At 39.0% G+C, this 72,089-nt stretch overlaps 2 protein-coding genes across 5 annotated transcripts in view; both read right to left on the bottom strand.

The window, feature by feature from the left end:
- The window catches only part of LOC131198866 (keratin, type I cytoskeletal 15-like), a 7,427-nt gene extending 7,221 nt beyond the window's left edge, over nucleotides 1–206 (bottom strand). The window contains exon 1 of the mRNA XM_058184013.1: nucleotides 1–206. This exon is cut by the window's left edge and continues 400 nt beyond it. Coding sequence (XP_058039996.1) covers nucleotides 1–134 — 134 coding nt within the window. The 5' untranslated portion in view covers nucleotides 135–206.
- A 17,277-nt stretch (nucleotides 207–17,483) lies between these two features.
- On the bottom strand, nucleotides 17,484–63,260 carry LOC131196830 (keratin, type I cytoskeletal 19-like). 4 transcript variants are annotated; one of them, XM_058180221.1, is made up of 8 exons: nucleotides 63,189–63,260; nucleotides 24,226–24,308; nucleotides 23,424–23,580; nucleotides 22,042–22,203; nucleotides 21,772–21,897; nucleotides 19,832–20,052; nucleotides 18,989–19,017; nucleotides 17,484–17,738 (listed from the first exon to the last, which is right to left on the bottom strand). In XM_058180221.1, the coding sequence occupies exons 1-8, from the start codon at nucleotides 63,240–63,242 to the stop codon at nucleotides 17,716–17,718; spliced, it is 855 nt and encodes a 284-aa protein (XP_058036204.1). In that variant the 5' UTR covers nucleotides 63,243–63,260; the 3' UTR covers nucleotides 17,484–17,715. The 4 variants fall into 4 exon arrangements, with proteins under 4 accessions (XP_058036204.1, XP_058036203.1, XP_058036201.1 ...); XM_058180220.1 differs by lacking the exon at nucleotides 63,189–63,260 and adding an exon at nucleotides 61,420–61,628; XM_058180218.1 differs by lacking the exon at nucleotides 63,189–63,260 and adding an exon at nucleotides 28,152–28,706.
- Nucleotides 63,261–72,089: the final 8,829 nt, after the last annotated feature.

Below are 72,089 nucleotides of genomic sequence, written 5' to 3'. Positions count from 1 at the left end.
GAAGAGGCAGATACACGCCCACCAGCTCCCCCATGGATACTGGATGGTCCATGGCGCACAGAGGCAACACGGCCAGAACCACCGCCACCGCCACCACCGTAAGAAGAAGAGGAGCTTTGATAATAGTATGACATCGTGAAAGAAAGTTCAGATGCAAGACTGTTACTCGGCTTGGTCTAGCGTGAAGAAGCTAGCATCTGCACTGTTGCCTGGCTCCATTTATAGTCCTCAGAGGGTGTGTTCTGTTGCATTACCCAATGCATAGTCTGCCAAGACACACCCTGATGGGAGAGGCTTAGTGGAATAATCTGCTTACTTTGAAATGTAACCGTTCCAACTCAGGTGGGCTGTACGTACATGTAGTTCTACAGCCAGGAAAATAAAAGATTTCATCCAGGAGAGCCTGGCTTAGTTTAATCTTGAAGCTGGGGCACTTTCATGGTGGTTACATTTCTTTAAACATTTGAACAGAGTGGGAGAATAGAGGCTTCTCAACTCTTTTCTTCATTAGCTAAAAAGCTAAAAAGCCACGAGTAAATGATTGGAATGCAGTATTCAAAATAAAAAAACAATCCTTCGTCAGAGGATCCTATTTCACCCAGTTCTCTCTTTTCCAAGCAAAATATTTAGAAATTCATTAATTGAACGTGTCCATCCTTGCCATTCCTTCCCAAAGGGTTCACTTATTGCTCTTTTTACTCAGCTGCCAGGCACAGCTCTCTAGGGACGGCTTGAGCAAAGAATCTCCACTTCAACAATTGAAAATGGTCAGGCCGACAGTCCATTGCTTACCATCCCACCGTATTGTTCCTTTCAGTTCCTCTCTATCTTTTCTCTCCAAGACATATGAGAATGATACATTGGAGTTGACATTAATAGCATAGTGAATGTGTGTGCAAAGCAGTCATATTTTAAAAACTAAAGGAGATGTAGAGAGTAAAATACAAGAACGTGGGATCCATTTAGGTTTCTCATGCCTTTTGATTTTCTCTTCTACATTCTCCTTGCTAATAATACATTAAATATTTCCTCCATGGATAAGTGAAGGAAGATCCTTGCCCAGATCCTAGACCCATGGTGGCGAACCTATGGCACGTGTGCCAGAAGTGGCACGCAGAGCCATTTTTCCAGGCACGTTAGCTGTTGCCCAACTCAACTGCAGCTGTGCATGCACCTGTGCCCCAGCTGGTGTTTCAGCCTCTAGTGCACCTGGGCGCAATTCAGGAGACCCAGCTGGTATTCAGAGCTCTCCTGCACACACGTGCACATTTGCACATGCGTGTGAGAGTACTGGTGTGCAGCATACGCATGTGCAGATGGCATTCTTGCGTGTGCATTGTGTGTAGATGATGTGGTTGTGCACCCAATGCATGGGGAGAAACTGCATGTTGGCGCGGATGGCATATGCGCATGCAAAGTTCGCGAAGCACATACCTGTTCAGCACTCAGTGAATAGCAAGCCCAAGGTTCACCACCACTCTCCTAGACTGAAATGAAAGAACTCATGGAATCAAGAAAAAAAAGATGATTTTTGCCAACATGGACTGTTGGCACAGCTGAACCATTGCTAACAGCCCCTCTCTACCAGGACTCTCTACACGTGCTATACCTCTGTGTCATGTTCTTCACATAGGTTGTAAAGATTTCTCCCTGCTATTTTTCTCCGATCCCTGCTCTTTTCTTATCTGCCTTTCATTTCATTTATAAGTCCCTCATTTAAGAACAAGGTGTCAAGGAGGCTGCCTAGATTTGCTACATGGCAGATGACCCTGCCGTGTCACTAGGAGGATCTGTCATTCCTAAACCCTAAGCCTAATCCACTGTATACCCCCACAAACAAGGACCCCAAAACCCTCATACACATACAAACACAGAGAGTAACACACACCACAAGGGTTTCGCTATATCTTCCAAGAGATTTTATCATTAGATGAACTATGTAAAATGTGGAGCTGCTGTAAAAAAACATTGTGAAGTTTCTCTATAGATTTTATATCTTTGATGCAAAACAAGGAGGAAGATTTGATATGTATGTAGGAATGCACAGAACATGCACTGCGGTATGTTAATGGGGATGCTCCTATTTGTATTGTATTTTGAAGTTTGGATGACCTTTCTTGAAGGTCCTATGCCGTTGAACATTCTTGCATTTTCCCACAAGGATAAAGTAGCATTACTCCTTAATCCAGGATTCATACTTTATAGTTTTTCACATATCCAGATTGAGAAGCTCATGTAGATTCTGCTGATAGAAAGAATAAAGGGCACGTGCAAAGCTGATCCTGAGAAAGCTTTGGGAGATCAATTCTTGCACTGATTGGAATAAAATGTTCTTTGGATGTGTAAAAAAGTGCACGACTTCAACCCTAGGCTGGCTGACCTAAAAATAATAGTGAATTAAATATGCAGATTACTCGGCTGAATATTTGCCCTTGAGAAATTTTCTTTAAGCTTGACTTTGGGTATGTGCTGAATAATTTTCCTTCCTCTTTAAAAGAGTCATCAGGAACTTTGTAACATTGTGATTGTGAATTATCTAAGTCTCCTTTACCCATTGCCCCATTTTAATTATTTATAAATTAAACTCTGATATTAATGTTAGTATTGGGCAGGGATTTTTTTAAATGTTTTCTCTTGGGATAATAAATTATCTTGCTTATGGATGCACTTGCAATTGCACTTTGCATAGACAGAGAGTGACAAAATTTAGGGAGTTTTCCTCTTAATTAAGAGCTGTATATGCGGGCCAAGCAATGTTTCTTAATAACAGGAGTAAAGATTGAATTGCACATATGTGTTCCTGGCAGCCAAAAGAAAAGATAGAAGAAAAGCTGGAAACTTAAGCTCAGACTTTCTTTTTCTTTCTTTCTTTCTTTCTTAGGAACTGGTTTGGATCCAATAGCTTCTCTGTGTGATGGGAAAAGTAGTCCCTGGCTGCAGACTCAGAAAGAAGTTACAGTATTGCATTGTCAGGTTGGAAAAAACATGCTTCAAATGGAGATTGGCTTTCAGCCATGGAATATCAGCAGATGTGCCAAGGGAATGATTGATATTTGCAAGCATCTTGCCAGATCTATATATCAGATTTGTAACTGGAAGAAGCAAGTTTAGACAAGTCGTGGATAATTATGAAAAAAGTTCCAAGACATTTATTGGATGTGATTAATGGTTAATCCTAAACTTATTGCTAGCCAGTTCTTCATTAATGGTAATTCTGTTGTTTGGCTTATTTTGAATCTAGCTAGGGATATTATGACTGGATTCACACAGTCATTTATTTACTGAAAAAAAAATACAGTTGCTTGAATATGTCAATACACTGAGCCATAAACCATCATTTACTTTGTGTTTTCAAAATACACTTTGTGTTTTCAAAATACACTAAGCAAAAATTGGCTCTTGGTGGATTGTTACCCACCAAAAAGATTTTGCCAACGAAAGAGTATCACATTATGATTATTTATTTTATTTTTTAAATTTTTTGTCTTTTGTTTCTCTCCTACCCCACCAAATGGATTAGGATAATCAATTGATGGTTAAGAATTACCTCTGTAAATTTATATATCCACACCATAACCATAAGGATACTGCCCCAATTGATAATATTGGGGCAGCAATACCAAGCAACAAAATATTTCCCCAAGAGGTTTTAACATTAGTTGTTGCAAAAAAGAACAAGAGTCACAAAATCAAACAACTTATTAAAAAAAATACTTGACAGGTGAACCAGTATGTGTTAGTCTGATTACATAGAAAAAAAGTATGAATTAAGGATAAATATGGTATTATATGACTAGATTGTGGGTCAATGAGATGGAAAAATTGCCTTTCATAAGATGGTTATGGAAAATGCATAGATCAGTTCTAGGAGATAAGTAAAGAATCTTGAATCCCAGGAAGCAAATTCTGCCCTTTCCATGTTTGTTTTTAATGTCACAATAAAATACAAATTTTGAAATTATTATGCTTAAAAACTGAGGCTGAGTCCAAATTCATAACTCAGTTCTGCGGATATGCGGGACTACAATTCTTATTCTTCAAAGCCATCATATCTAGCCAAAATGATATTTTCTCCAAGTATTTCCAGTTAGCAGGCATGACTAAAGACAGTAGTTTATGATGTTTCTATCTAACAAAAAGTAAAAAGTGAATTCTCCATGATAGTTCTTCCTCCCTTTGAAGAAGGGGCATTCCTTCAGGAGGCAGAATTTCCTTTGATGCAATAATTCCAGAAATTGTGTGTGTGTGTGTCTGTCTGTCTGTCTGTCTGTCTGTGGGTATTTATTTTATTTATTAAATTTATATGCCGTCCATCTCACCATGAAGTGACTCTGGACAGCTTACAAACACATTCATGCGTGCAAAATTAAAATATTACCCTGGATAGTTTACTGTTTTGCAATAAAATATTTTTTTTCAATCGTGTCAATATTTAACTTTATTCCAAACTGATCATTAGTCTACATCCAGAAGGCAGTCTTGAATAGCTTTACCTGATGCAAAGTTCAAGCTCCTTTAGAAGATGGGAAAACCAGAAATACTGAAATTCCCATCAGATGTCAGAATTTGGGCAGCAGACCAAAGTATTTTGTATATAAAGTATGGCATTGCTTCCTGGGAATGCTTTAAAACATATCCATTAACAAATGTACATTTCAATCTAAAACCGGATTCTCTTTTGTCTTCTTCTTTTACTTCTTTAAAAAAACAACAACCAGGAGCTATAATGAATGTTCTTAGCCCTGAAGGAACCAGAAAACACGCTATTGTTTTTGCTGCAAAAGATTAAACAGGCAACTCCATCAATGCCTTTTTGACATATATAGTATCTGTCCACTTTGCATCGCATTGATGAAAATGGATAATTTACAATGCAACTTAACTTCCTTCAAGAGGTGACCTGTTGATGAATCTCCACCTTTTTGAGAGCTGCATGGGGCATAAATAAAGTAACATGTTTTCTCAGTGGCAGTCTCTATTCTTTGGAACATTTTTCCATTGGAGGAACAGATAGCAGTTTAATCTTATTTCAGCACTACATGAAGTTAGTTTGTGGGATTCAAGACAGGAAATAAGATATAGTGGAATCTGTCTTCCAACAGAAAGGAATGCTTGAAGGGACCATAAAGGAATGGATTGCTCCTGGTTCTACTTAATAGTAGAACTGAGTTAAGCTTTAGTTGTTGAAGAATAATCGAAGAATAAATATTCATTAGAAAATGATAAAAATTACCATTGAACAAAAATTATTCTTGGTCTTTAATGTAATATAAAATATAGGTTGGGCAGGAGATCAGACTTTAATATCTCTTTGCCTCTGTGTATTGTCAGAATGACACAACTCTTAACTTCAAGTTAGCCCCAATACATTGTTTTTAGATTTCACTGATTAATTTTATGTTCAGCTTCTCTATGTCTGACAGCTAATAGATTGTGACACCAGAAATTTAATCTACACTTAAATATCTTTTGCTTTGAATTTAATCAGTTCAGAATTACTCAGTCTCTTAATTATGACATCAGTGTCTCATACTGTGTTGTGTAACTTTTGTTGGGTGGCGACCATAATAAAATTTGATTTGTTGATTGACTGACTGGTTTGAAAAGCGACTATTGTAAAATAATCCCCACTTCTATTTGAATGAATACTACTAATATTAATTATAAGAAACTTCTCTCAACACTCTATCAATCTTTCTAAGACCTTTGATCCTTGGAGCATCAGAATAATTCAAACCGTCTGCAGATTAAAATTGGAAACAATATTTATTGTTCCACTCAAAATGTCCAATACCTTTAGTTCACAAAATGTCCAATACCAACACCCAGTCTGATGTTTCAAGATATGTTTAATGATACATTCTATTATTCCTGGAACTGTGATTTTTCTTAATAAAAGTACTCCAAAAGTGAAAACTAGGTTATAAAATTATAATCATTCAAAATGATGACATTTGTAATCATAACTGAAAGTTACTACATCAGAAAAGGCAGATGAATTTTTTCCAGGCTTGAAAATAATGGCCACTAAACTTTAACTCATGGATATTTACTTCCAATATCTTGTTTTCCCCCTTTATCTATTCACTGGCTGGACTGAAGTCACTAAGAATAATTTTGCTCCTAGGATGCTGGTTCAGGATAGGAGAGGCAGTCCATAGCCTAATAGAGCAACAGCTTTCAACTGAGTAGGAAGTTAAGCACACTACCATGTTGGATCTATGTCTATGTCTTGCAGAGGACAGGCAGGACTTCAAAATTAGTCACTAATAAGTCTATACAAATCATCCTGAATTTGGTCCAGGTTAGCAAGTACTTAGACAATGCTGTCTGTGAGTTACTTGAAACAAGTAAAAAAATCCATCATTTGTATAAGTCATCTTCCCTCACATGAGCTGTGGTGGCGCAGTGGTTAGAGTGCAATACTGCAGGCTACTTCTCTGACAGCCGGCTGCCTGCAATTTGGCAGTTCAGATCTCACCAGGCTCAAGGTTGACTCAGCCTTCCACCCTTCTGAGGTGGGTAAATTGAAGACCCAGATTGTTGGGAGCAATATGCTGACTCTGTAAACTGCTTAGAGAGGGCTATAAAGCACTGTAAAACAGTATATAACTCTAAGTGCTATTGCTATTGCTATGTTCATTATTGATTCTTTTAGGAAATCCTTTTAGGAAGTTCCTAACAAACAGGAAGCAGCAAGAGAAGCTAAGCAGAATCACATCAGATACCTGTACAATTAGCACAGGGGCCCCACAAGGCTGTGTGCTCTCCCCACTTCTCTCTGTATATCAATGACTGCATCTCCAATGATCCATCTGTCAAACTACTGAAGTTCGCAGATGACACAAAAATGATTGGTCTCATTCGAGACAATGATGAATCCGCATACAGATGGAAGGTTGAACGACTATCCTCATGGTGCAACCAGAACAATCTGGAACTGAACACACTCAAAACCATAGAAAAAGTGGTGGACTTTAGGAGAAACCCTTCCATATGTCCACCTCTCACAATATTAGACAACACAGTATCAACAGTAGAAACCTTCAAATTTCTAAGTTCTACCATATCGCAAGATCTAAAATGGACAGCTAACATCAAAAATGTCATCAAAAAAGGACAACAAAGAATGTTCTTTCTGCGCCAACTCAGAAAGCTCAAACTGCCCAAAGAGCTGCTGATCCAGTTCTACAGAGGAATTTTGGAGTCTGTCATCTGCACCTCTATAATTGTCTGGTTTGGTTCTGCAACCCAACAAGACAGACACAGACTTCAGAGGATAATTAGAACTGCAGAAAAAACAATTGCTACCAATCTGCCTTCCATTGAGGACCTGTATACTGCACAAATCAAGAAGAGGGCAGTGAAAATATTTACAGATCCCTCACATCCTGGACATAAACTGTTTCAACTCCTACCCTCAAAACAATGCTATAGAGCACTGCACACCAGAACAACTAAACACAAGAACAGTTTTTTTCCGAACGCCATCACTCTACTTAAGAAATAATTCCTTCAACACTGTCAAACTTTTTACTAAATCTGCACTACTATTAATCTTTTCATCGTTCCCATCATCCATCTCCTTCCACTTATGATTTTAACTTTGTTGCTTGTATTCTTACAATTTATACTGATATTGTTTCCTGATTGCTTATTTGTACCCTATGACTATCATTAAGTGTTGTATCATTAAGTGTTAAATATGTCCCCCATGACTATCATTAAGTGTTGTGTTGTATCTTGATGAAGGTATCTTTTCTTTTATGTACACTGAGAGCATATGTACCAAGACAGATTCCTTGTGTGTCCAATCACACTTGGCCAATAAAAATTCTATTCTATTCTATTCTATTCTATTCTATTCTATTCTATTCTATTCTATTCTATTCTACTTTGTTATTTTTTCTAGTATATATTCTCTTCAATTTCTGCATCATCTGTACCAAACTTTTTTCTTTTTCACAATAGTGATATTAGGAGTGTTGTCTGTCTGTTTGGATCCAAAAGTCCTACAGGATCTTGACTTGTTCATTTTCAAGAACTTTGACAATTTTTGTTACATTTGAACCCAAACTTCTGGCAAAGCTTCCAATGTATGATTTTGGCAACTCAATCATGACATTGTAAATAATCAGTTTGTGATATTTTGCTTCAGCCACTGATAAGGTGATCCACTGTTTCATCTTTCTCATTGCATAAGTGGCATTTGCTGTTGTTACTGACATGCTGAATTTTTGCTTTCATGGAATTTGTCTGCAGGGCTTGTTCTTAGGCAGCCAAAATGAAGCCTTCAGTTTTTTTCTTCAGTACCCCTGATCTCAACCATCTCCATGTTAGCTTTGTATCTATCTTTCCTTCAATGTCCTTCAGGTATTAACTATGCATAAGCTTCTTTTTCCAGCTAGAAACTCAATGCTCAATTGTTTCCTTTCAGTATTCTGCTTTCAATCTTGCTATTTTTAAAAGGTTTCCTTGTTCACCTCCTTCAGCAGAGGCTCTTTTTCTCTTTGTATGTAGTCATTTAAGCAGTCTTTTTCCTCTTCCACAGTTTGTTTCACCTGTAAGAGTCCTCTGCCACCCTGAGATCTTGGCAAGTACAATTGATCAATATCACTTTTTGGATGCAAATCATGCTGCGTTGTCATTAGTTTTCTTGTCTGTTGATCCGAGTTATCAAATTCTAGCTGAGTCCATTCAATTATTCCAGCTGAGTATCATATTACAGTAAGGAGGGTGGTGGGTTTTGTTTTTTTTGTTTTGTTTTTGCAAAGGCAGAATATTCAGGTCTAATAAGTTCAGGATTTCCATGTATCTAGGCAGCCCTTTGGGTTTTGCTCCAAGAGCTCCTATTACTATTGGTACAACCATCGTCGCTCAATTTCAATTTGCAAATCATGACATTTTGTTATTTTTTTTAGCTGTTTCTCTTCAATTTGTACATCACCTGGTATTGCAATATCAATGAACCAGACTTTTTTCCTTTCCACAATAGTGATATTGGGTATGTTGTGGGCCAGATGCCTGTCTGTTTGGATCCAAAAATCCCACAGGATCTTGACTTGCTCATTGTCAAGAACTTTGGCAATTTGCTGTTCCCAGTATTTTTTTCTGCATTCAAACCCAGACTTGTTGATTGAGTTTAGATAATCAGTCTGTGAGATTTTGTGCAACCACTGATAAGGTGATCCATTGTTTCATCTTTCTCATTGCATAAGCAACATGTGCTGTTGTTGCTGACATGTTGAATTTTTGCTTTCTTCTTCTTCTAGTAGTAGTAGTAATAATAATAGTAGTAGTAGTAGTAGTAGTAGTAGTAGTAGTAATAGCAATATACATGTAATCAAATGAAACTTTTATATGGTTTTCTCCAATATATATATTTTAATATGAACATTCCTCAAACATATGTATTTTTGTGAGAGAAAAATCTGGAGCTGAGTAGATACCACTATTTCCTCTGCGATAGATTTATTTTTAGGAATACTGTATGTGTTATTTCATTTGAAAACAAATCTGTGACAGATTTTTTTTTACATTGCTTGGTACTGAAAAGAAAAGGAGCTTGAGTGAAAGGATTGGAGATAAGAAAATCTAGAGCTAATTAAATGACACTGTAAGAAGTACTAATAAGCACTAATAAAGTTGCCACACTCTTCTTGACTTCTGTACTGGATATTTAGTTTTCTTTCCAGGGTTTCCGTTGTTTGTTCGCTGTCTTGCTACATTTACACTAGATGCAATCCCTGTCTCCATTCTCCCCGTATCTTTTTCTAACACCGTCTAGATTTTATTTCACATTGCATTGTGACATATTTCTGGTAAGTGGATGTGCTACAGCATGATTTCACTGTTGCTAGGTGACTGTCCAGGTTTTGCTAACATTGTTTTAAAATAATTTCATTTCATTTCCTAACTTTGATGAGCCATGTAAAAAACATTCTTAGTTTTATTCTTAATTTTGACATAGATCAACTTCTGATCTTGCCAAACTGGGCCTAAATTCTTCTTTTCATTGATGGAGTTTTACAAGGCTTGGAGAGGAGAGGAAAAGCAGGATTTGGCATGCCCGGGCACTCAGCCCTCAGATCGTTTCTTAGTGCCAAGGGACAGCCCTGGGACCTATGAAATGATTAATCAAGGAAAAGCTCTCACGGTAGGGATGGGCAATTCTGTCAATTTTGCCTGATTTCTCATCTATCAGTGTCAGGTCTTGTTGGTTATTCTGTTTAAGAGTTCAACAGGACAAAGTATAATATTACTCTTGTCCACATAGTCCTGCTCTTTTCTAAAGGTGCATTGGCAAAGAATATATGAGGACTTTTCTTAATATGCACCCTTCTTGAAAGCAATGTTTACACAAGAAAATGCATTTTGAACTATTCTAGATTCTAATATATGTGTCTTCTTTTTGATATGTTGCCTGGGTATATACATTTGCAATATACAGTACATGACATAGTGTTTTGGAAGTATGGATGGAGATCAGGGATGGGTTCCAAATCCCGTCGCTACCGGTTCACTTGCGCGCATGTGCAGAAGCGTCCAGGCAGGTGGATGGAGTCTCCCGTTGCCGCCGTTACCGGTTCGCCCGATATGGTGCGAACCAGTAGCAACCACTGATGGAGATGTGCTCAGGATCCAGATTTCTTCTGAAAATATTAAAGAAGTCTGAAATTATTATAGTCACATAACAATTCTGATAAATCCAATTTCATATTCAGATTCAGATTTTCAGCTTGGTTTACTTAATATTCAGATCAGAGCTTCATAGCTTTAATAGAGACTTTTTAGGGAAAGTCCATAGAGTGAGACTCTACTCTCTTCTGAAGGATTTTGTCTTAGTTTATAATATTGATCTATGCAAATTAATGAGAATATTTTCTTGGGTGTGTGCATTGTTGCATTGTTTTATGGCAGGGATAACAATACTTTTATGTAGGCAGCCATATAAATTGAATGAATGAATGAACTTTAAGGATGAAAATAATTAAATATGGCTATCTGAAGTTTGATCACATTCACACATACACACGCCCTCCCCAAAATAACACAGTTAACACTGCAAAAGATCCTTTGGCTTTGGTTGAGACAATTATGAGAAGCAGTTCATACTAGACACCTTTCTGGAACAAAATTTAATGGAAAACATATTTCTGGGGACCTTTATAAAAGTCCATTTTGTCAAAATGTTCAAACAAGTGTTTACTCTAGCTCAAGTTCATGCCAGTCCAGAAACCTTGCAATTTAATTATTGAGAAGCAGGTTTTATATCAATTAGTCAAAATCCCTTGTTGAGTTTGATCTCTCTCTCCCTCCCCACTCTCTCTCCCTCCCTCCCTCCCTCCCTCCCTCTGCATGTATGTGTGTGTGTCCCTAATTCTATTACCAACCCCTCCCCCTCCCAAAAACCTCAAAATTGTTCAAGAGAAAGCCTTTTCTCTGATTTTGCATTTTTTTTAAAATTTGCATTTATATCCCGCCTTTCTCGGAAGACTCCGGGCGGCTTACACTATGTTAAGCAATAGTCTTCATCCATTTGTATATTATACAAAGTCAACTTATGCATTTCTCATCTGCTACAGTTTCACTGCTCCCAACCCCCAATATCCATCAGCCATCTCTGGGAAGCTCATCCAATTATACCTTCTATTCTTAAAGTATACTTCCCAATTGTTTTCATGCTTTTATCCATCCTTTTGTTTAATCATACTCACTGCATTGTTTGCAGTAATAAATAGGATAATGGGCTAGACCTAATGACCTTCCTCTGCAGGATGAGAACATTGTTCTCATTTCTGCAGTCAAAGAAATTGTTGCAATAATAGCTCAACCTATGATACAACCATGATTCACCATATCTTAAAAAAATATTTAAACAGTGGCTTGGATTATTCTGTTGAAGGATGAAATTGGGATAAACACTCGTGATCGATCATACAAGATCATTCTTGCATGTGGATTTTAACATATGTTAGTTTAGAGTACATGCAGACATGTTGAACCAATTTTGAAAATGATTTGATATAAATCTGGATTTGTTTGCCCTTCCAAAGAAATGGTTATATCTTCCAAAGAAATGGTTTCAGCAGAGAACTAAGAAGAATTTTTGTTTGTTGAATTGGTTCAACATTGCTGAGATGTTGAACCAGGATATTGATATTCTCGTTTTACTGAGCATAAGCTTATTCTATGACCCACTTGATTGAAAGGATAAAAGCTGAATCTTTTTAGAATTCTTTGACTGCAGATTCTCCAGCAAGAGTAATAATGTAACTTAAAATACTCTTTTCAAAGATGAGGTTTAAGTCTTACATGGGCTTCCTGGTCTTTTCAATCTGGCATCTCTGTTTGCCTTCATAGTTGGCATACTAATTTATATCCCTAACATTAGCACAAACTTATAAGTGCCTCTTCCAAAAGCTGTTTATTTCCATTCTGTTCACTCTTTGGTCAGCCTCATTTCATGTAGCTATTGCAGCACATTTCTGATCTGATTTAGTGTAATATATCATATTAATCTGCTTGACTCATAGGGTAGTCAAAAGCTTCCTTTGATGATTCATTGTTTGCTACCAGGTGAAATCATTGCTTAGTAACTAGATTTCATGAATTCAACATGCAGCAATGTTAAATTGATGTGTACAGCAACTCTGGTTGCTTTCGCTAACTTTTTAATGGTCTGCCTACTACTAAATATTCCTTTTACATTTTTAACAATATCATACAGTTTGTACCTGTCCATGAAAGCATATTAAGCCTTCAAAGATTAAGATTTGGACATCTGAAAATTGTTTTCAATGAAAACAATCCATCATATCATCATCATGGCTGCTATAATATTCTTGATGCGTGACTACCCATGGAAAGTATTCAGAAGTTGCAATTTATGCAAAATGTGGCAGCCAGGCTGCCTACCATGCATGCATAGAAATTATATGATGTTTATACTAAAACATATGCACTGGCTACTGATTGTCTGTTGGACACAGTTTAATAATTATTGGTGCTGACTTTTAAAGTCCCAAATTGTGTTGGGCCTGGTTAGCAGTCTCACTCACTATGAAAGTGTCCTGTTATTCAGATCAGTAGGAAGGACCCATTTGAAGATCTCTACTACTGCTTCTGCAAAGTGGGGAAGAGCATGCAAGGAAGATTTATTGTGGAGAAATACCGAGATAGCCTTGAAGAAGATATTCAACAACTGTTACATTAAGGGACGCGGTGGCTCAGGGGCTAGGACGTTGAGCTTGTTGATCGAAAGGTCGGCAGCTCGGTGGTTTGAATCCCTAGTGCTGCCGTGTAATGGGGTGAGCTCCCATTACTTGTCCCAGCTTCTGCCAACCTAGCAGTTTCGAAACCACGTAAAAATGCAAGTAGAAAAAATAGGGACCACCTTTGGTGGGAAGGTAACAGCGTTCTGTGTGCCTTTGGTGTTGAGTCATGCCGTCCACATGACCACGGAGATGTCTTCGGACAGTGCTGGCTCTTCGGCTTGGAAACGGAGATGAGCACCGCCCCCTAGAGTCGGGAATGACTAGCACGTATGTGCAAGGGGAACCTTTACCTTTACCTTTAGCCCTGAAAGAGAGGAAAGAATACTCAAGAAACTCACGACTAGTCTTCTTGATTCCATTTGTATCAAAGACTAGCAGAGAGAATCTCTGCTGCTTTCAAGATTCTGTTATTTAAAATAATGTTCCAATAGTTCTTGTGATGCTTGTTTCTGACCTTAAATGGCTGATACCTATATGGCTTTCTGACTCTGGAATGCACTCCCTAAGCCATGATGGCGAACCTATGGCACGCAGAGCCCTTTCTGCTGGCACATGCACCATTGCCCCAGGTCAGATCTCCGTGGCGTTTCTTTCGTGAGCTTCTATTTCCCTGCAAATGACGAAACAGAAGCTCACGAAAGAAAAAGATCTTACCTCTTGCCACGCAGCCGGTGTTGGGATGCCCCGCCTCATGCCAGCCAGCTGGTCTTCGGGTCTCTGCTGCTCATGCTCGCATGTCTGGCATTTGCATGTCTGCGCACACATGTCCATGCATGCGCATGTTCGTACAAGGACATACATGCACATGTATGCACGTACATTTTTCGGTTTGGGCATGTGTGTGTGCACGCAGTTTGGGCAATCAGTGTCTAAAAGGTTCACCATCATTGCCATAAGGTTTGACTTCTGCTCCCCCAATGTTATGGAAGATGGTTAAAAAAAACATGCAAAGATAATAATGTGTCATTTAAATGTATTTTTGTAATATCCTAAGTTATATTATTGGAGTAAATATTCACAAATATTGACTCTGAGATAAAATTTATTTTTTAAGGATGTCTGTATTCATTACATGCCTTTTGTTGTGGTTTATAGCTGATTTGTTAATGATGTAAGTTTCCTTGGATATTGGAATAAATACTTTAAAAAAGATGGGTATAGAATGAATCAAGCAAGCCATCAAACAGGAAAGTGCATAAGATTGAAGATGCTAAGTGCTTAAATTGTGCTAAATGCTGAAATCAGAAGCAAGTTGATTATTTCACCCTCATGCAAATCCTATTGGTATGGTTGGATCTTGTTTGAATTATTTTGATTGGATTTTATTTGAGAGAAATAATGCCTACATAGCTAAAACAGATATTATCATACCTTAATAAGGCAGATTGGAACTATGATCCTGTTAAGTCCTGTGGATTTCAGTAGAACTAGGCCTTTCAATTAAATTCAATTCAGTTAAGTTCAAGTAGCCTAAGTATAAGTGAAGCTAGAGCTGATTTCCTCTCATAAATTATGATTTATGCTTTTCAGATGATTTCTTTCATCCCAACATCAGCTCTCTTATGTTTTCATCCTGACTTCCCATATACCCCAAATTAGCCCTTGAAATACATTCCTGAACATTCCCTAATGAAAGCATGGAAACAATTTCAAAATATTCACATTTTCAGGACTTAATATAGACTAGAACTGGGGTCTCCAAACTTGGCCCCTTTTAAGACTTGTGGACTTCAACTCCCAGAGTCAACTCTGGGAGTTGAAGTCCACAAGTCTTAAAGGGACCAAGGTTGGAGACCCAAACTTCTCGCCAACCCACGCAATAGTTATAAATTATGTGAAAACCATTACACTTGAGGAAGAAGTACCCCTACACTGCCATTATGTATCCTGCTAATACTGACAGTATTTCCCTAAGATTAAAATAAACATGACAACATTTTAAAATTAGTGGGAGATTAAATTAAGGTAAAACAGTGATTTTAGAATGTTCAAAAGGTTGTTTCATGATGTAACAGCTTGTGGGGCATTTTAGGATGAGTTTCCACTCAGACATTGAAAAATGAAAGATTGGAAAAACATCTGACAGAATTTAGGTCATTTTGTCTAAACTAGAGTTTCTCCATGCCAACTTAGATTGGGGGTAGATGTACCTTAAATTTTTCACTGATGCTAGCAAATGCATTTTTTTCTTAATATTTTTTTTGCTGGTTAGAACAAATAATACATCAGTGTCCATATCGCTCCATGTCCAGAAGCTGTCTGAGCTGGCAGTTTACTTCATTGATACCAAGGATAGGACACAATCTTGCACAATCCTGCTGCAGCGAACCGTTCATTTTTTTTAAACATAAGAATAATCTCTAGCACTTGACGGTAAACATGCGGGTAATACTGTGCCTATATAGAGGTGGAAAGTATCCAGATCAAGCACGATCTCAGTAGATTGCAGAGGTTACTCCAGGCCCCATAGTCTTCAACATCATGACTTGATCCTGCCATCAAATATCCTTGGGCCGTGCTTGGCAGGTGTGGCAAGATGGTATATTATACTCCCCTCTTCTGTGTTTGTAATGGGTGTATATGGGAATGACATTGGGAGAGCTGCAGACTAAACAACGAGCATATAAAAGATGTCCCAGCTTCTGGGAAACAAGGTGGAGGGGTGTTTTTAAAAAGGGACCTGTTGTGGCCTGTTGGCCTCCGGCCCCTCCAGCAGCTGAATCAGCGGAGGAAAAGGCGCGGGAGTCAGGGTCAGCATCAAGGCAACCCAAAAACTCCAAGGGAGAAAAGGGAATGGAGCTGGGATAGAGAGAGAGAGAGAGAGATGAAGCCTGTGCGGCCTGTCAGCCCTCAGATAGAGAGTCGATTGCCCCCAGGTCTAGAGGTGGCTGATGAGGAAGAGGAGGAAAGCTGGGTTCAGTATCTGACACATGGATGTGCAGATGGCAGAGGAGAGTAGTGGAAATCCATGGGTCGATCCTTGGAAAGGAAGAGCCACCACTGCTAAGCCCGTCCTAGCTCTGGGGATAAAAGGCAGGGGATGGAGATGAATAGATGTGGCAGACAACTATTCATCTCCCCTGCTGCACAAACTTGTTAGCCTGAGGGGAAAGAGAAACTTTTTGCCAGGACTGCTGGTGCTCCTAATAAAGGAATCATTGCTTCAGCTACAGGGGGTTTGTCATGTTTGGGGAGCTGAGTCAGAACAGGCCTTTCATAATTTTCCTGAGAATAAAAAGAAGGGAGAAATACTTTGTCTCGCAAGATTCTGTTAATATATTACAATAAAAGTAGTACTAGTATTCCTGTTTCTGTCTCTTATTTGGACTACCTTGCAGGACTAATAGTGCCTACCCTCAAAACGATGCTATAGAGTACTGCACACCAAGACAACTAGATACAAGAACAGTTTTTTCCTGAACGCCATCTCTCTGCTAAGCAAATAATTCCCTCAATAAACTATTCACATAAGGCTGCATTGCTATTGCTATTGGTCTTCTCATCGTTCCTATCACCCATCTCCTCCCACTTGTGACTGTATGACTATAACTTTGCTGTTTGTATCCTTGCGATTTATAATGATATTGTTTCCTAGTATGATTTGATTGCTTATTGTACCCTATGACTGTCACTGGGTGTTGTGCCCTGTGATTCTTGCCGAGTGTATCTTGTTTTTTTATGTACACTGAAAGCAAATGCACCAAAGACAAATTCCTTGTGTGTCCAATCACACTTGGCCAATAAAGAATTCTATTCTATTCTGCCATTGAATTGAGCTGATTCAGTAGATGAACATCAAACATTGACACACACCCTCCCAGAAGTTATATGCACAGAAATGAACAGTCTGGTGTGCATTTATGTATACAGGATTGCATGGGAATATAGAGTGCTTTCTACTCAAAATACTCATTTCTAATAACATGGATCATGTTGGTCTAGACTGATGAGGATCATAGTACAAAAACTGGATGAGGTTGGGTTAGGAAAGCTGAGATTTTCATGGTGCATGAAGAATCCATCCAGCTACACTCTCCCTCCCCAACCCACTCCCCAGGCTGCATACAATTGAAGAGTTTTAAAGATGTACTAAATTTGTGATACATCCATATGTTTCTAGTAGTGAAAATTTCAGCTGCTTTTTAAAGTGCCAATCAGTACTCACTATATTTAAAAGCCAAGTTCATTGCTAGAAATAAGTCTCCATTTATAATTTGCAACACCCGAAAGAACTTTATTAGCCAGAAACCCCCCAAACACAAAAAAAAAGCAGATACAGGAACAACTAAGTCAAATTGTTACATGATCTCCAGCCACCGAGTATAAGTGCTTAAGGAACTACAGCTGTGTGAAACATCAACTTTCCATCTCTTGATGATGGTAGCTACCCATCGAAATCTGTGTAGTGAGTATTTGTGCAGAACGTAGAGGGGGTTCTTCAAGGCTTCTTACCACCTATGTCTATAGAAAAACAAGGAAGAAATAAAGATTTATTAGGCTGAAATTATATGTTAATAAATCCATTGTACTTGAAGGAAAGAACATCGTTTACTGAGGCATCTCTCAGAAGCTGCTTCTGTTCTGAGGCATGTCCTGGAATGATCAGTGAACATGCAACATCTTGTGATACTTCCTAGCCTTTCTGTAAATAAGTCTGCCATTATGCCACTGTAATGAGGGGACTGGAAGATATCTGTCACTTATCTCTGGTTCTGGCCAACTTGCATGGACTCTTAATGGAACTTCTGTTTTTACTACATTTTATTATTTTATTGCATTTATAATTATTGCTTTTCAATACAAAAGACAGAAATGGCATTGGAACTGGCCCCAGATGGGAATATGATTTAATTTATCTTGTAAATGCCTAGTTTCTAGAATCGTGTTTTTTCAAACTTGGCAACTTTCAGATGTATGTCCACTGTCAAAATTTCCCAGACACTGGATTGAAAATTCTGGGAATTAAAGTCTTTTTTTTTAAGTTGGCAAGTTTGAAAAATATCTTTCTAGAATCTAGATCAACTCTTTTGGCAGTCATTCCCTTAAAAGTTAAAATGATATATATATATATAGTATAGGAAATGATAAATATCTTAATAGACCACAACTCCCATTATCCCTCGACTTAGGCTCTATCAGGCTTAAACTGATAGAAAGTGAAATCCAAAACATTTGGAGGGCAACAGATTGCCCATTTATACTGTGAGGCCATAACCATAGCCTCTATTTGAAGGATGTATATGATATTTTAGGCATTATCAAATATATCAGGCAGATATAGTTGACAATGAAAAAGAAGTGGATGATGGCAAGTAAGGAGTAAATGTGGAGTAGGAGTAAGTCAAGGGAGATAGAGATATTGACAAATAACACTACTAGGTAATTAGTCCAAGAAAAGTCCCCCATAAATCTGTCACATTCTAGTGAAAATTCAGTCTCAAAGAATTTACAGTATCAGGATTTTAAAGAGCAAGACAGGACAAGTAGTATATTTTGTAACATAATCCATCACTCCTGATTTTCTTCTATCATGGAACTCAACATTGTCTGAAGGAGAATTCACAAGTAGCAGTCTTCTTCCTAGGCATATCTGAATTTGGTTACCTTTAGCAAAATGGTTGTCCATCATGTACCATCCAGCTCACATCTGGCAAACTATATTAAAAATTGCTTTCCATAACTTTCCCTCCCTCAAAATAACAAAACCTTACCATACATTCCTGAGGCATTACCTGAAAAGCTGTAGAGACAAAAGAAAAAGAAAAAGAAAGAATACTTACATTCAAAATCATAAGAGACAAATGAACAAACGATAACCCAGCTGACTGGGGCTGTTTTTCAAAAGCAAATTGAAGAGAATTTGTAATCTTTATCAATTTAAGTACTAAAGGCTTAAAGCATTGTGCTTTTTAAAAATGAACAAATAAGCCCCATTCAGAATTAGCCCGAGTGACAGGAAGCAAACACCAAGAAAGGGCTGTTAGGAGAATCAGAAGTAGTCTTCCCATACAATTAATTGTGTCCCACTCTCATTCCCATTGACTGCAACATGTAGGGCGAGCAACTTGACTACAGTTAAACCACCATTCCATGCATCCTTCCAAAGCAAAGATTCTTATGACTCGCTGAAGAATTCTGAGAGTTGAAGTCCACATAGCTTAAAGTTGCCCAGACTGAGAAAAATGTTATAAACTCACCCTATCCTGCTTCACCCTCTATTAAGGAGAGTGCTTGGTCATTGTTTTCCTATGCTTGGTGATGTTTGATGGGAAGAGAAACAAAGCCAAGTTGTTGTTAGTTGCGAAGTGGTGTCTAACAGGTCACTTTCCTTAATTTGTTTGCAAATAATGACAGCACTATTTTCCAGCCTCATTATTTTGGCATAATAGGGATCAGCAATTCATTTTGTTCAAGGCACAAGGCAGCTAACTATACAGATGCAAAGCAGCATACAGATGCAAAGCAGCATATATGGTATAAAGACAGATAGACAGATAAAATGAAGATGCTTAAAGTTAGCAGTATTAATATGTTTGTATTTAGAAGCAACTTACCTGAAGTCCTGGCCTTCCAAGAGCTGGCGATAAGTCCCAATCTCTTGCTCCAGATGGGTTTTGATGTCCATCAACATCTTATACTCGTTGTTCTGCCTCTCCATGTCACTGCGGACTTCAACCAGCTGGGCTTCTATGTTGCTGATCAGGCCTTGGATTTGGCAGAGCTGGGCGCCATAGCGAGCTTCTGTGTCTGCTAGGGTGCCTTCCAGGGCAGATTTCTGGGAGGAAGAAGAAGGCATTGTTGAGAAGAAAAATTCAGTACTTTCTGAAAAAAATCTGTGGCATCAGAAAGAAATGTCAAACATTGTTTTCAAAACTGGTGCAAGATAAGCTTAAGGGAGAGACATTAGGTGTAAAGGGGTAACGGTTTTATTTGGTTAACTTGCACTAAGCAGCAGAAGTCCAATAGAGGACTGTTGAAACTGGAAACGGCATTTTTCAGAAGCATTGGTGAGATTGATTTGAACATTTATAACGACTAGCCTTGTAGTGCAACCAAAACAATCTGGAACTGAACACACTCAAAACCTTAGAAATGGTGGTAGACTTTAGGAGAAACCCTTCCATACTTCCACCTCTCACAATACTTAACACAGTATCAACAGTAGAAACCTTCAAATTTCTAGGTTTTATCATATCGCAAGATCTAAAATGGACAGCTAACATCAAAAACATCATTAAAAAAGGACAACAAAGAATGTTCTTTCTGTGCCAACTCAGTAAGCTCAAACTGCCCAAGGAGCTGCTGATTCAGTTCTACAGAGGAATTATTGAGTCTGCCATTTGCACCTCTATAACTGTCTGGTTCGGTTCTGCAACCCAACAAGAAAAACACAGACTTCAGAGGATAATTAGAACTGCAGAAAAAATAATTGCTACCAACCTGCCTTCCATTGAGGACCTGTATACTGCACGAATCAAGAAGAGGGCCGTGAAAATATTTACAGATCCTTCGCATCCTGGACATAAACTGTTTCAACTCCTACCCTCAAAACGACGCTATAGAGCACTGCACACCAGAACAACTAGACACAAGAACAGTTTTTTCTTGAAGGCCATCACTCTGCTAAACAAATAATTCCATCAACACTGTCAGACTATTTACTGAATCTGCATTACTATTAATCGTCTCATAGTTCCCATCACCAATCTCTTTCCACTTACGACTGTAGACTATAACTTGTTGCTGGCAATCCTTATGATTTATATTGATATATTGACCATCAATTGTGTTGTAAATGTTGTACCTTGATGAACGTATCTTTTCTTTTATGTACACTGAGAGCATATGCACCAAGACAAATTCCCTGTGTGTCCAATCACACTTGGCCAATAAAATTCTATTCTATTCTATTCTATTCTATTCTATTCTATTCTATTCTATTCTATTCTATTCTATTCTATTCTATTCTATTCTAATTATTTACTAGCTATTTTATATCTCACAATTACTTGCTGTTTTTTCACTTCTTTGCTATGTCATTGATATTATCTCCTGGACCCTGGCATAGCTAGGCTGTCTAACATTGATGAGAAAGAAAAACAAAAACAACAGAAAAAGCTACTCTATAAAGTGCACTTTTTCTTGTTCAATACTGCCAACACTTTCTGGATTCATGCATATTTTCAGCCTTAATGCAGTTTTTTTAATTTATTGTATAGCATATTGATATTAGCTCCTGTCATTTGAATATTATATTTACAGTTTAGTGTGTTACAGATTGAACTGTTTTATTCAGTATGCTGTGCTTAAATAATAGCTTAATAGTGATGAATTAAGTATTTGACCAATAACGCCTCTTCAGATCTATTGGAGATGACAGAAATTAAACCTCTGAATGTTTAGCTGATATCTCTTCGCACTCAAAGGATCAAATTAAATTACTTATTTCAGGATTGAGACATTGGACTTCATTCACTCCAACTGAGCCACGTACCATGCTAAGCTGGGATTGCAGCTCTATCTCCAAACCTTGGAGGGTCCTTCTCAAGTCAGTAATTTCGGTCTTACTGGTCTGCAGCTGTTCAGAATTGATGGCCACCTCTTTGGTCAATTCTTCAGTCTATATATTTTTAAAAGGAAGGTGAAATTTATAAGTCAGATCATGATTTGGAGAACCATACCAGCCCAGCTGCCTCTTACCCGAATTTTTTCTTGAAGGATTCTCCCTGTCCCATTTCATTCTCTCCCAATTTTCCTAGCTCACCTTGCTTGTAAACCATGCCTCTGCATCCCTTCGGTTCTTCTCAGCCAGAAGCTCATATTGATCTCTCATGTCTCCCAGGATCTTGGTGAGGTCAATGCCTGGGGCAGAATCAACTTCCACGCTCACTTGGCCACCAAGTTGGCCAGACAGAGCACTCATTTCCTTTAAAATGAGAGGGGAAAAAAGTCCAATCATTAATTGAGAATCTATTTGCATAGCAGGGCTAACTTTTCCCTCCCCCCCCCACATTTATAGATATAGATGAGCTATCCGCAGGTCAGCTAGGATTAATTGAGACATGATTTGAGATTTTTTTAAAAAATTAAAAACATTCAAAGAATTCAGGGCCTCTGAAAAATTATTATTATTCTTTCTCAATGGACCTTTCCTGTCTTCAAAAGCTGCTTTATTCTCATCTCTTTAAAAAAAAAATTATGACCAAAAAGGAGGAAAAGACTGGAAAGCTTAACATCTCCTCTCACCATTTATAACACGATAACCATTTATTAGCAGCAATCCTAACAGTTAAATTAAGAAAGTACTCTAGTATTAAACTTGAATTCCCATCATCTCTGATGATCTCTTATCAGCTTTGAAAGCTGAGCCTGACTGGAACTGGAGTGCTACAACATTTATAGGGCTGCAGATTCCTCACATCACATTTCCAAAATGGTTGGAAGCATGAATCTGATTGCTCTTTCAGAACTAATTTTGAAGAAATATATGAACATTTAGTTGCATATGCAGTGCAGCCAAATTCATCCTGCAGAAGTGATCTATCTCTTTTATAGCTGAGAAATTGAAGTTATCATTTCCTATAAGCCTTCTGTATATATATATATAAACATGCCGAATGATTTTATATGAACAGTTGATTGAATCCTGTAGTGACCACTCAGTCATTATAAAAATACAAGATGCTAGAAAGGTACAGCCGTGGTGGCACAACGGTTAGAATGCAGAATTGCAGGCTAACTGCCATCATTTCAGCAGCCCGAGTCTCACCGAATCAGCCTTCCATCCTTCCGAGGTTGGTAAAATGAGGGACAACAAGCTCTGTAAACTGCTTAGAAAGGGCTGTAAAACACTGTGAAGCGGTATAAGTGTAAGTGCTGTTGCTATTACTATTGACAGAGAAAGCTGAGACTTTCTGCTGACCTTAGATTTAGTGTAGCACATTGTCTTATTGACAGTGCTGAAGATTTAGCCCCTGTTGCAGTTAACTTTTGGGTCTAGAATGGAGACTGTGTAATGCCTTTTAGTGACATCTTAAGAAGACTGAATTATATTCATAGAATGTAAATTCAATCCCGCTCTTTGGTTTTATTTTAATCATAACAAAATGAGTTTCCAGCCCAGGGAACACTTGGCTCTCTCTTTACCTCCTCATGGTTCTTCTTGAGGTAAGCCAGTTCTTCTTTCAAGCTTTCAGTTTGCATCTCCAGGTCAGTTCTAGACAAGGTCAGCTCATCCAGCACTCGGCGTAAGCCATTAATATCAGCTTCCACACTCATGCGCAGGGCTTGCTCAGTCTCAAACCTGGTTAAAGAAAGAAATATCTCACTTGTCTTAGGCATAGTTTAAAATGTCACAGATTCTTTTAACGTTGTCAATCCATTTCCTAATATAGAGATGTTTACAATATTAGGTTGTTTGACAAGGAGGGGATAACGATATCTAGATACAATATTATGCTATTTATGTGACCACTTCTTTTTGTAATAGGTCACAATGCTAAGTAAGAGATCACTCATGAATAATTCTCTTTAGATTTCTTCTCCTATTCCCTTCCATAATTTGCAAATGGCAAATACACATATTCCCTCATGTTCTGGCCCATGAAAGTAGATTCTGCACAGCAGCATTGGGAATTCATCTGAAACACATGTCAAACCCACCATAGCTATTATATACAACAAATGTTGCAAATCCTTTGCACTGCTTATTCCTTTCCCATTTAATAATAAATTGACTACAGGCCACAGAGTTTATGGATTGTGATTTTAGTATAGTTACAATATGTATAATTGAGAGACTGGATTTTATCATAGATTTTATCTGCTATTTATTATTTTATTCTAGAATTTTGAATTGTACATTTTTGAGTATTTTTATTTGTTCTGGTCTCTGGACTATGACTGTAATAAAATTCTATTGCTATTGGCCCATGAAAGATTTACTTACTTGGTTTTAAAGTCATCAGCAGCCAGCCTGGCATTATCAATCTGCAGGATCGTTTTGTTATTTTCAATTGTTGCATCCAGGATCTGCAAGACAAGAAGTAACACACAATTGGAGTGAGTTGCTTTTGGTCATAGCATATATTTAAAAAAAACAGAAAAAAAACTACTTTGAGCTCCACACACAGGCAGTTGATGGGGTGTGTATGTGTGTCTTTAATTCTTGGAATACAACAACTTCTTTAAATTGACCCACTAGACATCCATGTTGTATTTTCAGTTGTTTACCTGAAACAACATTGGCCATTGACTATTGACTAAATCAATGGGATTAAAATTCTTTAAATTCCTTTATTTCCAAGGACATGTTTCATGACTAAATATGGCTTTTTTGCCATAATATAGTCATGGTATACAATTTACATTATCCATCAGACTAATATGAGCTGTACCAGTTGTATAAATCAGACAGGTGCTATTCACTAGTTTGATTGGACTATGCAGATAACAAATTGGTTCATCTGAAAAATCCAATGTACACCCACATCAGAACATTGTAGGCTGTTGGCATAAAGATATGTTTATCACCTTCTCCTTGCAATGAGACTTTTACAAAAGCTACAATGTAAATCCAGCATAACAAACATTAAAGTAAATAAAAAGGATAAAAACAGCTTCTACTTTGAAATTATTGGCTACATCTTAAAGCCCATCTCCATTCTCAGAATATATCTATAGTAATGAAAATAATCGCTTTAGTTTGTCTATAAGTGGGGAACAATAAAGGAAAATGTTCAGAAATAATTCTACATGTCTTTCTTGGATCTTGGCCTGACAGTCACCTTGGAACAGAGTCTCTGATCCTATTCCAGCACCTTAACTACTGTACCATAATCAAGATCCAACATTCACATTTGAGATTCTGATCAACTTTACCTATCACAAAGAAATTTTGACCTGGCTCTGCAGTTAACTCATACTAACTTTCTTTGTGGCTCAGCTTCAACCTGTCCGATTCTTTAAAACTAACAACCGTCTTGAAATTTGAAATTTGGTAATCATTAACTGCTAGGCTGTATTGATTTCTTTATAATAAATGTTTGTTTTTTCTTTTACTCTCTTTACTTTTAGGGTGAGTAGTGTGTCCTGTCCAAACAAACTGGAGGTTTAGTGATTCTGCTGTCACAAAATAAACTTCGATTGTATGTATATATAGAAGATTGTATGATTATATACAAAAAAAAAAAGGTTTACTTAATTACTGGCTTCTTGTCTTCTTTTTCCTCTTTAACAAATAGCAGAAACAAAGCCAAAGCTTTGTGGATTAATTGAATTGTTGAATGGAAGATTTCTACTCAGATTCCAATTCAAGATATATAGGTGGCATTTAGGAATATTAAGAAAATAAAGGAAGGAGCTTCAGAGATCTTTATCTCAAAAGGTTCTAAAGAAAAATGTTTGCACTCTCTCTTCAAGAATGGAGGCTTTATGCATCATTGCAGAACAGGAAAAAAAATGAATGCATAGTAAACAAACACACTGAGCAAATAAAGATACCCATTTATTTATTTATATAATTTGTATAATTTAAATAGACATAGGAGATATCTTGCTGAAATGGAGAAGATTGAGATCAGATGCACTGCCTGCCAGGGCATCCTAAAGGAGAATCAACAAAAATTAAGAGATCCTCATGTGATCAAAAGAATCATTTTGACTTTTTTTTGACCCTCCTCCTCTGGATATTCCTGCTTCCCATTACCTAGATGATCACAGTTATTAGCCTCTTTTTTCTCTTCACAGATTTTTCTTTTAAGTGGACCCATATGAGCAATATCCTTGAAATAAAGCATTGTCCTTGAGCAGTCTTTCAAACAGGATACTTTCTTAGCCCCTTCAAATACAATTATATCCTCTGTAAAACAAAACTTACGGCATTTATATTTCCTGGAGAAAGCGTGGGGTGGGGGCGAGGGGGAGGAAGGATGGAACTTTTGTGTGAAGCTATTGGACAAGTTGCTATTGAGAGATTTCATATGCTTTAAATTTGGTGTAGCCTTGAACTGATAGCAGTGCACAATTTTGATATAAATGAGATGATCCATGGCTGGAGACAAATATAAGAAATAACTAGGATGCACAGGCTCCAAATTGAAACACTTTTAAAATAGAGCTGATGAAATAAATGGGAATGATGTAAATTATGACTAATTTATAACCCATTGATTCAGTGCAACCCAATGTACACAAGGTGACATGCAAATATCATCCTGAGATTTGCTCAGGAATGCATTTCAGTCCATCTTCTCAGCATACAAGCATTACACTATTTAAAGATTATATAATGATGATTTTATCTGCAGCAATAGTGAGAAAAATAAATTAATATGCTAATATGAACAGCTTAGAAAATGCAGTAGCTAATTCAAGAATCAAGAGATACCTTAATTCTCAACAGCACACGGCTCTAAATTTGGAAATGTAAGATCTTGTAGCTATGAGATATATCTGCCTCAGGCATATTGTTTAATTATTTACTAATTAATTAACTAAGTACTTGATCAAACATTGCTCCAAATGACATCCGACTGACACAGATGCAGCTAAACTATTGTCTATGCTATAAAAATCTGATTTTGATTACTATCTAATATACATAATTCCATTACCTTTATTCAGTTTCCTTCAAGGTGAACTATGCCAGAATTATGCTGTGCACACACAGCACTCTTTGTCTACAGTTTGGCAAAATGGGCAGTAATTCTTAAATACAGGCAATCCTTGATTTCAAACTGTTCTTTCAACCATGGTTGAAAGTTATAACAGCTTTGAGAAAAGTGCTTTATGTATTATATTTGCACTTATGAGCATTGCACCACCTCCATGGTCACATGACCACAATTTGGGTGCTTGGCAACCAGCTCACATTTACAACTGATTGCAGCATCTTGTGTTCATGTGATTGTGACTGGCAAGCTTTTAAAAAAGCTTTCATTGAGGAAGCTAGATTTGCCTCACAACCACTCTAAAAATGGACATAAAATTAGGTCTGGTGGATTGTGGACTTGACTTCCACTGATTTGTGACTAAAATTCTAGTCCCATTTGTGCTTGTAAGTCAAGGACTAATTATAATAAAAATGAAGTAGAGGAACTGGCTTATGCTTCCTGGCTTATGTTGATACTTTGCAATGAACAGTGAGCAAAACCGTGCCAACCGTGTCCAATGATCCAAGCTAAGTTGCAGTTACACTTTCTTCACAAATGAGAACAGTGAATATTAGGGATTTATTAAAATAAAGTGACCAGCTCTTTTCAGAGGGATACTGAAATTGGGGTTTGTTATATTAATGCTACCATGCCATATAAGACCTTCCCCTTTGTAATAATACTTTTGTGTTTTTAAGCAAATGTAGAGCAGCTAAACAATTGCCTATCTCACCATGTTCACACTGCAAGCCAGAAAAAAGTGCAGGAGATGAACTTAAGGGGAATCTGTGGCTGTTAGCTGCTGATTTTTAATTCCCAATCAGCATGGTCAATGGTAGGGTATGTTGGAAGTTGCAATTTAGTTTTCTCTGCAGGGCCAGAGCCTTTTGCCATTTGGGGAATTTCAGAAATATGAGGAAATTTTCAAACATAGTTTATACTTTGTGCTAAGCCATGATTCCTTATGTATCACCTACAACTGGCAGAGTTGCACAATGTGTAAAGCCATAAACCATGAGGTATAAAGCAAAAATTGCATAATATGTTAATCCATTGACAAAGAAAACTTTTTATAGTATAACATGATCTGCAATACTAGTCCCTGGCTGCCCAAAGCCTATTATTGCCAGAGCCCAAATATCGCAATTGAAAAACCTTTCACAAGAGGCTGAAACAGGAATAAATCCCTCAGGATTTAATTTCTCCAAGTCCGAAGTCCTACCTTCTCCCGGAGATCTTCAATGGTCTTGTAATATGGGCTGTAATCACGGGTCGCAGTTGGTCCCTGCTTCTGGTACCACTCTCGAATTTTAACCTCTAGCTCAGAATTTGCCTCCTCCAGGGCACGCACTTTGTCCAGGTAGTTTGCCAGGCGGTCATTCAAATTCTGCATCGTCATCTTTTCATTTCCCGAAAGGAGGCCGTCACTGGCAGTTAGGTTCCCTCCAGCCCCACCAGCTCCACCAAAGCTGCCACTCCCAAAGCTGAAACTTCCACCACCATAGCCACTACCTAGGCCTCCTCCAAGCCCTGAAGAGGCTAACCTAGCAGTAGAGAAAGAGATGCCATAGCCACCAGATCCCCCATGGATACTTGGAGTTCTGAAGGAGGAAGAACCACCAAACCCTCCACCACCAATGGTAGAAGAGGATTGCCTAAAGCTGTAGGTGTTCATGATGAACGGATATCTCAGACCAGCTCTTAGCAACCAAGTGAAACACTTCGTGCTCTGGAGAGAATCTGAGAAGTTCTCCCCTCTCCCTGTCTCTTTTATTCTGTGCTGTTGTGGGAGTTGTCCATCCAACAAGCTGATATGTGAGCCCTCTGGAATGGACCAAGCCCTTTGTTAGCATAGAGATTCTTCTCATTGGTCAGTCAGAAAGAAATGGGCTGTTTCTTTCCTAAATATTTACTTAGAAATATTTTCTTCCCCTCCCCTTGTGTAACAATGTGTCGTTCCCCCCCCCCCAACTCCTTCCTTTAAGAACAAAAGTTGTGATTCACAGTAGGTGGCTTTCTGCTCAAAACCAAGACATTGATAAATGCTAGTTGATCATTTATTTAAGCCTCAGCTAAAACCTTGAGTACACATACCTGCGCTGACACACAATGGTTCTTTTGTGAAAGGGTGGGGGGGAGGGAAACAACTTGGAGCAGAAATCCAGCAGTTGAGATATTGCAGTGAAACTCAGACAAGAATTCATGCCCCCCCCCACCCCTGCAAGATTCATCTTCTTATTAAAGGGCTATGAACATAAACCCAGAATATCTCAGTTGCTCCCAATTGCTATAAAAACAGATTTCTTTGAAAGAAGAAGGTAAAAAGCTAACTCTATAAATTCTCAAATCTATAAATGTGTAAACCCTTAGATCTCAAAAGGGGAGATTTTAGCTGGGGAGGGAAACACTAGCATACGAGTGCTTCTTTTCTGCACGGAAAACAGGAAATTCTTGAGAGTGTTTTCACACATGGATGAGCACTTCCATGCATAACCAACCTGTGTGATTTCTCCTGCCTTGCACCTTAATGGTAGAATTCAAGCCAAAGATTTTCTATCATGTTTGTTCATACAATATGTTGATGTAGAGAAAAAGTGGGAATCTAGGGTGAAGCTATTCAGCAAGCCAACACCCATTTTGGTTTTGGCACTTTAAAAATGGGATTCTCCATACACCAAAGGCCCCAAGATGAGCAAGGTGCCTTGATCCTGCAAACCTTCTGGCCTGCTGTTATTTTTAAAGATGTATCATCCTATGATTTGAATGCAGTATCTCCCAACACTCGTGTGTAAAAAAAATGTACCTGATCTCCAATTGCTTTGAATGGCTCTGAATGATGGGGTTGTAGCCTGACACTTTTGGATGAACCTGCTCAGCTAGTTCTTGTTCAGCCTTGTTTAAGTGATTGTTGCAATGGTGATAAAAAAAATACATAACTTTGGGGCAATCCTTGCATTTACAACCTTTGCTTGTCTATAACACAAAGTGAAGCTGAAGTAAGATCATAAACCTGGTCATGTTTAATTTAGCTAATACTTCTCTTAATTATCAAGTTGCCAGTCCCTATTGTGGTCACTAAATAAGGATTATCTGTATAGGGAAGGTGTGTCTTATATTTATTTATTTATTTATTTATTTATTTATTTATTTATTTATTTATTTATTTATTTATTTATTTATTTATTTATTTATTTATTTATTTATTTATTTATTTATTATTTTGATTTATATACTGCCCTTCTCCTGAAGGACTCAGGACGGTTTACAGCCGAGTAAAAACAACAATACAAAAATTAAAACATTATTAAAAAACCGATTCAATTTGGCTAAAAATGATTAAAACTCTAATAAAACTCTAATAAGAGCCCCCATAAAACTATTAGGCCAGCCCTGCGCGATGAAACAGAAACGTCTTCAGCTCGCGCTGAAAGGTCCGGAGGTCAGGGAGTCAATGTATCCCTGGAGGTAGCTCGTTCCAGAGGGCAGGAGCCCCCACAGAGTAGGCCCTCCCCCTGGGGGTCGCCAGTCGACATTGTCTGACCGATGGCACCCTGAGGAAGCCCTCCCTATGGGAGCGCACTGGTCGATGGGAGGCAATCGGTGGCAGCAGGCGGTCCCGTAAATAACCCGGTCCTATGCCACGGAGCACTTTAAAGGTAATAACCAGCACCTTGAATTGCACCCGGAAGACCACTGGCAACCAGTGCAGCTTGCGCAGGAGCCTCGAGTTGCTCCCTCTACTACCTGCGCAGCTGCATTCTGGACCAATTGAAGCCTCCGGGTGCTCTTCAAGGTGAGCCCCATGTAGAGAACATTGCAGTAGTCCAGGCGGGAAGTGACGAGGGCATGAGTGACCATGCATAAGGAATCCCGGTCTAGGAAAGGACGCAACTGGCGTATCAGGTGAACCTGATAAAAAGCTCCCCTGGCGACGGCCGTCATATGCTCTTCTAAAGACAGCCATACATCCAGGAAGATGCCTAGATTGCGGACCTTTTCAATGGGGGCCAATGACTCTCCCCCTACAGTCAGTGATGGAGTCAGCTGACTGTACTGGGAAGCCGGCATCCACAGCCACTCAGTCTTGGAAGGGTTGAGCCGAAGCCTGTTTTTCCCCATCCAGACCTGCACGGCCTCCAGACACCGGGACAACACTTTGACAGCTTTGTTGCGGTGGTTAGGGGTGGAAATGTACAGCTGTGTATCATTAGCGTACAGATGACATTGCACCCCAAAACCACGGATGATCTCACCTAGCGGCTTCATACAGATGTTGGACAGGAGAAGTGAGAGAACCGACCCCTGTGGCACCCCACACATGAGGTGCCTCGCGGTCTAACTCTGCCCCCCTGCCAACACTGTCTGTGAACAGTTAGAGACGTAGGAGGAAAACCACCGAAAAACGGTGCCCCCCACTCCCAACCTCTCCTGCCGTCGCAGCAGGATACCATGGTCGATGGTATCAAAAGCTGCAGAGAGATCTAATAGGACCAGGGCAGAGGAACAACCCGTCCCGAGCCCTCCAGAGATCATCCACCAACACAACCAATGCCCTCTCCGTACTGTACCCAGGCCGAAAGCCGGACTGGAACTGGTCCAGATAGACAGTTTCATCCAGGTACTGGGGGAACTGTTGCGCCACCACACTCTCAACAACCTTCACCACAAAACGAAGGTTGGAGACAGGACAATAATTCTCTAAGGCAGCTGGATCCAGGGAGGGATTCTTGAGGAGGGGCCTCACCACCACCTCTTTTAAGGCGGTGGGGAAGATACCCTCCATCAAAGAAGCATTGACAATTCCCTGAAGCCAGCTTCGTGTAACCTCCCAGGCAGCCAGTACTAACCAGGAGGGACACAGGTCCAATAAACATGTGGTCGTGTTAAGCCTCCCCAATATCCTGTCCATGTCCTTGGGAGCCACCGCATCAAACTCTTCCCAGATTACATCATCAAGACCTACCTCCGTCGTCCCGCCTGAATCTACCCAATCCGCGTCCAGACCGTCCCGGATCTGAGTGATTTTATTGTGCAGATATTGTCCAAAATCCTCAGCACGTCCTTGCAAGGGGTCCTTCCACGCTCCCTGCAAAAGGAGGGAGTGGGTCACCCTAAACAAGGCGGCTGGGCGATTATCTGCCAATGCAATAAGAGTGGAAAAATACTCCCGTTTTGCCATTCTTATTGCCACTAGGTAAGTCTGAATATGAGACCTTACTAGTGTTCGGTCCGATTCAGAACGGCTAGCCCTCCAATCACTCTCTAGGTGTCTTTTCCGGCGCTTCATTTCTCTCAGCTCCTCAGAATACCAAGGAGCCAGTCGAGATCGGCGCCAGGTCAGAGGCCGCAAAGGCACAACGCGATCCAAAGCCCCAGCCACCGCCCTTTCCCAGGCAGCCACTAGTTCTTCAGATGAGCCATGAGCTAGATCCTCAGGAAATGTCCCAAGCTCCGTTAGCAACCTCTCCGGGTCCATCAGGCGCCTGGGACGGAACCAATGAGTCGGTCCTGTCTCCTGCGGTGGGGATTGGCGGTTCGATAGTCAAGTTGAAGGAGTGAATGATCCGACCATGACAAGGATTCGATGACTAGCTCCCCTAATTCTAGATCATTTAACCACTGCCCAGAAACAAAAATCAGGTCCAGCATGTTTCCCCCGATGTGAGTGGGACCCTTAACTAACTGGGTCAGGTCCAAGGCTGTCATGGAAGCCAAGAACTCCCGAGCCGCCGTTGATGATTCACCGACCGACGGCAGGTTGAAGTCCCCCATAACCATAAGTCTGGGGATATCAACCGCCATCTCAGCTATCACATCCAGCAGTTCAGACAGGGCTGTTGTCACGCAGCAAGGAGCCAGGTACGTAAACAAGCCCACCTGCATCCCCAGGCCCCACTTCACAAAGAGGGACTCGCATCCGGTTATCTGTGGTACAGTGACCTCCCTCGGCTCCAGACCTTCTTTGATAATAACCGCCACCCCCCACCCCTCCCCTGGGTCCTTGGCTGATGAAATGCACGGAAGCCCGGTGGGCACATTTCAACAAGGGGCACCCCCCCTTCTGTGCCCAACCAGGTCATAATAAAGGTTTTCCAGCATATGTAATGTTAACCTACATTTTTCATGACCTGGGGGAAAAGTGGGGGCATTGTTCCCCTTGCCTTGTACAAAAAAGAAAGTAGATAATCACTCTACTACCAGAATACTTTAAAATATCTGGTGGAGGGAATTTCAATTTATTTTCTAGTAAGATATATACATGCAAGTGCTATCCTAGAAACTATACATGTCCTGCTCCCAAAGTCTATGATAACTCAGCAGCCATTCCTTCCTAGGTCAACCTGCATTTCCCATTAAGCTAATCAAAAGTGATTTATTTGAAGTGGTTTAAGGTAAAGGTAAAGGTTCCCCTCATACATATGTGTTAGTCGTTCCCAACTCTAGGGGACGGTGCTCATCTCTGTTTCAAAGCCAAAGAGCCAGCGCTGTCCGAAGACGTCTCCGTTGTCATGTGGCTGGCATGACTAAATGCCAAAGGCGCATGGAGCTCTGTTACCTTCCCACCAAAGGTGGTCCCTATTTTTCTACTTGCATTTTTTACGTGCTTTCGAACTGCTAGGTTGGCAGAAGTGAAGTGGTTTACAGTGAGGCTAATAATAATTCAGAATACCAATCAACTGATCTTACCTACCATTTTTCATCTTGGCAACTTTAAGCTGGGCAGACTTCTACTTCCAGAAATACCTAGTCATCATGCTGGGAGTTCCAGGAGTTAAAATCCAAACTACTTAAAAGTTGTCAAGTTAAGAAACACTGATCTAACCTAACCAAGACAGCTTTAGCAGCAGATACTCTGCATGTAAAAAGGAAAGTTCTTAAAACTTTCTTGGTAGCCTAGAGTTTAGGGGAGGTGCTTTTTCTCAGGAGGTGTGAGTTCCAAAAGGTGAAGAGACCACTAAGATGGCTTGTCAAGCTAAGCTCCCTCTCTCCCACTGGATGAGACCTGCATGTAAAGGGCACTGAAATACCACATTGTTTTTAAATCAATAGGAATATAAAGTATGAAAAAAATGTTCATTAATAAATTCAGAATAATTCCCAGTATTGCAGTAATGAAAGGCCAAATATATATTATGACAATTGTGGACTGCAGGCAGTCCTTGACCTATGACCACAGTTGGAACCAGAATTTCCATTGCTAGGCAAGAAATTGTTAAGTGAGTCAGACCCAATTTTGGGACCTTTTTTGCCAAAGTTGTTAAATGAATCACATCAGTTATTAAGTGAATCATGCAATTGTTAAGCAAATCCAGCTTTCTCCATCAACTTTTCTTGTTGGGAGCCAAGTGAAAAGGTTGCAGATGGCAGTCACATGGCTGCAGGAAATGCAATCATCAAAAATACATGCAGTTGCCAAGGGCCTGAATTTTGATTATGTGACCTTGGGGAATACTATAATGCAGGGGTGTCAAACTCAAGACCCAGGGGCTGGATCTGACCTGCGGGATGCTTAGATCTGGCCCATGGGACCGCCCTGGAAACAGCGACGGATTGTCCCATGGTGCCTCTGCCAGAGAAAACAGAGCTCTGGAGGGCTCCGGGTGGCCATCCTGAACTCTATTTTTGCTGGCAAAGGGTTGCAGGAGGCCGTCACTGGCTAAAACAGAACTCAGGAACCAGTTTTTGCTAGCAGAGCACTTGGCTCCCCACAGACACCCCCGACATGAGTGACGAGCCACACCCACCCTGGCCCGCCAAGGACAAACACAACCCTGATGTCACCCTCAATGAAATCTAGTTTGACACCACTGCTATAATGGTCATAAGTATGAGGACTGGTTGTAAGATACTTTTTCCAGTGCTGCTGTAACTTCAAACAGTCGCTAAACAAATGGTTGTAACTTGAAGACTACTTAACTGTAGGCCTGACTTGGAAGGTGGAGGGGGGCGGGGATGGGATAAAGCTTCAAGGACTGTTTTTTTTTTTTAATGCTGGTTAGAGGCAGAACAAAAGGCACAAGCCTTTTAGAGTCCTGTTTGAGACGTTTCTTATGGAGGCTACTGAAGGCTTATGGCATATTTGCACTATATGGTTTATATAAATGTGTGTACAGGATACACATGACTGGATGTTTGCAGTTTTAATAGTCCAAAAGATACATTTCCCTTTATTTCCTCTCTTCTCTTCTCTTCTCTTCTCTTCTCTTCTCTTCTCTTCTCTTCTCTTCTCTTCTCTTCTCTTCTCTTCTCTTCTTTCCTCTCCCCTCCCCTCTCCCCTTCTCTTCTCTTCCCTTTCCCTCTCCCTTTTCCCTACTTCTTCCTCTCCAATTTTCTCCCACTTGCACTTCGTCTCTTTCTTCGTCTCTCTTTTTTAGTATATTTTTACTAAAAGATTTGACATAATTAAAAGATAAATAAAAGATATAGAGAAAACAGAAAAAGGCAAAAGATGAAATGCTACAAATGGTACAGATAAGAAAGGAAAAAAGAAAAGCGAAGTTGAAAAGCAGCTTCCAATCTTTACAGCAGTTACAAACTAACTTCTACCATTTCTCCCTCTTCAAAATTACATTGTATAGATTCCTTCTTCCCATTTTTAAATCAGCAAATTCAGAAATTAGTAGTTCATTTTAAAACAAAGATGGGCCATTCTTGTAGTCCATGAAAATTTTGAAATTTCCATTATTCCATACCAACCTCAGCGTTATCTTGTTCTTAATTTGACCTGAGCTGCATTTCCTCATAGATCTCTTGCTTTATCATGGAATAAATCAACACACTACCTTAGGGGAAGTGTAGCACAAAGCTTAATAGATTGACCAGGATAGACCTGTCCAGCAGGTTCTACCAACTTTATTTTACTAGTAATCTATTTCTTTATCAAATAACAGAATCATTTTGTTAGAAAAGTCTTCCAAAAGATCAGCTAGATAAAGCCAATATTTCACTACCCTAAAGTAAGAAAGCAACTGGGAATTATATTCCTTCAGATTTGTAGGGCACCAGTTTAGAGCACAGGGGTCTAAGGAAAGGATAGAATAAATAACCCCTGTTCGCATAACTTAATACTTGCACTTTCTAAGTGAAACTATACTGAGTCAGGCTGAAGACTTATTCAGTGTCCTATTTCTCACAAGGTCAGCGTGATCACGTCCTTCATCCATGCAGTGATGTTGACAGACTCTATGCACCAGGAAGCATATTTGGGCATGGAATGTTGTAATTACAGTTAAGAAGAAAAAGGGCATTGAAAGAATATGTAAAGGACGGTGAAGAAGATGAACTGAAGCAGTAGTGGGTTTAAAAATTTTCTCCATATCGGGGGAAACGGCGGTCAGGTCTGGGAAAATCCTCTTGTATGCCCAAGGACCGAGTCTGCAATAATTTCTTGTAAGCCCCGCCTCCGGTAGCCGTCCTCCAGCTTTTCGACTCGGTCACTGTCAGGACCAGACGTGTCGTCTAGTCATCCGTGCCTTTAATGGTTCTTTAAAAATTTAGTTGACATCGTTTATATTCACAGGATTGTGATTCCAGCGTGATAGGCTCTTCTAGCCTAAGTCCGCTGATGGCCGGTTTTTTCCGGCTTTAATTAGCCAGTCCGGCATTCCCTCTGGTTTTGCGATCAGGGCTTCCCCTGAAAATTAAACAGAGAGCTCGCTGCTTCTCATTGCAGCGGGCGGGCTACAGCTAATTATTTGGCAGGCTGTTAGCCTCGGCGCCTGGAGGCTTCCGCACCGAAACTGATCGCATTTGAAGCCTTTGTCGGCTAGCGATCTGAGTGGCATCGGGGCTTACTGACTGTGGATGGGATAAAGCTTCAAGGACTGTTTTTTTTTTTTAATGCTGGTTAGAGGCAGAACAAAAGGCACAAGCCTTTTAGAGTCCTGTTTGAGACGTTTCTTATGGAGGCTACTGAAGGCTTATGGCATATTTGCACTATATGGTTTATATAAATGTGTGTATAGGATACACATGACTGGATGTTTGCAGTTTTAATAGTCCAAAAGATACATTTCCCTTTATTTCCTCTCTTCTCTTCTCTTCTCTTCTCTTCTCTTCTCTTCTCTTCTCTTCTCTTCTCTTCTCTTCTCTTCTCTTCTTTCCTCTCCCCTCCCCTCTCCCCTTCTCTTCTCTTCCCTTTCCCTCTCCCTTTTCCCTACTTCTTCCTCTCCAATTTTCTCCCACTTGCACTTCGTCTCTTTCTTCGTCTCTCTTTTTAGTATATTTTACTAAAAGATTTGACATAATTAAAAGATAAATAAAAGATATAGAGAAAACAGAAAAAGGCAAAAGATGAAATGCTACAAATGGTACAGATAAGAAAGGAAAAAAGAAAAGCGAAGTTGAAAAGCAGCTTCCAATCTTTACAGCAGTTACAAACTAACTTCTACCATTTCTCCTCTTCAAAATTACATTGTATAGATTCCTTCTTCCCATTTTTAAATCAGCAAATTCAGAAATTAGTAGTTCATTTTAAAACAAAGATGGGCCATTCTTGTAGTCCATGAAAATTTTGAAATTTCCATTATTCCATTAAAATGTGAAAAAAGAAGAAAAAAAACTGAAGAGGTATACTTAATTAAGATGAGGGATCTCTTTTTCAGCACAAAAAACGTGCTGAAAAACTCGGCTTATACTCGAGTATATACGGTAATCTATTTCTTTATCAAATAACAGAATCATTTTGTTAGAAAAGTCTTCCAAAAGATCAGCTAGATAAAGCCAATATTTCACTACCCTAAAGTAAGAAAGCAACTGGGAATTATATTCCTTCAGATTTGTAGGGCACCAGTTTAGAGCACAGGGGTCTAAGGAAAGGATAGAATAAATAACCCCTGTTCGCATAACTTAATACTTGCACTTTCTAAGTGAAACTATACTGAGTCAGGCTGAAGACTTATTCAGTGTCCTATTTCTCACAAGGTCAGCGTGATCACGTCCTTCATCCATGCAGTGATGTTGACAGACTCTATGCACCAGGAAGCATATTTGGGCATGGAATGTTGTAATTACAGTTAAGAAGAAAAAGGGCATTGAAAGAATATGTAAAGGACGGTGAAGAAGATGAACTGAAGCAGTAGTGGGTTTAAAAATTTTCTCCATATCGGGGGAAACGGCGGTCAGGTCTGGGAAAATCCTCTTGTATGCCCAAGGACCGAGTCTGCAATAATTTCTTGTAAGCCCCGCCTCCGGTAGCCGTCCTCCAGCTTTTCGACTCGGTCACTGTCAGGACCAGACGTGTCGTCTAGTCATCCGTGCCTTTAATGGTTCTTTAAAAATTTAGTTGACATCGTTTATATTCACAGGATTGTGATTCCAGCGTGATAGGCTCTTCTAGCCTAAGTCCGCTGATGGCGGGTTTTTTCCGGCTTTAATTAGCCAGTCCGACATTCCCTCTGGTTTTGCGATCAGGGCTTCCCCTGAAAATTAAACAGAGAGCTCGCTGCTTCTCATCGCAGCGGGCGGGCTACAGCTAATTATTTGGCAGGCTGTTAGCCTCGGCGCCTGGAGGCTTCCTCACCGAAACTGATCGCATTTGAAGCCTTTGTCGGCTAGCGATCTGAGTGGCATCGGGGCTTACTGACTGTGGGGCAATCAGCAGAGGAGACAAACCTGCCCCATATCGCGCCCTTAGCCTACGCGATTAGCGATCGCGCCATTAGCCTACGCGGCTAGCGATCGGCCCCAACTTTCATCAGAGATGGGACAAAGCCATTCCAGACCTGATAGAGGATTCCACGCTCTCATCCCCTTACAGAACTGCTTTTAACTGCTAGGGTCGTGAGTAATATTTTTCACTTTGTTCCATCCTGCTCAGAAAGTTTTTTTTGCCTCACCCCATTTAGGCGGGCTAATTATCAAAATGGCCAAACGCCAAACGCACTAAAAGGTCCAAAGGCTCTAAGAGCAAGGAAAGGAGCCGCCATTTTAGTGACCCAGGGGAAGGCTCTTCAGCAGCCGTTCTTACCCCTACCTCTCCTGGGGCGCCTATTCCAAACCCCTTGTCTTCCAAGCCTCAATCCAGGGCTGAGGAACGTAGGCATAAGGCAATTCAAAAGGTTATTGATAAGGCAGTTAAAAGATCTGGCACAGCTAACAAACATAATCAGGGGGACAAGTCACCTCAGAGGGCCTCTGCCTTTTCCACCGAGCAGCCCCAGCAATCAGTCAATCCCTCTGGTTCAGGAGCATGGTCACCTGATCGCTCTGGGGCTATGTCCTTGCCTTCATTCCCGGAGATAGCTCCTTTGTTTCAGCCCTTGCCTGCCATGTCAGAATCAGCCCCTACGTTCCAGTCTTTACCAGGGCAACAGTCCTTATCAGGGCTCCTACCTACCCAGAGTGAGGCATCACATTTGTTTCAACCATTACCTGCTCCTGGCCAGCAGCTTTCCTCAGCCCATCCACAGCCTGGCCAGCTTCCAGCCTTTCCTGCGATGGCAGGGCCTCCTCAGCACGCCTTATTACAGATGCCTCAACAACCCCTTCAATTACCGGAGCAATTTGGGTTCCTCATCTCCGAGGCCATTCGCCAAGGGGTAGCCCAGTCTCTCCAAGAGGGGTCATCTAACGATCATGCTGGCAGACATTCACGTCACTGCCCGTCCCATACCTACGATAATAGGGGTCATCACTCAGGCCAGGAATATCACCGGGACCACTCTCCTGGATCCATCAGCCAGGAATCCCTTTCGGAAGAAGAAGACTCTAGAGATTTTGCCTTATCAGATGACGAGGGACTGGGCCACATCTCTTCAGATCCCTCCTTTTCAAGGCTCAGGCCTCCACGGGTCTAGGTGGCTCGATTCCATCTCAATTTTCAGCACCTTCTGCTCAGGATCCTTCTGGCAAACTGTTTGCAGAACCCACCGTAGTTTCTGAGACCATCCCGGCCCCGAAACTCTTTGTTGACATGGTCCAGCACCAGTGGCAATTCCCAGGTTCGGGGTCAAACCCAAATGCCCAGGATAAAAGGTTCTACAGCGTGGCTCCTGACCTGGAGAATTTGCTCAAAGTACCCACTGTGGATGCTCCTGTAGTTGCCCTAATGACTAACTCACGGGTTACGGGTCCAGCAGATGAATCCCTTCGCCCAGAAGAGAAAAGAGCTGACCGTACCATTGTAAAAGGGCACCAGGCCTCGGCATGGGCTGTCAGAGCTTCAATGGCAGCCTCCTTTTTCAACCGAGCCTCTCTGATATGGATCAGACAGCTCCAGAGCAGAATCCCATTGACTGATGTCTGCCAAATCTAGTCTAAACATCTCACTGACTGTGCAACCAACCATATACAGTATGATAGAAAACTATAGAATCTGAATTCTACAAGAACCTCTGCATTTTCTGTAGAGAATCTCTGCAGAACTATGGTGCAAATATTCTATTTTAAATCATTACTGTTTATGAGCTGTTCTTCAATTCATTAATTTATGTTTTGGGGGGTTGAACTATTATGCTAGTTGAAACATAAAATTGGTCTGACTATTTGGAACCAGGCAATTTTAATATGCCTTTCACATATTGTCTCATAGACATTGGGATACTAGCATTTATTTCAAAGACATGTAAAATGTGAAACAATAACAGAAAATGTGCATTGTTCTTCTCACAGCTTAATAGATTGAGAAAATTGATATAATAGATTGAGAATGTAGCAGCTCAGGCTATAATCCAGGGGTGAAATCCAGCAGGTTCTGACAGATTCTGGAGAACTGGTAGCGGAAATTTTGAGCAGTTCGGAGAACTGACAAATATCACCTCTGGCTGGCCCCAGAGAGAGGTGTGAATGGAGATTTTGCAATATCCTTCCCCCAGGAATGGGGTGGGAATGGAGATTTTGCAGTAACCTTCCCCTGGAGTGGGGTGGGAATGGAGATTTTGCAGTATCCTTCCCATGCCACACCCACCAAGCCACACCCACAGAACCGGTAGTAAAAAAAATTGGATTTCACCACTGCTGTAATCTATCTGGAAATGAACCCTCTGATCCAGGAGTTTACTTCTGAGTAGGCAATCATATAATTGTATTGGGAGTGATATTATATCAGAAGAATATGAAGAGTTGAGAAAAATAAATTAATCTTAACTTTAAAAAGTTGTGGGATGCTTCAGGGATCAACACTGTCCCTTCTCCTGCTTAACATATACATGAAACCACTGGGTGAAATCATCTGTCACCTAAAATTCAATATCATGATGTACATTGACAATATGCAGCTTGATATCTCAAATCAGTCTGCACAGGTATATTGTTGATCTACTGACCCAGTTCTGGAGGCTATTTGGGTCGGGATGGGCTGGAGCAAACTTTCATTCAAGACTGATTGGCTCTGCTGATTAGTCACCCAGGGCAAGGAATAGTTCTGTCAGCCTCCACTCCAATCCTTACATATTTTTGTACAATTTATATTCAGTAGTTAGATTGTAATGGGTTCTTTGTGTAATGTAAAATAGTTTAGGCTGTAAGATGTATTACTGCCCTAGTCAGGGTAAGGGAAGAGGGCCCTTTAAGAGTGTTGTCTGACATAACAGAAAGGGGAGGGGAGATTGATGCTTTGAATTCAACAGGAATGTTAGAGCGTGGACTTTCAATGGACATTGCATTCCTGAGATGATTTACAGCCAGAGACCTGCGGAAGCCGAGAAGGAGCTGGCATTGGACCAGACCTGCTGACCTCTTGGGGAGAGGAGGGACTAACGAAAGGATATGGAATGTTAGCCATATTTTGTCTCAGATCCAACTTTATACTGCTGCAGTCCAGATGTATCTAGTAAAAGTACTTTTCTTTATTTGCAAATGAAGTCAAGGTGTATTCCTTCCTAGATATAATCAGAGGCAGCCTGACAAGTTCCATCAATAGTTCCAGATTGGACTGCATTTCCCCATTCATCATCTGTGCACAACTAGGTGATTCTGCTGGAATCATAGCCATTGCTCAAAGAGCAGGTGGCAGTAGTGGCCAGGAAGACCTCTGTACAGATTCATTCTGTGAACCATCAGCACTGCTTCCTGGAAGCTATAACTGATACAAAATGCAGTAGCATAAACAGTAATGGGCACATATTGATCTATGCGTTATTGCTGCTATGCAGGTTGCATTGGTTGCCATTTGTCTTCTAGGTGCAATTTAAGGTACTATTTGATACCTATAAAGCTCTATATGGCTTAGGGCAGGGGTCTTCAAACTATGCCCTGTGGGCAAGATAATGGCCTACTGAAGCCATTAATCCGGCCTGCATGGGATCATGAGGCTGCCCCATCACATTACCCCAGTCACCCATTGGCCTCCAGTTTCTGACTGGAGACCAAAAATGGGCCACATGGAGGCCTCCAGGGGCCTCCCCACAGCCGGCAGAGTGCTGCAGGACTGGATTGGAGGAGGAGGCCCCCCCCTCGCCCACCTGCTGGGCAGACTAGTCTTCATGTTTCAAGCAACAAGAGATGTGTTGCTTTTGGGGAGACTGCGGGATTGCCCTGCCTCCCCACTGGCCAGCTGGTCTTAGAGGTGCAGCTCATCAGCCTCTGGATGTCAGATACTCACCACCTAGCACCAGTTCAGGGGTTCCTTCCCATTCCAGGGGACAGAGAGAGAGACAGAGAGAGAGAGAGAGAAAGAGAGAGAGAGAGACACACACACACACACACACACACACACAGAGACAGAGAGAGGGAGGGGGAAAAGAGACAAGAGACACAGAGAGACAGAAAGAGAGAGGGGGGGAAGAGAGAGCGATAGAGAGGAAGAGCGAGAGCGAGAGGAAGAGAGAGAGAAGGAGGAAGAGAGAGACACAGAGAGAGAGACACACAGAGAGAAGGAGGGGGAAGAAAGAGAGAGACAAGAGACACAGAGAGACAGAGATAGACAGAGAGAGAGGAAGAGAGGGGAAGAGAGAGAGATAGAGAGGGAGGGAGGGAGGGAAAGAGAACAACAAGAGACACTGAGGGAGGGAGGGGGGAGAGAGAGAGTTGTTGATTGTAAGCTCCTTGGGGCTGAGAAGAATTGCTGCAAAATTGTGTTTCCTGAAGTGGACCATTAGACTCCTAAATAACTTAAAAAAAGTTTGAGGACCCCTGTCGTAGGGCCTGGATGACCTCTGTTTCTGGATTCATTCCAAATCCCTTCTATAAACATAGTTATCTTGTGGGATCGAGGAAGTATGCCTTCTGTCTCATGTCCCTGCCCCTTCCCCAAGATTTGGATGGATTCTGAAAAGCTCTTAAGATCTGACTTTGGTTTCAGGCCTGGGATTAATGTTTTATGGAGCCCCTGGTGTGGTTTATTATTATTAGGATTGCTTTGGACCAGATTTGTCAAGTGTTTAATACTGTCAAACGTTTTTATTGGGGTTTTTTTTGGGGGGGGGGTGTTTGTCCAGAGTCTACTAGAATGAGTGGCTGTAACTAACATATATAAATCAATGAACAAATCAGTGCAAAACAATTGATTTAGAAGACAAGAATTGTGGCAGGTTAGACAGTGAAGAAATTATTACAGCATAGCACCTATGTTTTCATTTAAAACAAAATGCATTTTCTCGCCAAAAGTATAAATTACTTACTCCGAAGTAAAGTAATAGAATGCTGAAATAGATGTGATATAGTGTGTTCAAGGATGAGCAGACTTCAAACCTGAATATTTATTTTGGTACCTCCCAGACTGACACAGAAGCTGTATAGTTAAAATTACACAAATTTGAGTCCAGGAATTTGTTTTGTGTGACAGAATTCAATTTAAAAAGCCACTTTTTCTTGCACCTGTCTTTACTTTAACAGCGTGATTTAGGCTTGAAGCTGAATTTTTCTAATAGTTGTTCAAGACATGGAAGTCAGAAAATTTTGCTGACATGGAAATTATTGTAAGTTAATCATTATATCAAAGTCTATTTTTCATTTGCTCCCCCCTCTTCATATTATGAAAACATGTTTCTAGGTGGAATTTGGGATTGTTCCATTTATTATGGGAACAGTCAAGGACTACTCCAATTATTATGAAAACAAATGACTCTGCAATAAGACTCTGCAACCCAATATTTTTCTGATAGAGGAGAAGAGTCAAAAGTTGAATTAGTTGAGTTGAATTGACTCAGGGCTGAACTGTCTTTGGTGCTCTCTGAACTTGGTTGTTTTCTTTCATTATCAAATTGAATATCACCAGTGCGTTGATGGGAATGAAACATCTGCAAGAAAACAACAAGCTCAGAGAACACTAAGGACCCCAGTATTTTTTGTTAAGTATCATGTATAGAATAGAATAGAATAGAATAGAATAGAATAGAATAGAATAGAATAGAATAGAATAGAATAGAATTTTTATTGGCCAAGTGTGATTGGACACACAAGGAATTTGTCTTGGTGCATATGCTCTCAGTGTACATAAAAGAAAAGATACGTTCATCAAGGTACAACATTTACAACACAAATGATGGTCAATATATCAATATAAATCATAAGGATTGCCAGCAACAAGTTATAGTCATACAGTCATAAGTGGAAAGAGATTAGTAATGGGAACGATGAGAAGATTAATAGTAGTGCAGATTTAGTAAATAGTTTGACAGTGTTGAGGGAATTATTTGTTTAGCAGAGTGATGGCCTTCGGGAAAAAACTGTTTCTGTGTCTAGTTGTTCTGGTGTGCAGCACTCTATAGCGTCGTTTTGAGGGTAGGAATTGAATCAGTTTATGTCCAGGATGCGAGGGATCTGCAAATATTTTCACGGCCCTCTTCTTGATTCGTGCAGTATACAGGTCCTCAATGGAAGGCAGGTTGGTAGCAATTATTTTTTCTGCAGTTCTTTCTACGTATTTGGTAAAAGCTAATTGTGCTCTTTCTTTCCTATTTATACTTATCTTCACTTTCTTTTATCCAACAGTATATAATTCTTCTTTTCCAAAGAAACCCTGTGATACTTTCTCCTATCACAGTTTCTCTCTCTCCCATTAAAGTTCATGTTTGTCTTATTTCCTTTAAATCTCTCTAATATTTCTAAACTTACTCTATTTTAATGATTGATGGGCAATTGGGATATCTTCTTGAAAACTTGACAAATAGAAGACTTCCCTGAACCTCTCTAATTATGGCCATCAGTATGAATTCTTACATAATTCTGATGCAAACAAAATCATATTTTTTCCTTTTCTAATTAGCATTTTTAGACATTTGTAAGCATCAACATCAAAGTGAGACAAGTAAATGAAATAGTTACAATTGCCATGTAATCAGAGGTGGGTTCCAGCAGGTTCTGACCAGTTCTGGAGAACCAGTAGCGGAAATTTTGAGTAATTCGGAGAACTGGTAGTAAAAATTCTGACTAGTCCTGCCCCCATCTATTCTCTGCCTCCCATGTCCCAGCTATTCGGGAGGAAATGGGGATTTTGCAGTATCCTTCCCCTGGAGTGGAGTGGGAATGGAGATTTTACAGTATCCTTCCCCTGGAGTAGGGTGGGAATGGAGATTTTACAGTATCCTTCCCCTGCCATTCCCACCAAGCCACGCCACACCCACCAAGCCACGCCACACCCACCAAGCCACAGAACCGGTAGTAAAAAAAAATTGAAACCCATCACTGCATGTAACACACTTAAAGTTTCTGTCATCAATATGGGAAATTTTGGAATAGAGGACATACTTCTACTATAGTTTTATTTGAATGCTTTAAGGAGGGTCTTGTTTCATGACATGATTTTACTAGATTTCTTTCATATCATAAAGTACAACCTGATTCAGATTTCATTCCCTTCAATATAATTTTTGGATCATAGAATGAATGGTCTGATTTCTAAGATGGACCTAAGTATTTTGAAAATCTTCCAAATTTAGAATAATTGTACCCATACATGGACTGAGAGGAGCAACTCTTCCAAAAAAGTTTTATTTTAACATTCTTATCCAATAACATATCCAATAACATATTTAATGTACCCTCATATACAATTAATCGGGTCTGCCCGGTCACCACCCCCTTCCTTTTCCTTTTACTCTCCTTCTCTACCTTCTTCTACTTTCCATAACCATCCTCCCCCTCTCTTATCTACATCCTCTCCTCTTTCCTCCCTACTCCTTTCTTCTCCCTCTTCCCCTCTTCCTTCCTTTCCTCCTCCTCCTCTTCTCTTTCCTCCTTCTCTCTTCTACTCCTTCTTTCCCTTCATTCTAAAGTAGTAACCAGGCAGGTCCGATCTTACATTAATTATACATCTTCAATCATCTTTGTACATTAACTATCAATCCATTTTCTGCCCCTCCCTCCCTTCCCTTCCTCCCCACCCCCAGGACTTCCGAGAACCGAGTACAGGGTATAAAACTAACAACAAAAATTAAAATCTAGCACAAATCATAATCCATAGTCATTCCTTAAAACCTCCACTCCCCTTCCAAAGACAAAGAAGATACTTTTCTTCCACTCCATTATATATCAGACCATTCCACTCCTAGAGTTCTCAGAAGTTTCCGATTGAGTTAGTGTTTATTCTTGAATAAAGTACGTAGTGTTTAATATCCAACCTTCATCAATCAATATCAAAACAACGTTCCATCTTCCAATATTCACCAAGGGTTCTTCTAAAATGTCTTTCTTCCCTTAGCAGTCTCTCAAAAATAGTTCATATTTCCAACTTAGTTTCTTTAATTTTTCTGTCCAACCTTCAGGGGTAAGCAATAGTCCATCTTTTCACATCTTTAACATTTATATATACAACAAATAATATTACAAATATCCAAAGTATCAATTGTAGTAATTAAAATCTTCACTTTACCTTACTTATATCAAATAACATTATTAAAATTACACCTATAACTTATCCAAAATATATCTATTATAACAATTACATTCTAATTAACATTACATCCATCTCTTAAATATAATATTTAATCCAAATTCCTAAATTTTACTATCTATCCTCCAAAATTAAACAATATTCCATCTTCCTATTCCTTTATACCTTTAATATATCATATAGTACCCCTAAAATTACACATTTATATCCACAATAAATCATTTACAAAATTAACCATAATCATATGTAATAAAGTTAAACATTCTCCTCCTTCTTCTATCTTACACATTTTCGACCATCTATTCACCATTCAACTTAACATCTGTTAACAAAGAATTCCCAATCTTTAATACATTAGTATAAAAATCTCGTGCTTTACAAATTGTGTTGAGAAAATACTTTTCTTCCTTTATAATTCAGTGTTAAACCTGCTGGAACCTCCCATCTAAAATATATCTGATGTTTCTTAAGCTCATCCACCAGAAAGGCAAATTCTTTCTCTTTCTTAACATTTTAGGAGGAATTTCCTTCATCATTATTATATCTTGTCCTAATATTTGAAATTTATTTTTATAAAATGCTCGCAAAATTCCATACCTAATCCTCTTATTTGTAAAATAAATAACCACATCTCTCGGTAAACACTTCTGCCTTGCCCACCAGGAATTAACACGATAAATTTTTTCAATATTAACTTCAAAATCTGCTGGTTCCATTCCCTCCATCTGAGCAAAGGCCTGAATAAAAATCTCTTTCAAATTTTCCTCTTTAGATTCTCTTAAGCCCCTTACCCTTATAGCATATTCCATTAATTTATATTGTAATATAACCCTTTCTTCCTCTGCCTTATCAGCCTTAACCTGAATATCATCTATTTTATTTTCTAAATTCAAATTAATTTGAACTTCATCTATTTTCCTTTGCAAATCTAAATTAATTTGGTTAAATTCATTCAGTCTTTCTTCTGTCTGTGTACTAGATAACAATAATGGAGTAATTGATTCCTTTAATTTTTTCATCTCCTTACTCTGCTCTTCCACCAAATCTTTAAAATCCAGTATTTCTTTCTCCATTTCATTAAATTTTGATCTATTTCTGAAAGATGAGCCCATAAGCTCCTGTAAAAAATTCCTTAGACTTTCTTTAATATCCTCTCTCAATTTCCGTACCTGAAGTGAAGATATTTCCAATATTCTAGAAGTGGTTAAATCTCTTTGCTTAAAAGCCATTTTTAAACTAAGTAATATCAAGAAGAAGAAAAAAAAAAGGGGGAATAAAAAGAAAAAAAAAACTCAATAAATTTTTCTTCTTAAACACTGTAAGAAAAAGATAATAAAAAAAAATAGATTTTTTAAAAAAAGAATTCCATTTAGAAAAAAAAAATCTTGTTATTTTCTTCTTAGAGGTTCCACGCCAGCAATTGTAATCAGCATTTCCTTAGCTTTCACTTTCAAAACACAAAACGCCATCTTTCTTCATCTCCACTCTTCAAATAACTTCTCTGTCAGGGAGTTAAAATCATCTTACAAACGAATGCCAGCCCTCCTGCTTTCGATTCTTTCCGTGTTGACAATTTATCAGTAATCCTCTTCAGTCACGGAGATGGACGCTGCGTTTTGCTCTGCTTTTGCAGAGGCGTTCTGGATTCTGGAGCTTTTTTTGAACTATAGAAGGAGCGTTCCCATCAAACCACCAGAAATCATTCTGGGGCTTTTCTTGGGGGCTCAACTTCAGTTCAAATGCTCATCTCCCCCTCTTTACCCGAGGGCAGAGATTTACGAGCTGTTGACAGAAGATTAACGCTGTCTAAACAGCTCTCACAGAATCACAAAGAACGGGCGGACTGAGATTGTCCGCCATTTAGCGCAGCGGCGCCACCCGGAAGTCCCCTGAGAGGAGCAACTCTTAAAGCCACCTGGAAGTTAAAACTAATTCAGAATGTGGTGGCACTTCTCAGTAACCCTTGGTTTCCCCATGCCATGTTGCTATTATTATGTGAGCTGCACTGGTTCCCAGCTTTCTTCTTGGTGCAATTCAAGCAGTGGTGGAATTCAGCCAGTCACACCTATTTGGGAGAACCGGTTGTTAACTTTCTAAGCAGTTTGGAGAACCAATTGTTGGAAGAAATCTTATTTTGGTTTTTTCCACTTTACGGGGCTAATCCTGTAAGGAAGGCAGGAAGGAAACACTCTGGTGTTGTTTCTAGCCTAATCTTTATTGCCCTGCTTACAGAAACTGCCTCTCTGGTTAACCCTTATTACATTGTAACAGTGAGTGATGTTGAGTTGGCCACGCCAATATGGTCACATGACAACCGAGCCATGCCTACCCAGCTGATCATGAAGGCAGAGAACTGGTTTTTAAATTATTTGAATCCCACCACTGTTGTCAGGGCCATTATTATGACTTAATGCTGCCTAAAGCAAGACAGCAAAGTTTCCCTTTCCATTCCATATACTTAAACACTGAAATGCACCTGAATTGGTATTTGTATTGGATACGTTCTTCATCTTCATTATTATCATCATTGCTCTGATCCCTGTCCTCACCCTGTATGCCTTCCTTTAAAAAGAAATAGATACTTGAATCTGAATGAAAGAATAACTAGAAGAATTACACACAAGTGTGTACAGACTCCCCATGGTGGCAGTGGTGAGATTCAGCCAGTTCGCACCTATTCGGGAGAACCAGTTGTTATCTTTCTAAGCAGTTCGGAGAACTGGTTGATAGAAGAAATCTTATTTTGGTTTTTTCCACTTTACGGGGCTAATCCTGTAAGCAAGACAGGAAGGAAACATTCTGGTGTTGTTTCTAGTCTAATCTTTATAGCCCTGCTTACAGAAACTGCCTCTCTGGTTAACCCTTATTACATTGTGAAGCGCCCATCAACATGAGTGATGGGACGCCCACACAGTCACATACCACCAAGCCATGCCTATCCAGCTGGCCATTAGGACAGAGAACCAGTTGTTAAATTATTTGAATCCCATCACTGAATTCAAAGTGTTCATTTTCACATTTAAAACCCTACAAAGCATCAGCAACAGATTATCCTGATCCTGAGGATATCTATCCGTCCTACTGCAAGTCTCTTTCCTTAAATGTTGCCACCTTGTAAAGACATAGAAATGTGCCTTTTCTATTGCAGTCCTGCCCTGCAGAATATCCTGCCCTGGAAGTCAGGGAAGACCTTGCCCTTTCAATATCTCTAGTTCTTCCCCAGGACCTGGGAAAGGATGAATTCAGAGCAGGATGAGAATGAAGGGAGTTATGTCATGAATCTGTGGCTGCAGCACCAAATTTTTCTATTTTTCTTGTTTTGGTTTTCTCACTTTTTTTAAAAGCTGTACATACTGGGTTGTAAGCAACCTGGAATTTGGTTTTAAGATGGGCAATATACAAAAGTTATAAATAAATAACTGATACCTCAAAGGCCTTCTCTGTAACTATCTCATGCCTTAGAAACAAACTTCTACCTGAGATTCAGTAGACTCCTACCCTTTTAGATTTTTGGAAGGTGATAAAGATCTTCCTCCGAGTAGTGAACTAGGATGGGGAGGAGCCAATCACAGGGGTGCTGTTCAGCAGGTTCTGGAGAACCAGTAGTGGAAATTTTGAGTAGTTCGGCGAACCAGCAAATACCATCTCTGGCTGGCCCCAGAGTGGGGTGGGTGGGAATGGAGATTTTGCAACATCCTTCCCCAAGGATGGGGAGGGAATGGGGATTTTGCAGTATCCTTCCCCTGGAGTGGGGTCGGAATGGAGATTTTGCAATATCCTTCCCCCGCCATGCCCACCAAGCCACGCCCACCAAGCCACACCACACCCACCAAACCATGCCCACAGAACCGGTAGTAAAAAAAAAATGAATTCCACCACTGAGCCAATGGATATAAAACTGATGGGTGCTATGGGGAGTGTACTGTTCCATGCATGTATCACATGATTGTTTTGTTATTGTTTTTACTGATTTTGTTCTAAGCTTCTTAAGATTATTGTATATAAGATAGCTAGCCATATGCATTTTGTGAATAGAATAGAATAGAATAGAATAGAATAGAATAGAATAGAATAGATTTTTTTATTGGCCAAGTGTAATTGGACACACAAGGAATGTGTCTTGGTGCATATGCTCTCAGTGTACATAAAATAAAAGATACGTTCCTCAAGAATTCTAAGTACAACACTTAATGATAGTCATAGGGTACAATTAAGCAATCAGGAAACAATGAATGAATGAATGAATGAATGAATGAATGAATGAATGTCTTAGTAAATGGTAGATTCCTTTCATCCTGGTTGTAGAGAGTATGGTGGCATATCAGTTTCCCTTACACCTGGATGAAACTGTCTATCTAGACCCGTTCCAGTCCGGCTTCCGGCCCGGTTACAGCACTGAGACGGCTTTGGTCGCGTTGGTGGATGATCTCTGGAGGGCCAGGGATAGGGGATGTTCCTCTGCCCTGGTCCTATTAGACCTCTCAGCGGCTTTTGATACCATCGACCATGGTATCCTGCTGCACCGGTTGGGGGGATTGGGAGTGGGAGGCACCGTTTATCGGTGGTTCTCCTCCTATCTCTCCGATCGGTCGCAGACGTTGTTGACAGGGGGGCAGAGGTCGGCTCCGAGGCGCCTCACTTGTGGGGTGCCGCAGGGGTCGATTCTCTTGCCCCTTCTGTTCAACATCTATATGAAGCCGCTGGGTGAGATCATCAGTGGCTTTGGTGTGAGGTACCAGCTGTACGCTGATGACACCCAGCTGTACTTTTCCACACCGGGCCACCCCAACGAAGCCATCGAAGTGCTGTCCCGGTGTTTGGAGGCTGTACGGGTCTGGATGGGGAGAAACAGGCTCAAGCTCAATCCCTCCAAGACAGAGTGGCTGTGGATGCCGGCATCCCGGTACAGTCAGCTGAGTCCTCGGCTGACTATTGGGGGCGAGTCATTGGCCCCAATGGAAGGGGTGCGCAACTTGGGCGTCCTCCTGGATGAACGGCTGTCTTTTGAAGATCATTTGACGGCCGTCTCCAGGAGAGCTTTCTACCAGGTCCGCCTGGTGCGCCAGTTGCGCCCCTTTCTAGACCGGGACGCCCTATGCACGGTCACTCACGGCCTCGTGACGTCTCGCCTGGATTACTGCAATGCTCTCTACATGGGGCTCCCCTTGAAGGGCATCCGGAGGCTGTAGTTAGTTCAGAATGCGGCTGCGTGGGTTATAGAGGGAGCCCCCCGTGGCTCCCATATGACACCAATCCTGCGCAGACTGCACTGGCGCTTCATGGCATAGGGCCGGGTTATTTACGGGACCGCCTGCTGCTACCGAATACCTCTCACCGACCCGTGCGCTCTCACAGAGAGGGACTCCTCAGGGTGCCGTCAGCTAGGCAGTGTCGTCTGGCGACACCCAGGGGAAGGGCCTTCTCTGTGGGGGCTCCCACCCTCTGGAACGAACTCCCCCCAGGACTCCGTCAACTTCCGGACCTCCGAACCTTCCATCGCGAGCTCAAGACATATTTATTCATCTGTGCAGGACTGGCCTAGATTTTAAATTTATAGGGGTTTTAAATTGGTTTTAATATTTATATTTATATTTTTAATTATTTGGCATTAGAATAAGTTTTTTAATGGTTATCTTAATTTGTACATAAATGTTTTATTTGCCTGTGAACCGCCCTGAGTCCTTTGGGAGATAGAGCGGTATACAAATATGAATAAATAAATAAATAAAAATAAATAAATAATAAATTGACATTTTAAACAATGGCTAGGTAGCCAGTCGTCAGGAAGGTTGTAATATCAGGTTTCCTACATTGGCAGACAGTTCATCAAATCACTTTTGAGCTGGCTCTATTTCTGTGGTTTTCTGTGCAGTTCAATAGAAGCACAATAACCATGCACAGAAGGGTCTTCTGATTACTGGGCTTCCATAAAAAGACAGGAAGGAAAGCAAGACAACAGCTTTGATCCATGCCTTCAAAGTGAAGAGTGCATTGCCTTACAAGTGGGCTCTGCTTGGAACACAGTTGAAGTGAAACATCCCTCCGAGGCTTTGCACATACCCATGAAATTCCCCATCCGAAAGATATGCAATGGTGTCCCTTGACAGATAATGAGATTGTTCTTACTGCCCTTTCCCATGACAAGGAAAACCTGCTGAACAAGTCATTCTTTTGAAGTTTCTCAAGAAGGTGAAAAGTCTGCATTCCATTTTTCTTCTGGATAGCAATACTTAAAAGTACTGCTAAAAGTTGTCAAAAGAGAAAAGAAGCCTCAACTATCAGCTATAATTATAATAATGTAATGTAATAAGGTAATAATGACAGAGATAGAGATGATACAAGTAGTCCTCCACTTACAATGATTCATTTAGTGACTGTCCAAAGTTACAACGGCACTGCAAAAACTGATGTGGACTATGTTTCACACTTTTTTTAAAATTTGCATTTATATCCCGCCCTTCTCCGAAGACTCAGGGCGGCTTACACTGTGTTAAGCAATAGTCTTCATCCATTCGTATATTATATACAAAGTCAACTTTTATTGCCCCCAACAATCTGGGTCCTCATTTTACCTACCTTATAATGTAACACCACTCCTGCGCAGTCTGCACTGGCTTCCTGTGGTCTTTTGGGTGCGCTTTAAGATTTTGGTTACCACCTTTAAAGCGCTCCATGGCTTAGGGCCCGGGTACTTATGGGACCGCCTGCTGTTACATCATGCCTCCCACCGACCCGTACGCTCACACAGAGAGGGTCTCCTCAGGGTGCCGTCCGCCAAACAATGTCGGCTGGCGGCCCCCAGGGGAAGGGCCTTCTCTGTGGGGGCTCCTACACTCTGGAACGAACTTCCCCCTGGTTTACGTCAAGTGCCTGATCTTCGGACTTTTCGCCGTGAGCTGAAAACGCACCTATTTATTCAAGCGGGACTGGCCTAAAAGTTTTATTAAATTTTAATTGGGGTAATTTATATTTTAAGGTTTGTAAATTGCTTTTAAATTCCGGCCACCTTGTAATATGTTTTGTTTTAATCTTGTTTTAATGTGTATATTGTGGATTTTTTATATGGCTGTACACCGCCCTGAGTCCTTCGGGAGAAGGGCGGTATAAAAATCGAATAAAATAAATAAATAAAGGATGGAAGGCTGAGTCAACCTTGGGCCTGGTGGGACTTGAACTTGCAGTAATTGCAAGCAGCTGTGTTAATAATAGACAGATTAGTCTGCTGAGCCACCAGAGGCCCCTTTGCAGCATCCCCATGGTCACATGACCAAAATTCAGATGCCTAGCAACTGACTCATATTTATGATGAGGTACAGTATCGCGAGGTCACGTGATTGAACCCAGATTCACTTAACAACCGCATTAGTAATTTAATAGCTGCAATGATTCACTTAACAACTGTGGCAAGAAAGATCGTAACGGGGGAAACGCTTACGTAGCAATTGTCTCACTTAGCAACAGAAATTTTGAACTCAAGTGTGATCGTAAATCGAGGACTACCTGTACTTGTTGCAAACAGTAATTGATTCCAATAAATGTACCCTAAAATTTTTGCCTTAAGAAAAGGCCATGTGACATCTTTTTAGTTTTCATGGGCATATGCAAACAAATAATGTAATGTAATGTGATAGGGCATATGAATTTTAGTTCATATGCCTTATCACCTGACATAACTTTATTTGTTTATTTATTTATTTGTCAAATTTTGAAACCACCCATCTCCCTCACAGAGGGAATATTTAAAGAGTATTATTTGGAAGCAATTTGGGTAAGCCTGTTTTATTTCTGTAAAGAACTAAAAAGCAAACATTAATGAAATGGCCAGTATCAACAAATGACAAGCAGTCTCAAAAGAAAAATTTTCTCAGAACCTCTGGAACAAGAATGGTCCTCCCAACCTTGCTCAAACTGGCCATCTATACAACTTCTCTGCATCTAGATCTTTCTTTACTATTTCTGCACTTTTGTCCCATATCCTCTACATCAATGGTCCCCAACCCCTGGGCTGTGGGTCCAGGGCTATGCAAGCAGTGGGTGAGAGAGTGAAGCTTCATCTATGTATATGCAAATCATCCCCACCCGCCATATCGGTCCATGGAAAAATTGTCTGGTCTCAGGTGTCAGAAAAGTTGGGGATGGCTGCTCTACAGTATCCTCTATCTTCTGTTTTATTTCTTACATTCTCATTTTTATATTTGGTCTTGTTACAATTCCACCCCTTTCATTTGTTTTCAGTCAACCCTAGTCAAAGTTATTTGAAGCCACATGAAGCTTGGAGCTGTGCTAGATGGTTGTCCTTAAGAATTCTGCTACTGTGCAGATTAATTGCATGTTACTTGTCTGTGATTGTCCTGGGCTAATTCCAGTGGTGGGATTCAGCCAGTTTGCACCACTTCGGGAGAACCGGTTGTTAACTTTCTGAACAGTTTGGCAAACTGGTTGTTTGAAGAAATCATTAGGTCAGAGAACCGGTTGTTAAATTACTTGAATCCCACCACTGGCTAATTCCATGACTTGACCTGTGTCTGAATAAAGGTGTAGTAGTCTGGAAATCTGTAGCCTGTCTATTCACTCCCATAAATGGGCCTCTTGTTCCTTCTGGATTGTGGCTTTTGGATACCTAAGTGAAGTTGCTAGTCCTCCAAGCTTTGTCCAAACAAGATGACAACATCCTGCATTTCCCTCCAATATGTGCTCACACTCGAAGCTTTGATGGAATGGATGCTTTGGGAACCTTCTGGAACTGAGGAGACCAACCCTTTGTGCATAGACCCAACTCTTTTCCCCTTTTTAAAATCAACTTTCTATATACTACAGACTTAACTCTCTTTCAAAAAAACAAAAACAAAAAAACCCCCACTAACCCCATTTAATGTAAATTACATTTACAACAATAAAAAATACAAATAAAGAAAATAGAGGAATAAAAAGAAAAAGTAGAAAATGTATATTTATTTATTTATTTATCAAATTTTTATATTTGTATTTGTATAAAATAGAAAATAAGGGAAAAATAAGAATATAGTAATTAAAAAGAAGATGGGTGGATGGATAGATGGATGGATGGATGGATGGATAGATAGATAGATAGATAGATAGATAGATAGATAGATAGATAGATAGATAGATAGATAGATAGATAGATAGATAATTACCCCATCATCACAAGTATAATCAATTTTAGTATCTTTTCACCTCTTCTTAAAATAAAAGATGATTTCTTTATCTCATATCCCATATCCCATTTCTTAACTACAAACAAATCCTTAAAAGTTAGTCATTTCAGCTCTCAATAGCAAAAGTCCACTAAAAGTTTCCAGAGATAACAACATATCTCTTTTAAACTTAATCAAATAAACCAACTTTACATTTCTTCCTTTTACTTTTAACAACCTTGTTCTTTAGTTCCTTCAAATAATGTTCTAAAACTTGACTTCTTTTTCATTTTTTTCTGTGTTTCTTCTCCAAAAATTCTTCAAGGCTTTAACAAGCCTCTTTTGTAAATCCAATATAGGAAAATTATCCAAGTTACTCTCCTAGTTTGTTATTTGTTTATGCTTTTGAACTATCAAGACACCAACCAGTTTCTTTTGTATGTCTAGTGTAGCATCTTTTTTTATATCATTCTTGTAGGCTCTTATTTTTAAATTCACTTTTAGATCAGTCTCAGTCTTCAGAAATCAGATATAACATATCCAGATGCCTTTGTAAAAACCAAATGTCTACTTTATTCTACACATAAGCCAAAATGACCATGGAAACTGAAGGATGGGGATGAGGGGTATCTACTTCAGTCAAATGTGTCCAGTAGAAGTTGGGCAGATCCTGCTGAAATACATTGGAGATTATGACGTCAATGAATAGTGCTTATTTTATTGACAGTCAAAAAATGCAGTCAAACAAACATGAAAAAATACAACATTAATACTAGTAAAAGCTAAAGATAACTTTAAGATGTATCATCATGTGGTCTGGAGATCAACCAAAAGCAATATTATAAGTACATATCATATAGAAGCAGTTACTGGGGCATGTTTACACCATGGTTTGAAGGCTATGAGGAGGATTCCTTAATTTATACACTGAGCAAGCATAAAGGTCAGTTGGTCACAAGCTTTTCTAATATATAAAGGTGTATTTCTATTTTAATGTATGATTACTATTTCTAATTATAAATCTTTATATATCTAGAAAGTGGTTCTTTATCTCTCTTTAATTGCCTTTTGATAATGCATTGCCTCTTTTTCGGCATTTAAAGAAGCAATGAATGGTTTAAAATTAAGATTAATTTCGGGAACCCATGTTTACAATTCAGAGCAGATCTAAGAAGCAATTGACCATTCAACTTGATTGAAATTGATATCATATTGTGTTAGGTTGACTTGGAAAAACCTGTCTGTTGATTCTACAAACTTTTGTTTCAGCTGCTGTTTTTGAAGAGGAGAGCTGCTAAGTTTTGAATCCAGCTGTAGCAATCAGGGAATCTTTTTTTTTTTTTTTTGCCCAACATTTCTTTTTTATTGAAAAAGTTTTAACAAGCAAAAACATTTTCCCACTTTCCCCCCCCCTCCCCCCACAAACCCCCCTTCCCCCTCCCTTCACCACCACCACCCCGCTTCCCGGGTCAATCACAAGGTATTGTTATACATAAACCAAACATAGAGTAAAATTTTCCCTTCTAATCCAATTAACCTCATCCAAATCTTTTCATTTCCTAACCCCCCATTATATAAAATAATACTTCCTAATTATTCAAAGGCAATCTGATATTTCTTAATCTGATATCTGTTTTGTAAATAATCAATCCATTTTTTCCATTCAATTAAATATCTTTCCTGCGTATTGTCTTTCAAAAAAGCTGAGATTTTAGCCATCTCAGCCAAGTTAGTAACTTTCAATATCCATTCTTCTATTGTAGGTAACTCTTTTTTCTTCCAATATTGTCCAATCAACAGCCTTGCTGCTGTTATTAAGTTCAAAATCAATTTAGTCTCAGTCACTGTACAATCCGTTATAATTCCCAAAAGGAAAAATTGCGGCAGGAACTTTATCTTCTTCTTCAGGACATTTTGAATAATCCACCATATTCTTATCCAAAAGGCCTTAATTTTCTTACAAGTCCACCAAATATGAAAATATGTAGCGTCATCACAGTCACATCTCCAACATTTCGCTTGGATATCAGGATACATACATGATAATTTTTTAGGATCTAAGTGCCATCTATAAAACATCTTATAAAAATTTTCCCTTAAATTCTGTGCTTGTGTAAACTTAACATTTCTAACCCAGATTTTCTCCCATGTTTCCAACATTATTTGTTCCTGAATATTCTGTGCCCATTTTATCATACAATCCTTTACCAAATCCTTTTCTGAATCTATTTCAAGCAACACATTATACAATCTCTTTATATGCTCCTTCTGTTTTTGAAGAGGAGAGCTGCTAAGTTTTGAATTCAGCTGTAGCAATCAGGGAATCTTGATCACATGTCTGTCTGTCTGTCTATTATAACCGTCTCTCTGTCTATCATCTATCAATCTATTATCTATCTATCTATCTATCTATCCATCATCTATCTTTATCTATCTAATCTCATTGTTGTCTTCTTCAGTTCCATGCCTACCAAAGTAGGATTTTTGGTCAGCATTACTCTTGAGAGCTTCAATTGTGTAAATTTGGCATAACAAATGTTATTTAATCCTGATCAACATATTCGCATGGATCCACTTCCATCTCCCACTCTTTCTTCACCACCATCACTATTGCTGCCTGTCATATTATCTTTAGAAAAGCAATCTTATTAGGTTTGCTAGGTTATCAAATGGAAAAATTGTGTGTTCTGTGGTGTATATCATCCATCCTATCTGACTATACTGTACAAGGAAAGAAGCTGCTTCAAAGTGCTTGCCATCCAAATCAAGATTTGGGCAATGTCTCTGCAAGATAATCTCCCTTGGGGTTTCTGAGATGCATATCCTATAATTAATCTGGCACCTGCAAATCCCTGGGGGGTTAGCTTCCACCGGATACTCAGGCAGAGATGCCAACAATAAGAAAAAGACAGGAATGTAAGGATAACTCAAAAGACAGGTCCCAACATATAAAGCATACAGCCTGGGAAAAATGAAGCTTTGCCTTCTGCAAAAGTATGAGTAGCAAATTGAGCATGTGCATATGTGTATAGTAATCTTAATAGGATTAGGCCAGTAATCCTCAATCTTTTCAGACTCTGGACGCACCTTTAACCACATCCTGCAATATCAAACCTTCTGTTGATTTTTTAAATCTCATTTCCATGGTGCTCTTTTTAAACTAGAAAATGAAATGGCCACAGAAATGCTGCTGATGCAATAAATTTAAGGCAGAGCATTTTTTTGGAGCATTTTGGACCATAATGATCCTTCAGCTCCACCAACTTCAACCATATGTTTTCTACACCCAGTACAGGTTGGAAGGACCTCTTGAAAACATCAGGGCACACATGAAATTTCCTTTCATTTCCTGCAGATTCTTATGTTTTCAAATGGGTTGGGATGACACACGGAATGTCATACTCAGAATTAGGGATTCCTAGTAAGGAATTAACTCTGCCTATCAAACATATAATGAACCAATCTCCCTTTCAGCACTAACACATACTCAGGCCTTTATTATATAATTATAGTATTTTTCTTTCATAGGAAAGTTCAAAATATATCTTTAAATTGCATTATCCCAAAAGATAAGTAATTTATACATTTTAAGAAAAAATATTTTTACATGGCTGGATAATTTCAGTTAATATATCATTCTATAAGAAATGTAGCAGAAGGAATTTTTTGAACACAGAAAACTGATGGGAATCAGGCAGTCTTTTTTTTTTTTATTTGCATTTATATCCCGCCCTTCTCCGAAGACTCAGGGCAGCTTACACTATGTTAGCAATAGTCTTCATTCTATTTGTATATTTATATACAAAGTCAACTTATTGCCTCCAACAATCTGGGTCCTCATTTTACCTACCTTATAAAGGATGGAAGGCTGAGTCAACCTTGGGCCTGGTGGGACTAGAACCTGCAGTAATTGCAGGCAGCTGCTGTTAATAACAGACTGCATTAGCAGTCTGAGCCACAGACAGGCCCATTACCCATTTCCAAGTAGGAATGTTATTAATAAAAGTCACTGGTAACAATGTAAGTGTAGGATAGTATTTTCTCCAAAAATTGTTCTGTATTAATCTATTTTTCTTTCCTTGCATACAATACAATATCATGCCTTTATTATTTTTATAAATAAGCCAATACTTAATATTCCTTCCTCCTCTATTTTTTCCCACAGCTACCCTATATGAGGTGGGTTGGGCTAAGAGAGAGTGACTGGATCAAGGTCACCCAGCTGCCTTCCACGTCTAAGATGGGACTATAGCCAACAAACTATAACTTCTGTTACATTTCTGTATTTAATTTAATTTCTTTTGAAAAATATATATTTAATATATTTCTTAAATACTTAGAAAAGTAGCTAGCCATTTGAAAAAAAAACATTTTTTCTTAAAAAATACATTTTTTAAGTAATCTTTTGCAAAAATACACTATAAAGTGATATTTTTATCTGTTCTGTGAACTAAGAATATTATAATCTACCTTTTATCTTATAGCTAACCCTTTTCTATTTCTGCATATTTACCTCTTCATCACCAAACCTCTGACTTAAATATTTATTAATTTAATTGATTTTTTTAAAATTTGAATTTATATCCCGCCTTCTCCGAAGACTCAGGGCAGCTTACACTATGTTAGCAATAGTCTTCATTCTATTTGTATATTATATACAAAGTCAACTTATTGCCTCCAACAATCTGGGTCCTCATTTTACCTACCTTATAAAGGATGGAAGGCTGAGTCAACCTTGGGCCTGGTGGGACTAGAACCTGCAGTAATTGCAGGCAGCTGCTGTTAATAACAGACTGCATTAGCAGTCTGAGCCACAGACAGGCCCATTACCCATTTCCAAGTAGGAATGTTATTAATAAAAGTCACTGGTAACAATGTAAGTGTAGGATAGTATTTTCTCCAAAAATTGTTCTGTATTAATCTATTTTTCTTTCCTTGCATACAGTACAATATCATGCCTTTATTATTTTTATAAATAAGCCAATACTTAATATTCCTTCCTCCTCTATTTTTTCCCACAGCTACCCTATATGAGGTGGGTTGGGCTAAGAGAGAGTGACTGGATCAAGGTCACCCAGCTGCCTTCCACGTCTAAGATGGGACTATAGCCAACAAACTATAACTTCTGTTACATTTCTGTATTTAATTTAATTTCTTTTGAAAAATATATATTTAATATATTTCTTAAATACTTAGAAAAGTAGCTAGCCATTTGAAAAAAAAACATTTTTTCTTAAAAAATACATTTTTCAAGTAATCTTTTGCAAAAATATACTATAAAGTGATATTTTTATCTGTTCTGTGAACTAAGAATATTATAATCTACCTTTTATCTTATAGCTAACCCTTTTCTATTTCTGCATATTTACCTCTTCATCACCAAACCTCTGACTTAAATATTTATTAATTTAATTGATTTTTTTTTAAATTTGAATTTATATCCCGCCCTTCTCCGAAGACTCAGGGCGGCTTACACTGTGTTAAGCAATAGTCTTCATCCATTTGTATATTATATACAAAGTCAACTTATTGTCCCCAACAATCTGGGTCCTCATTTTACCTACCTTATAAAGGATGGAAGGCTGAGTCAACCTTGGGCCTGGTGGGACTTGAACCTGCAGTAATTGCAAGCAGCTGCTGTTAATAACAGACTGTCTTACCAGTCTGAGCCACAGAAGCCCATTTGCATAGCTACTCAACTCATACATAGGCACTTGGGATGCCTTACATATAGTTAAAAACATAAAAAATAGATTTCCGATCACCCAAAACTCTCATAAAACCCCATAATACAGGGTGATCAGGCCAAACTACAGTTTATTCCAGTGGAAGTCATTTGAGGATACGCTCATCCAATGCTCTGGCCCAAGGGAAAAAAAGACATTCTCAATAACTTAACTGGAGGCCATGGATTGGGGTCAAGTGAATCTAAAACATAGGATGAATAAGTTTGTGCAGTGATATATGATCAGAGTAACACCCAAATATGTTGCCAGGAAAGTATGGAAAGATGCAATCTGTTTTTATCTGTAAAGGAATCAGACACTGCCGAAGGGAAGAGGAGAAGTAATGAAGGTGTGGTCATAACTACATTGCTTAAAGTAAACTTTCCTTGTAGGCATCAGTGGAAAAATATGGAATTGGGCTTTGTGGATGAGGATCTCCTTTGGTTGATATGAATGGTAGTGGTCACACCTACAGCTGAAGCTGCCTCTATCAAGCATTTGACAGAATGAAGCATGTGTGGGATTAGAGCAAGGGTGCTATTCAGCAGGTTCTGACAGGTTTTGGATAACCGGTAGCGGAAATTTTGAGTAGTTCAGAGAACTGGCAAATATCACCTCTGGCTGGCCCCAGAGTGGGGTGGGAATGGAGATTTTGCAGTATCCTTCCCCTGGAGTGGGGTATACCCACTAAGCTGTGCCCGCCAAGTCACACCACGTCCACCAAGCCATACCCACAGAACCGATAGTAAAAAAAATTGAATTCCACCACTGGATTAGAGGTCTTGCATGCAGAATCTTATTGTGTGTAAGCCAAGGGCCTTGGTTTGTGCTAGAGCACCAATTTATTTGCTGATTGATTTTATCACACTAGGTAACTACAAAGGCTAATGCCATTCTTTGTTTTCCATTTACTTTGGCTGTGCCTACATGGATATTTTATTATTTATTTATTTATTTTGTCACAACATCATACAAAAAGATTATATAGTATATACACATATAAACATATATAGGAAGAAGAAAAGAAAAACAATAGGACAGGAACAGTAGGCACGTTTGTGCGCTTATGCACGCCCCTTATGGTCCTCTTAGGAATGGGGTGAGGTCAATAGTAGAAAGTTTTTGGTTAAAGCTTTTAGGATTATGGGAAGAGACCACAGAGTCAGGTAAAGTATTCCAAGCACTGGTGATTCTGTTGCAGAAGTCATATTTTCTGCAATCTAGATTAAAGCGGTTTACATTAAGTTTAAATCTATTGGTTGCCCTTGTATTATTGCAATTAAAGTTGAAGTAGTCTTTGACAGGAAGGACATTACAATAGATATCTCCTAACACTACTGATTAAAAAATATCCTACAACCAAGCAGGTTTTTTCTTTTCATTAGCAGATAGATATTTCTGGTAAGAACGAAGAAAAATATATACGGTAGGAGTCAGAAAGAAGACACAATGACTCCTGGAAAATTCTGTAGAGGAGGCAAGATGATTATACAATCAAACTAATTTATGCTCACCTGGTGAAAGAACTTTCCCTAGGATATGTTTTCTAAACAAAACCTTTAAAAAATCGCTAAAATTGTTCCCTTTTTTTTTTAAATTTTCCATACCTTCAAGGGAGAATTTTCCCACAATCCACTGCAAAAGAGCTTAGTCTGCTGCATATTATGGTTCTGGCCCTTCACTATGCCCCCAGCTTATACTCTTTTCATACCTGATCCTTCTTTCATGATGACTCAGAGAATCCTATACTTGAACAATGCCAGGAAAAAAAAATCCCCACAGGGATTTGCCGAGACTAGTGATTTTAATTAGATGCCAAATTATGAAAGCAAAGGAACTCTTCTGTCCCACATGTCAAGTTCAGACAAGCTTTCTGCTGAGAGGCCAGCTGCCAAGTAAATGTCAAATCTGTCTCCTGCTATATGGAATCTTATAATAAGTTTGCATATTGCTGGTGTCAGATATGGATGAGTTCTTCCACAGCCAAATTTAGCAATCAGGCAGCTGGCACAGCTGGAAAGAAACTATAGGGTTTCTCATCATTTTAGGGGCTTCTCTCATCATCATCTCATTATCTTTTGTTAATACATTTTTACAATTGCAAACTTGCCAAATAAAAAAAAAAACTCACTCCCTCCCTCCCTTTTCTAACTGACCAGAACCTGAATAATGGCTTTTGCTTCAATGTTAGGTATATATTAAAAGTTTTATGAGAAGGATTGGCTTTTATGGTTGTTGTTGTTTTCAGATGGTGCAATTGCTGGGTTTGAATGTCTTTCCTCTTTCTTTTCTTTATTCTCTTGCAAAGTGAAGCACCTGTGGGGTAAAGCACTTCTACAATATTATCAGAGCATGATCTACGAGGGCAAATCTGAAAATTGAGAAGAAAGAAGCACACTCCCCAGGGATCTCAGAGCAAATAAATCAGACCCAGAGTTTCTTATAAAGAGAAATGGAGGATACCAGATTTCATCATAAAATCTACTCAGTGTTCAATAGTTCTTGTTACTATGGCTTGTACTTTTGTAGCTTTTTCCTTTTTTTTTTTTTTTGCTCTATCCTATTTAGAAAATTGTGGTCACAGCCTAGTATCTGGGGTTGGAGGAAATGAAATTAAAGTAGCTAGAACTGTAACATAAAGCAGGTAATGCCATTCAAATACATGGACAAAACCAGAATTTTCTGGGATTCTAGCAGTTATGGGAGAGGAATGAAGGGTTTTTTTAAAAAAAATAATTTTGCATTATCTTGTTAATGTTTCCCTGCCTTAGGTATAGTGGGGAACTATACCATCACTTTCAAATAGAGTTGGGGAGAAGTTACAAAAATCGGTTTGGAAACTTCAAGTGGCTCTGGGAATACTAATCACCATGTATAAAATTTTCTTTCAGCATGGGGTTTTTTTGTTTTTTTTTTGTCCGATCATAATTTGTATGAAGTCTGATTAAGGCTAATCACCAAGGGTCTCTCAAATGATATAGGTGGCATATACATTTAGTTAGTTAGTTAGTTAATTAGTAAGTAAGTAAGTAAGTAAGTAAACAAATAAATAAATAACAACGTTTATTCAGATCTTCAAATTTCAAACTTCCATGAAGATATCTCATGCCATCTTGAAGTTTTTCAATAACTTCAGTGTTTTATCTTAAGCTTCTGAAGAAATTCTCTATTTTAATAATAGGTAGCTTGCCTACATCTTGTTCTTTTGAAAAATTAGTCCTCTATTTGAGACTGCTTTTTAATTGTCCAGTCCAAATCAGCTAGGAAGCTAGGAAGTGTGGAAGTCTAACAATGTAAAAGGTGCTGATTTGGGTTTGGTTTGGTTTAGATTTATTACAATGATTAGTCAAGATTCTTTATCATATTCCAGATAATCATTAGAATGGAATAGAATTCTATTTGTGTGATTGGACACACAAGGAATTTGTCTTGGTGCACATGCTCTCAGAGTACATAAAAGAAAAGATACGTTCATCAAGAATCATAAGATACAACACTTGTACCTATGATAGTCATAGGGTATAAATATCAATATAAATTGTAAGGATACAAGCAACAAAGTTACAGTCATATAGTCATAAATGAAAGGAGATGGGTGATGGGAATGATGATGATGATAAGAAGATTAATAGTAGTGCATATTTAGTAAATAGTTTGACAGTGTTGTGGGAATTAAAATTAGCACTAAGCAGAAAATAATTATCTTGTTGATTACCAGTTCTGGTCCAATTTTATAAAAGAGAACATTTCTGAGAAATTATCTTACAGCATTAGCGCTATGACCTGAGTTGCCATTTACAGAAATTATAAATTTGGGCCAAGGAGAGCATATAAGTGCTCTCCCATTCACATTGCCAGCTTCCCACAATTCCCCTGACTTCCCACATTTCAATCAAATTCAAAAAGAAGACATTTATTTTATTAATTGATTAAATGTATGTGTCACCTATCTCATTGTCCCTGGCAGGCCCTGATACTGTCACTGATTTAAGAAAACAACTACTCCTATTGTTCTTTCCAGTAGCAGTGATACTGGAAAACATCTGCTTTGAAAAAAATAATGCAGAATTTCTCTTCACTGAAAAACCTCAGAGAAATCAAATATTTGATTTCTTTACTCCACTACAAATCAAAGGATGCTCCTTTCAGTGTCTCCATCCAGAATTTAATATTCACTCTTACTGTCTTTTCCTACCTTGTGAAAACCAAGGAAAAGCTTTCAACTTCTAATTTCTCTGGAAGCCATGATTTAATGTCTTGTTTTAATCTCTGCTGCTCTTAACCTTTGTCGTTTTCTTTTAAAAAGGGTGTGGTTATGATAATGTGACTTTTGAACTGAGTGTTTCATCCCCTTCAAAGACAATCAGGCAAATGAATGAATAAAGGAATAGGCTGCAGTGCAATTCTGTTTTTTTATAACTGGTAATTTCATTTTGCTGACAATGTCTCCCTCTCTCACCAAAGTGAAATGTAAGCTCTAAGGACACTTTCAGAAGCATGGAGACTGACGTGACTGAAAAAGCAAAGGAAAGCACCATTTTCTGATGACAATTTATGTCATAAACTACTTATAGCCACTTTTACATGTTCCTTACAGCCAGCTGCCCTGCTATGCCCCTGAGCATAGATTCCTGCATTGGAAATAATTGCAGATTACAGTCAACATCTTACCTATCTTGAGCCATAAAATTAGATGGAGTGAGCTGAGAGCTGATTCACATTGCCAGCTTGCTTGAGGCCTGCTGATCATTTCCTGAGGGGAAGAACATGATATCGTCCACATCGCGGGCAACCTCTCCTGGTCATTTTCTACCATGTGTCAAAAATGGTATGTAATTTAAGCAATCCTATGTGAAATCTGTCCAGTTTTGTTTCTTGGCAAGAAGTTAGTTGATTGTAGTGCCTGAATAGAGGCAATAGAGATAGGCTAGGGATCAGAAGTGAAGCAGCAAAGATTATGGCAATGTCGTTACCAAGGATTACCAATGTCATTACAACTCAAGGATTGTAGATGGCACTAGGAATAGACGATGGGAAAAAGCTTTGTGACTCATCCTTACTTCACTACCCAGAGTTTCATTAAGACTAAAAATGTTTTGACTTTTTGGGAAGGCAAGAGCTAGGCCAAACATTTATAACATGGAAGGAAATTATGGCCAAAAAGAAGAAGAAGCACCCAGAAAATAGGTGATTGTTAAGCCAAGAAATGGAAAAGAAAGTAGACCTGGACTGTTTGTTAAAACTGGAGAACCATGGCACTTTGAAAAAATGGTATATCTCTCAGGAATGCTGTTATCATTGTGCATGTTTAAAGAAACCTTTATTTATTTACTGTTCTCAATTAGCAACTGTTAGAAATAGCACTCAGTTTCAACAGCAGCACAGTGTTGTACAAATAAAAGGGGTTATTGGTAGGAAGCAGGAGAGGGAAATTCTTATCTAACTAGAAGCCACTTGTTAAGAGAGAATTGAAGTAAGCATGAAAATCCACGCCCAACACATAGTCATTTCTTCCAGCAAAGAAATGTGTGTTACTACAAATTTCTTTGTGCTGACTAGCCAAAGGGCAATCTGCAGCTGTGAATTTCTGCCCCCACTTACTTTATTTGATAGAAGATTTCATGGAACCCATGCCAAACCACATCTTTATTAACAATTTGCCAGTTTTCTCCCTTCCAGGCAATGCTCTCTGCAAAATACTTCATCTAATCCCAGAACTCTTCAGCTTTCATTTAACTTTGCATATTAAGTGGGCTCTTGACAGATTTTTCAGATTTCTTTTTTAGGCACTTATTTTACAATTTGTCCTGTTTAATATTCTAGTGATCCAAATGTGCATAATTTTTTGAGAATAATAACAACTTGGGAAGCACTTGATAGGTGGATAAAAATGCCAAGTCCTGCCTAAACATCTGGATGACAAGCCAATAATGTAATATTGAGATACTAGTAGAACATGCCATTTTTGCTCATTTTTTCTTTCTTTCCAAAGAACTAGAGAACAATCTGTAGCCCATAACTGTGCGCGGTCATCATCAGGGTCGTCTATGGGCTTAGTCAAAAAAGTCAAAATGATAGCTGGTTGCCACATTAGTTTAATCAAATCACCAATTGTTTATGTGTGTTGTTTGAGATGAACAGTTAAAAATGAGTAGAGATTTTATTGCACCAACCCATCTGACACCATGACTTTTTTTATATACCCTACAGACATCCCAGTCATCATTAGACATTTTCTAAATATCCTTGGCCCATTTAGCTTTCTTTTTTTAACCTGAGATTTTAACTTTTGTATTACGACAAATCTTCAAGACTTGATGTATTCATTAAGATCTTCCTTTTCATGCATGTCATCTCCCTGAGCATCAGTACTCACGTGAGCAGTAGTGGGAGTCATATTGCCCCATAATGCTTGAAATTGACAGAAACTTGAGAAATTCTCAGATTGCCAATTGCATGCCTTGTTCTAAATGCACATGTCAAGCTGGTTTTGGAGTGGGTGGGTTTGAGTCTAAGAAACAAGGTAGTTATGTTGGTTGATTCTTTTCAGGAAGTAGTTATGAATGTGGTCCAAAATTTCAGCTCACAACTTACCTTCCACCTAGGCTAGCAACAGAACTGTCTAATTTGAGGAGTTTCCAGATCAATGGATATCCATGGACTTTAACTCACTTATCTGGCTATTGCTATTGGGACAGAGAAGAATTCTATTCATATAAATTTGAATGTCGATTTATCAAATCTCAGATTGCTGAACAATCTGTAACATATTGTTTGAAGTATATTTTTTTACTTTAAAAAACTGCAGTGCATTTGCTATTTTTAAATGAATTTTGAAGAAGCAGAATAGGAAACATATAGAAGACTTCTAAGAATGCCACAGACAGTCAAGAAAACAAACAAACAAATGGATCATACCCAGATTTCTTCTGGAACAAATGATTAGGCTCATATTATCCTAATTCAAACACATTATGTGAAGATCTAACTCTCTGAAGAAAATTGTAATGCTGGGAAAGGTAGAAAATTATTTTATGAAAAATAAAAGTAACACAAAACTTGCAACAAAAATGCATGCACATTTATACCTGCAGATTAACCAAGAATGGGTTCAGTTTATCTGTGAACCAGAATTCATTTTTTTAAAAAACCTGTCATGGCCTTAAAATTATGCAGTTTCTAGTTTCCTCCTGTCACTGAAATTAAAAATTCAAAGGTGTTCTTATCCAAGGGTGACATATTTTCATGGCATTTTAGTTGAAATTTTGAGGATACGTTTATCTGCAATTATATATTATAGTTTAATGCAAATTTTAAAAGAAATCTCATGACTTAATAGACTTGCACAAATTAGAAATTTTGCAGATTCTGAGTAGAAAAATAGAAAGAAATAGAACCATTTTCCCCATCCTTAGATGCTTTCCAACCCTGTCAGTGCATTATCTTTTTAAACAAACAAACAAAAGGGAAAAAAAAACATCTTTGTCTCTTCTTCATTGCATCTGTTCCCGTAGTCCCTGCCTTTTTAATCTCCTTGCTTGCCAGCCATTCAGGTTGTAGTCACACCCACAGTGTTTTTCTTAGCCTAACACAGGTTGTCACTATCAATCACAGCCTTGAGTCACATTGTCAATGAAACCCCTGAAGTGGTGAGAGACCGAAACTCTGACCTTACAAAGCCATTTTTGCATGAGTCAGTTAATGCCCCTGATTGCTATCCTAAGCTAGAGAAGTACATCTATACTCACCAAAACACTACACTGCTATTTATCTGTTTGAACGTCATGTTAGCCCAAATGGAGCATTATACTGCAACAATTTTGAAATTAAGGGATCTAAAATCCACTAACTTAAAGAATGCCTAAAAAATACAAGTCCCGTTCGTTATCTGTGAGATTGAAATTTCCACGATATTCAGACCAGTTTTATTTGCAAAACTGTGGCTGTTGTAATGTCCCTTTGATTACATGATTATGATTTCTGATGCTCCCTGCCAGCTTCCAAGTGAAGAAAAAAAAAACAATAAGAAAGCCAGCAGGAACTCATTCCCATTCCCACTGTTTTTTGCCTATGTGTGGTCAGTCTGTTTATCTGTTTAGATAAGTAGATATTAATTTATTATTGAAGTTTGTTTGTCACCAGTTATTTTTTTTAATAATATATGCTTTTCTTAAAGGATTATGGGAATGACCAGGTAAAAGTAAATGGTCAGCCTAACATTTAAAGATTAGAGGATGACCCAATAGGTTGTAGATTTGTCTAGTTATATTTTAGAATAGAATAGAATAGAATAGAATAGAATAGAATAGAATAGAATAGAATAGAATAGAATAGAATAGAATAGAATTTTTATTGGCCAAGCGTGATTGGACACACAAGGAATTTGTCTTGGTGCATATGCTCTCAGTGTACATAAAAGAAAAGATACGTTCATCAAGGTACAACATTTATAACACAAATGATGGTCAATATATCAATATAAATCATAAGGATTGCCAGCAACAAAGTTACAGTCATACAGTCATAAGTGGAAAGAGATTGGTGATGGGAACGATGAGAAGATTAATAGTAGTGCAGATTTAGTAAATAGTTTGACAGTGTTGAGGGAATTATTTGTTTAGCAGAGTGATGGCCTTTGGGAAAAAACTGTTCTTGTGTCTAGTTGTTCTGGTGTGCAGTGCTCTATAGCGTCGTTTTGAGGTAGGAGTTGAAACAGTTTATGTCCTGGATGTGAGGGATCTGTTAATATTTTCATGACCCTTTTCTTGATTCGTGCAGTATACAGGTCCTCAATGGAAGGCAGGTTGGTAGCAATTATTTTTTCTGCAGTTCTAATTATCCTCTGAAGTCTGTGTCTTTCTTGTTGGGTTGCAGAACCGAACCAGACAGTTATAGAGGTGCAAATGAGAGACTCAATAATTCCTCTGTAGAACTGAATCAGCAGCTCCTTGGGCAGTTTGAGCTTCCTGAGTTGGGACAGAAAGAACATTCTTTGTTGTCCTTTTTTGATGATGTTTTTGATGTTAACTGTCCATTTTAGATCTTGCGATATGATAGAACCTAGAAATGTACAGCATTTTCAGTTTTCAGTTTCAGGATCCTGAAAAGGATCCTGAAAATTTGGAACAGATTTGACAGCCTTTCTGGTCCATTAAAGTGTGCATCAGCACTATGAACAATCAAGAGATTGGTGTGAAAGGCTGGAAAACAGAAAGAATGATCTATAGGTGGACTAGCCCATCTTTCTCCAAACTGTTGTCTTCCAGAAGTGCTGGAGTACAATTTCTGCCACTCCTTGTGTAAGGTCTAATAATAATATGATTAAGCTCATAAATGCCAAACAAGAAACTTAAACAGAGGCTTGAGTAAAATAGCATTTAATCTTGATCGAGCTTAAATGGTTAGCTGTTCCAAACAAATACAAGATACATGCAGGGAAGAACTACAAACAAAAAAGGTAATCCGAATTCCCTTTTATATTCTTTAGGAATGTCATAAACCTCCAATTCTGGCATCTTTGATTTGTATATCCCTGGAATTTGGTTTGTATATCCTCTGAAATAGGGTAGAGCCTCTTAATGAGCATCCTCAGCATTATCTCTTCCTGATCATCTTCTTTGTGTTCTCACTTGGCTATTTAGCCCCCTGGAGTGGAGGGAACTCAAAAGATCAAAGATGAGATAGTTCTTAGGCAGGATGTGGAGAGATAATGCTCTGATCAAAAGGTGGAACATATAATTTGACAAATGCCAGATACTTCATATCAGACCCCAATAACAGTCCAGGAAGTTAGTCTATGTGGCATGTTTGTGGTATAACTACAAAGGGCATAATATATTGTCTGTATCACAGGAAACAAATATTTACAGCATGCAGGTATACAAACACATCATATATCATACATATATATATTGCAAGAAACAATTAGCAAGTTTCTACTAATTCTAGTATTTCAGTATATCTATTTCCTTACACTTGCCAACATATCTATGCTGGCTGGAAATCACGGAATCTGGCACATCTGGAAAACAAGAGTTTGGAGAAGCGGGAACTAGAGCGGGGCAGCGGCTGAAACATTTTTTTTTTAAATTTTCTAGTCTTGATTCCAGATGAGAAAATAGGAGACATTTAGAAAATTCTTTCAGTTATACAAAATATGGACACTGGTATACATTGAGAGACATTTTATAAATCTAAAATTGCATGCTATTTTTCCTTCTCATTGAAAACTACGAAGCAATTTACAAGTACTGCTTCCCTAAAAGTTTTATTTATGAATGAAATTATCTTGGGAGCATAAAGCAGATTATTACTAATGGTTTGAGAGTGGAGAAAGCTATAAACCTTTGTTCCTGCAGATTTGCAAGTGTGTGTTAGTTCTATGAGGAAAGAGCCTTTACTAATAGTAAAGCTTCTCATTCAAGGCAAATAGAAACTATAGGTGGGGGTAGGGTGGGGAGAATCAGGATTAATTGTGAAGGCGTGTGTCAGAAATTAAAGCCCATGCT

This window comes from Ahaetulla prasina, chromosome 4 (genome assembly GCF_028640845.1).
Source record: "Ahaetulla prasina isolate Xishuangbanna chromosome 4, ASM2864084v1, whole genome shotgun sequence".
NCBI lineage: Eukaryota > Metazoa > Chordata > Lepidosauria > Squamata > Colubridae > Ahaetulla > Ahaetulla prasina.
The sequence above is the reverse complement of the archived record's forward strand: the minus strand, read 5'-3'. Positions and strand labels throughout refer to the sequence as shown.

Bases quoted from the DNA above. Each gene is read 5' to 3' on its own strand.
- LOC131196830 (XM_058180218.1), bottom strand. From the start codon at position 28,604: ATGAACACCTACAGCTTTAGGCAATCCTCTTCTACCATTGGTGGTGGA. The intron at 22,204-23,423 runs GTAAAGAGAGAG...CTCATTTTAAAG, and splicing joins TCAAGAAGAACCATGAGGAG to GAAATGAGTGCTCTGTCTGG. The intron at 20,053-21,771 runs GTACGTGGCTCA...TCTTCCTCCCAG, and splicing joins TGCAATCCCAGCTTAGCATG to AAATCTGCCCTGGAAGGCAC.